At 39.8% G+C, this 72,089-nt stretch overlaps 3 protein-coding genes and 1 non-coding gene across 4 annotated transcripts in view; 2 read left to right on the forward strand and 2 right to left on the reverse strand.

Annotated features, from left to right (window-relative positions):
- The first annotated feature begins 2,568 nt into the window (after window positions 1-2,568).
- On the forward strand, window positions 2,569-4,776 carry LOC140840855 (uncharacterized). Its single transcript, XM_073208017.1, has one exon. The coding sequence runs from the start codon at window positions 2,569-2,571 to the stop codon at window positions 4,774-4,776; it is 2,208 nt and encodes a 735-aa protein (XP_073064118.1).
- Window positions 4,777-4,782: 6 nt separating this feature from the next.
- LOC140840856 (myosin-1-like) lies at window positions 4,783-21,931 on the forward strand (the record flags this gene model as incomplete). The annotated part of the gene is given in 24 exon segments (XM_073208018.1): window positions 4,783-4,824; window positions 5,009-5,110; window positions 5,193-5,336; window positions 5,425-5,575; window positions 5,672-5,699; window positions 7,940-8,037; window positions 8,040-8,104; window positions 8,267-8,377; window positions 8,548-8,632; window positions 8,880-8,983; window positions 9,090-9,228; window positions 9,788-9,906; window positions 9,991-10,145; window positions 10,230-10,317; window positions 12,725-12,802; window positions 13,481-13,546; window positions 13,549-13,641; window positions 14,013-14,219; window positions 18,088-18,293; window positions 18,385-18,520; window positions 19,506-19,635; window positions 19,715-19,861; window positions 20,226-20,293; window positions 21,045-21,931. Coding segments are annotated over 24 exon segments (3,225 nt in total), but the record flags the coding sequence as incomplete, so codon positions are not given.
- Window positions 21,932-32,493: 10,562 nt separating this feature from the next.
- Window positions 32,494-32,599, reverse strand: LOC140842234 (small nucleolar RNA R71). Its single transcript, XR_012120364.1, has one exon. It is a non-coding gene; the product is annotated as a small nucleolar RNA R71 (small nucleolar RNA).
- Window positions 32,600-71,611: 39,012 nt separating this feature from the next.
- The window catches only part of LOC140840857 (uncharacterized), a 3,441-nt gene continuing 2,963 nt past the window's right edge, over window positions 71,612-72,089 (reverse strand). Inside the window, exon 6 of the mRNA XM_073208019.1 lies at window positions 71,612-71,953. Coding sequence (XP_073064120.1) covers window positions 71,612-71,953 — 342 coding nt within the window. The remainder of the gene's footprint in view (window positions 71,954-72,089) is intronic.

Below are 72,089 nucleotides of genomic sequence, written 5' to 3' on the forward strand. Positions count from 1 at the left end.
CCCTTATAGCTAATGCGCCGAGACATTTTATTGATGGTTTACGACCGATCTTGCGCCGTGATATCCGTACAGCTGGTCCTACTACTTATGCAGTTGTTGTGTCTAGACTTTGGTGGCTGAACAGGATTAGAAGAACATCGAGAATGACAGGCAGGGAAAGAGGCCCTTTCAGGCGCTTCAGAGACATTTTCAGCAGCTAGTCGAGAAGCCATTTCAAGGACCTAACAAGAGCAAAGGATAGAAACCACCAAAGAAGGCTACTCAGAAGCCTACTGACTATCCGATGTGCCTAAAGTACAGTCTCAAGCATGAGGGAGAGTGTTTATGGAGCTCTGCAAGTGCTTCAAGTGTGTATTCACTGACCACATGCTTAAGAATTGTCCACAGTGGAAGCAGCCGACTCAGGGCAGAGTCTCTGCAATGCATGCCGAGGAGGCGGACCCAAACACTACATTCTTGACAGGTAATATAATTTATTCAGCACCGTATTATTTATTGGAATTTATTATGCATGATTCAAATTTTTTTTGGTATATTAGTAGGATAAATTTAGAAAATTCCTATGAGAACTTTAGGATAGTGGATTCAGCATGTAAATGAGATTAAGTTTAGTCTTTTTTTAAACTTGTTAAGTTTGAGTGTATGTTAATATTATCTCAAGGAGGATCTTTATAGCGAGAGTATCCACGAATGCTCTATTAAATTCCAGGGCTACCAATTCTTTTATATCGAACGACTTTGTGCAAACTTTTGAATATTCAATAATTATATCATTTTTAATGTAAAAAAATTATTATAAGAAACAACTAAATTAAAAATAACACAAAATATCACATGTAGATATTAACGTGTGCAAAACTTTTAGATTTTGGTTAAGAATGACAATATTTGTGTGACGCCACAAAATTTAAAGGTTAACTTGGACCACATGAAATTATTTGGACGTTAGATATTAATTATTTAATTGACAGTTAAATTAACATTTTATCGATATTTTTGTGTTGACCATGATTTTGAGGGTGGATGGATTTGAGATAGATTTTGGATGAGGATACCTGAGTACAATGTAAGCTTTATGTTATAAACTTTATGATTAAAATTCTTGAGATAAATCGGTCATTTTAATTTTTAATATCTTCGGAGGCAAAGGTTAAATAGCTATAATATAACTTTTAAATTTAAAATGCACCTCTATATTTGGTTACGTTACCTTACGAGACTTTGAACACGGAGCAGTGGCAGAGCCACAGTCGTTGCCACCCGGGCTGGTCCTAATTTTTTTTAAAAAATTTATATGAAATTTTTTGTATAATTTTGGATAAATTTGATATTAGCCAAGGTAGATCAATTTAAAATATTAAAAGATTTTAGAGTTTAAATTTCTAACTCAGGTAGAGTCGTATTCCTAGCTCCGTCACTGACACGGAGGCTATATGGTCGGTGTATAAATATGTATGTACCGAATGTATGTGTATGTATGTAAATTTTATTGTGAATGCATATTGTTCAACTTGAGTGGTAAAGTATTAAGGGGACTGGTGCATGACTTGAGGCTCGTGCGAACGATGGATGCTCGGAAGGGGCGAAGGTGCTGTATGTTGGTTTCACTTATGACAACTTGGGATAATAATATGAAAATAAAATATAAAATTGGACATCGAGATTTACGTAAAAATTCTCTAAAAATTATTAGGATAAAAACTACGGACAAGACGAAAAGAATTCTACTATAATATTTTATGGTGTACAACCACTCACTCTGTTTCCAAAAGGAACAAACACTCTCTTAATACAAGAGAACAAATATCTCGCAAATATTATAAAATTAAACACTCAAATATTATAAGATGAGATAAATAACTTTATGAAGAGATAATATGAAATGAGATGAGAAAACGGGTTTCAAATTATCCAGCTTTTCCCCCAACAACTTCAATAATGATTTCCTCCAACCACTGCATTAAATTTACCGACACTATGTACTATATAAAGTACTGACATGCAAGGAATCTTGAGCATGAGCTGTTGGTGCAAACGGGTGCAGATGATTCCCTTGAGTTAGTATTGACAATGACTAGCATTTGTACTCCATAAAATCAAGCAACCGAGTCCTCAAGATGATGGGTTTAAAATTTTAAAGTTGAGGAGATTCACAACCTTGGTCGAAAACTATATTGGAAAATATACTGAGAATAATTTAAGTAAAACCAAAATTTTGATGTGTGTTGAGCTTCTGAAAAGAGAAAAGGTAAGGTTGCTGGTCGAAAGAATGAAGAAGAAGAAGAAGTTGAATAGTGTTGCTTTAGTTGAGATATTCGTGAAATATTGTAAATCATTTTGTTATCAAATGAAAAGTTTTAAAAGCACAAGAGCATGTGCGTGACCCGAATCCAACCAGTTTGGATCGTATTTGGGTAATGTGTATTCATTCGGGCGGGTATGGGCCCGGATAACGAGTTTAAAAATACCCAATCCATTTAAATTCTTCGCAGGGTCCTTTCATCTCGTCAAATTGGTACTGAAACGTACTACATCTTCGACGCCGCCTTTTTCGCTGCCACCGGAACTATGGACTTCACGACGGAGTGGAAATCCCAGTGGACAGTATCCTCCACCTTCTCACCTCCTTCGTTTCTTTCAGAAAAGAACCCCAACTCTCCCATCGGTCCCCTAATCTTTACCCCAAAGCCTAATTCCCCCACCTCTCAACTCCTTCACTCTCCGTCGCTCGCACCTCGCCTTCCACCACGTTACCCTGACCTCTCACTCGGCAGAGTCCTCCAAAATTGTGATTCTGTTCCATCCACCGCGGCCTCTATTTCCTCTCTTATTGGTCCTCTGCTTCCAGACCACGATTCCCTCTTCCACGGCTTCAATTCCTTACAATTACTCCAAATTCCTTGTAAGAATGCACTGATTGTATTTTTCCCGACGGGAGAGAATTTTGACCGTGTTGGCTTTACCTTATTTCATGTTAAAGATGGGATTCTAAGTGCTGATTCCAAGATGAAGGATTTTTTCCAGTTAGCGAGAGAGGGTTGCGATAATCATATGCGAATTACACGATTGATGGTTAACCCAGTTGATGATGGTGATGATAATGGCGATGGCGATGGCGATGTAAGTAATAACGTAGTTGGGTTTTTAATGGCTTGTACTAATTTTTCTGTTTATTGGTATAAAATTGGAATTAGTACTGTTGGTAAATGTAGTGAGTTTTCTGTTTGCTTGGATTATCTGGGCTATGGCGATGCGAAGATGTTTAAGGGTAATGCAGTGGTGAGTGTCTCTTGGAGTCCGTATTTGAGGGAAGAGTGTTTAGTGTTGTTGGAGAATGGAGATTTATTGTTATTTGATGTTAATTATTTGTGTGGCAAAAGGTCTAAATTAATGCATTTGGTTAGTGCAAAGAAAAGGATTATTTGTAAAAAGATGCATGTCTCCTTGAATAACAAGGTCAAGCTGGAGAAGGCAGAAGATCGCGACGAAGGGCGATGGTTTGCTTGTGAGTTTTGTTGGCATCCTAAGGTATTTATTGTTTCTCATCGCAAAGGGGTGTTCTTGGTTGATTTGAGGTCTGTTCGGGAGTGCAATGTATGTTGTCTACTGAAGATTGAGACGTTAGCGGTGGTGAAGAATGATGGATTTGTAGCACTTTCAAGGGCAGGTTCTGATGGATTTTTCTTTAGTGTAGCTACAAGATGCCTCCTACTTCTTTGTGATGTACGGAAACCACTGGTTCCGGTCTTACGGTGGGCTCATGGTCTTCAGAATCCACGATATATGACTGTCATTAGATTATCAGAGTTGAGGGCTAATGCAGAAAATGATAAGCACAAGTTGGCATCAGAATCGGGTCATTGCATTTTTCTGGGATCATTTTGGGACAATGAGTTTGATACCTTTTGTTACGGTCCTGCTATAAATGGAAAGAAATCTGTTTATTCTGAAGTTACAAAAGTTTGTGACTTGTATAATTCGTGGGGACTCCCTTCCGAGCTTTCATTGTCAGGCCGTGATTGTTATTGTGGTAGTTTCCTTGTGAGAGAGGAGCTCTCCAAATCCTCTCTCCCCATTTGGACTGATTGGAGGCAGAAAAAACTGTCAGTTTTGGGGTTTGGCATTCTAGATGCAAATCTTTTTGCACAGTTGTCCACACCTTATAATTATGGTGGATTTATATTAATCAGGCTAATGTCATCAGGGAAGTTAGAAGCACAACAATTCCATGTTTCATGGGAATCTCACAGATGTTCGGATATGGCTTACAGGAGGATAAATATAGATTTGGAGGACAATCTTTTGTATCTGATGGACGGTTCAGAATATGATGGGGAAAAGAAATTTCACCACCTGAAATTTGAATTTCTAAACGCCTACTTGAAAGATAATCTAGCCCAATACATAGTCAAAAGAAGAGAAAAAAGGGAAGAGAGGAGTGAAACTGACCAAGAAAAGTATAAGGTTGAATCAAACTTTAATTTGGGTCATGAAATATGTGCTACATTGAAAGATTTTGGGCTTCCAAATGTGAGATCTTCTGTGACAGTTTCTGATGTATTGAAAGATATTATTTTTCCACGGTCTTCTGTGACAATAGGACAAGAGCTGTTTGATGTTGGGTGCCCAGTGGTACTGAAGTTTGAAGACCGTGGAATGAACTTCGGGCAGAAGGAGCTGGAGTTGTACCAAAATTTGAAGCAGTGGGACTTAAATTTTCAAAAAAAGTTTAAGCCATATCAGGATTATATTTCCGGGCTCAAAGAACTGAAATAACAATGTAATCATTGGGTTAGTGAGCTGTCCATTGTTGGGTTATCTGAGGTAACGAGATATTATTAATATAAGTTTTCACAATCTTTTCAATTGATTTATGAAGGACTTGTTGGGATAAATTTCTCTATCGTGTTTTAGTTTGAACTTTGAAGTAAACTTGGGAAGTCCTCTTTGATGATAAACCTAGTTATCATTGATCTTATAACCAAGTTATTTAAGTTTGTATATTCAGAAGCTTCGGATGTGGTTTCAACTTCCTGATGGTAGTTGGGAGCTGGGGACAATTATTCAGAACTCTGGAAGTGAGTCATTAATATCATTGCCTCAGGGAAAAGTGAGCGCAACTTATTTTATTTGGATTAACTTTATATCAGTTAAATTTATCCTTCTTTAATTTAACTAGTATTCCTATGTAGGTGTTGAAAGTAAATTTAGAAAATTTGGTACCAGCAAATCCAGATATACTTGATGGTGTAGATGATCTGATGCAGCTAAGTTATTTAAATGAACCATCAGTATTGTACAATCTGGAATATAGATATAACCGGGACACAATTTATGTAAGTGTACACATTCATGTTGAAAATTTATCTTAAGTTTCCCATTTTACTTATTGCCCGATATTTTGTTTATCCCTTTTAATATCAGACCAAAGCTGGTCCAGTTCTTGTTGCTATTAATCCCTTTAAGAAAGTATCATTGTATGGAAACAATTACATTGATGCATATAAGAACAAATCTTTGGAGAGCCCGCATGTGTATGCCATTACTGATACCGCTATGCGGGAAATGATCCGAGGTAATTCTTGTTGTGTGAACTATTATATTACTCTAAATAGCAACTAAAGGTTGGCTGGCAATTTTTTAGCTGAGCAAATTGTTTTTTCTCCTGCAGATGAAGTTAATCAATCTATCATTATAAGGTCAGTTAATCATTAATTGTTTTTCCTGCTTGCCATCTCTACCTTTTTGATTTGCTGAATAAGTTTTTTGTTGTTGTATCATGAGTTTGTAATACTTAAATCCCCGAACTTGGATTATAAGACAGCTACTTATACCGTATTAGACATTTTAAGTACTTCGGGTGATCCAACATTTCATTTTTTTTTACTTTTTTATGAAAAACTTGGTAGCTGGGAGGACTCACGGTGGTTTATGCCTAACTCATGCCGATCTTTAGATTTTATATAACTGTTCTAAAATTTTGTTAAAAATAATTTTGGGAATGGTATGTGATAACTAGATAGAAAAGGAGCCCGACATTATGAAATTAGATACAAAAAGTATCAGCAAGGTTTGAGATGCTTGATCATGGCAGCAGTCATGACTTCATGTACATAGCTAGCATGCATCTCCTTTGGTCATACTTGAGTATCACATTGTAGGACCAGAACGACTACATTTTACTTACAAAATGTTTTCATTTGAGTTTGACCTTTTGATCTTGGCTAAATGTGACAACATTTACAGTATGTTTGGAATGAAAAAAAGGGGGATTTGGATTTGAAAATACCATTTTCAGTGTTTGGGATGATGAGATTTCAAAACGGGACAGATATTTGATGGGATTTGATGGTATTTTGTTTAAGTAACTGAAATCTTTATAAAATTGAAGAGATTTAATGAGATTTAATGGGATTTGAGTCATGGAATAAATACAATTTATTTTAATATTATTTTTTTATATTTACCTCATAAATTTTATATTCGTTTTTTAAACTTAATAAAATATGATATTCCTGAAATCATGATATTAAATTCAATATTTTTTTTTATTATTTTATTAATTTATTTATAATTCATATAAAATAGTTTTATAATTAAAATTTCTACAAGTTATAAAACAAACTTTTAATTTAGTTTTGGTCAAAACTCATGGTGAACTTTTTTTTTTAATTCTTAAAAATTATATAATAACAATATGGTTTTTTTCTTGTTATTTTTAAAAAATAATTTTTACTTCTATATCATGATAAACAATATATGAATATTTACATAATATTGTGAATAAACAAGATATTTTAAAAAATAAGTATATATAATTTTATTAATGTCAAAGGATATTATTTTAACTCTGAAATCCAATTCTTAAATAATTTTTTAAGTTTTCTGTCATACACCAAAATGGAATTCTAAATCTATGGATTAAAATCCCAAATCCAATTCCAAATCCAAATCCAAATCCAAATCCAAATCCAAATCCCAATTTTTTGTTCATCCTAACATACTGTTATGGACATGCACTTGATTCACACCTTTGAATTAACTTGGCCTACTAGACCAAGGTAATGTTGATTTCAACTGAAGAAATGCCAGGTCCTGAAAATGTGCCATCTGTTTTTGTTTTAACTTGGTTGTTTTTATGAAATTATTTTTGACAAACTGCAGATTCAGTGTCAGGTTTATGCTTCCAGAACCAAAACAATCCTTTTTAATTTCTTGTTTTGGCATTTTTTGTTGTCTGATTGGCTAATGCTTAGAACTTAGTAGCGGCAATCACTACTATGGAAATTTTGAGCTATTGCTTTTACTTTATAGTTTTCAGGATGCAACGGTACATTGAGGACTGTAAAATAGGCATTATCTCTTGTGGGTTCATGGTTGTTCTTTTTGATGGTCCTCGTTGAGCATCTATGCAATTCACTGTCTTAGGTGGTGCATAAGCCAGATTTTCTGTGAATTGGCCGCCATTGTATTTTAATAAAATATCTTGATACAACTCCTCTCCTTGATGCACTCATCAAGTAATAAGGCACTGCTGTTATCTACCAAACCTTAACACTTCACTCGTGCTAACACATCTTTAAGTTGCTGTCTAACCGAGGTTGCTTAAGTTAGAATCGAAAATTCTAATTCGAGCAATCCGTGGCCTGAATCTTGCAATGCATGGCTCTCAGCATAAATAGCCATTTGCTGGATATACTTTACCTTTTTCTTTTCAATTCTTCTCACCAAGTCAAATTTTAATTATTTTCATTATGATTCTGTGACTTCTTTGCTTGCATTTGTTATTCTGTTGGGACAGGTGTAGTTAGTTATCTTGGCTATTCTATGATTCTAAACGTTAATCTTTCCTTTTGGGATTTAATTTCTGCTCAACTAATAAATTTATTATTTTGATCCGCACAATAATGTGTGATTCTGGTAATCTCTATTTATCCAGCGGTGAAAGCGGAGCTGGGAAAACTGAGACTGCAAAGATAGCAATGCAGTATTTGGCTACTCTGGGAGGTGGTAGTGGTATTGAGTATGAGATACTGAAGCTAATCCAATTTTGGAGGCCTTTGGTTATGCCAAAACGTTGAGAAATGACAATTCAAGTCGATTTGTGAGTTGCTTGAGTTACATCCTTTTATCTTTGTAGTTGAGACGCATGAAAATCTTTATCCTCATAGTTGACATACATGAAACTTCTGCACTCATTTTGTGGGAGTGACTTCTTAAGTTTTTCTGGTTGTAAACTTGAGTAACTAGTCTTTCCCGTCTTCAGGGAAAGCTGATTGAAATTCACTTTAGTGAAACTGGAAAGATATCGGGTGCCAGGATTCAAACTTGTAAGATCATGTTCAGCACAAGAAACCAAATTACTGTGTACCCTTGTGCCATTACAAATACTGATCTAATTCATTTTATTTTTGTTTCATGGTCTGATGCATTTGTTGTTCCCCATAGTTTTAATGGAGAAGGTAATTTTTCCAATATCCTAGAGGTTTGATTTTAAAAATTGAATTTTTGATACAAAAGACTCAGGCTGGCTGTTTTAATGTCCAGTCCAGAGTTGTTCAATGTTCAGAAGGAGAAAGGTCATATCACATTTTTTATCAGCTTTGTGCTGGGGCTTCACATATCCTGAGAGGTATAGCATAATTTTCAATTCATGTGTTTTTTAATAACGATTAACAGTACTGCAAACTAAGTATTATGAACGAATGGAGTAAGGTTACTTTGATTTGATGTCCTGAATTCTATATGGGGTTAGGCTGGTTGCGCTTTCACGATTGCCAGATTAGATATTGATTCATTTTCTGGTACCCTTTCACATTTCACACCTCTTGAAAAATTATCCATTGAGATTTTCTTTGTTTTAATGTCTTGTCACGCAGAAAAATTAAAATTGAAGAATGCGGACGAGTTCAGTTATTTGAGGCAAAGCGGTTGTTTTACAATTCCTGGCATTGATGATACAGAACAGTTTCAAGTTGTAATGGTACCTATCGTTGTGGACTGAATCTACTCTTTCTCAAGCTGTTACTTTTTCATATCCTCATATCTTACAGTAGCAAACTTATTAATGAATAATATTCCTCGCCCAGGATGCTTTGGATATTGTTCATGTTAAAAAAGAAGACCAAGATAGTGTATTTGCCATGCTATCTGCAGTTCTATGGCTGGGGGAAGTCTCCTTCACAGACATCGATAGCGATCACCATGTTGAACCGGTTGTGGATGAAGGTGATGAATTTTCGGAGTTCACTTTTGAAATGATACTGCTTGAATGCATGGTAAAGTAAATCAAGTTTCATGTGCTTAGTTTGCCAAAACCAATCCTACGTTGTTTTAAGAAAAGAGAGTTACGATTTCACATTTGAATGAGGTGCATCTTACCATAATGATCATGGTGGAATTTCGGTAATCCTCAAGAGTACTTCCGTGGCCCGTATCTAAATTCCCAGTTGTGGGACATTTGCATTTCTAGTATCTCTGATGATTGTACACATGAACTAGGTGGGACACAAAAAAATGTTGTGTTAAATTCGTGATCATCTATTACTTTCTCCTTGAAGAATTGATTTCTTGATTGAATTGATTCTGTTTTCCTGGAATGTTTGTTTGGTTGTCCTTTATCAAAATCTGTTGAGATGTTCTATAAACAGACTTGTCGTTTCATTGTCTCAAGTTTTATTTTTTTCATTTGTGTATCAGTTTTATTAAGAATATGTGATACAAAAGACTGTTTCATAACTCAAGTGAGCTGCATGGATTTTCTCCATGCTGTTTGTGCAACCCTCAGGTCTAATAAATGTTGCAACATTGACTAAATGTGATCTTGAGGAGCTAAAGCTAGCATTGTCAACTCGAAAAATGAGAGTTGGAAACGATACAATTGTTCAAAAACTTACCCTCGCTCAGGTTTGTTACATAAGCGCACCAAAGGCATTGAGGATTTGTTATCATGCACTTACTTACTGCTATGTTGTTAATTGAATCTTTCAGGCAATTGATACAAGAGATGCACTGGCTAAATCAATCTATTCTTGTTTGTTTGACTGGCTGGTTGAACAAATCAATAAATCACTATTAGTAGGTAAAAGACGAACAGGAAGGTCCATCAGTATTCTGGATATTTATGGTTTTGAATCATTTGAGGTGTGTGCCTTTCGTGGTACTTAATTTACTTTTCATGTTATTTGTCTTTTTCTTCTATGACTGTATTTACTATTTTTTCTTTGGAGGAATAGCTTTGAGCAGTTCTGCATTAATTATGCCAACGAAAGGTTACAACAACACTTCAACCGACACCTGTTCAAATTGGAGCAAGAGGTAAATAAATTTTTTTCTTTGAATGTCTTTCCCGGTGCTTGTAAATTATATATTCATTTGTCAGGTTTAATGCTTGTTTTTAAGCTGAGAACTATTGCTTATTTATAGTAGCCCCCCCATTCAATGTCAATCTTCTCTTTTTAATGATATATGCAGGTTATTTTTATTTGTAAAAGATATTGATGGTTCCTCTATTTTAAGTGAATCATTTGCTAAAAAATATCAATCTCTGAACCAAGTAAATATGATTACTATCTTAATACACAAGGAAAACGAAGTTTGAACTAATATTTGTTTCATGTGTTGACAAATTTATTGAAACCTGTTTATGCACATGCTTGAAAAAATGGATCAGTGAAGTATGAGTTGGTACACGGTCATTTCCATGCCAGTCACAAAATCATAAGATGTGCATAATCCTGTCTACTATCCTTTCAAAATGTGTCAATCTTGCTTATGTGAACAGTTAGCAATATATTATTTCGCTTATGTGAACAGTTAGCAATATATTCTTTTGTATACGCTATACTCAATCACTAGAATTTGGCTAAAAACCCTTTCCTTTCCCAGATTATCCAAACCACCTTGGCACTAGTTTCAGCAAGCGTTGCATGACTAATTTTATTGCTTGCTGTTAGAATGGTAGGGAATTTACCACCCACTTTGAGAGACGAGGTTAAACAATGCGAGCCTACTCCCAGCAACTCTAGCATGAGACATCGCTTAGCTTTTCTCTTGCTCCGATGTCCTTGATCAGAAGCAATCTTTACAAATCCCCCATCAGTGACATAATCATGTCGTTTTAAGGGTTTTTGAAGATGTGACTTTTTATAAAGATATATGATTTAGATAGTTGAATTATTAACTTGAAAATGTTCTATTGAATCTTATTTACCTACTACGGTACCAGAGTCAATGTGATCTCCATTTTTCTATGGGTCTTGGAGGGTCTATTATCAAGAGAACTGGTTGTTTTAACACATGTTATTAATCGACACTTTCTCAATATTTTATTGCCACACTCTAATTCAAGCCTGCTAATGGAAGCAGAATCGCACTCAAAGAATCTGAACCACCCTTACAGCAAGAACCAATTCTTGTTTCTTCTTTCTTAGTTGAAGGAGGCAGCCACTTGGTCTAGATGGTTTTCATGTTAATTACTAATTTCTATGAGATCATCAATATATTTTAATCATCAAAGCAATGGAGGCAATGAAAACAATATGATAGATATCATGCTTTAATTATTGTTTTTCAAGACATTTGAAAACCTTACTTGCACTACTTTCAAAGGTCCAGAAATCTTTATCTACCAGAGTATTGTCTTTATTCATCTATGATTGCCTTTTTGTCGAATTTTGACTTTTCAGATAAAAGATCTCCCAAATTAGGTTGAGTAACAATTCCATTGTGTAGCTAATTTCATAGTGCTGGTGTGTGTTCACGTCCCACTAAAACATATGCTTAAGAATGAAAATGTAAAATATTGCAAAATGCTAGTGTAAAATGATTACTATGAGATTGGCCAGGGATCTGGAAGGTAGTCCCATATGATTGAATTAGGTTAATTTAATGTCTTAGGCTTTGCGGTTGTGTTGGCAAATTTTGGTTTTTAACGTTCAAGTTTTCTTTCACCATTTGGAGTTTATGTAATGTCAATCCGTGATCCTCCATTTATGATGAAAAACTTGCAATTGCATACAGATTCCTATTTTAGGTCTTAAAAATTGATCTTTGGTCATGTCCATGAAATTGTTCATCAACTCTTAGTTGCCTTTTGGAAAAGTCCTGATGGTTTCATATTATTAGAGCCAGTTTGCAAAGGAAGAATTATTATTTTGTGTCACTTGATTTATTGGGCATTTTGCTTCAATTAATCAATTTATTGAAAGTAGGCTATTTTGGCTGTTTTCTCACATAAAGGTACAAATTAAAGTGGTTTTAATGGATTAGAAAGTTTCCTTATGAGGTTAAGCCCACTTCTTTTCATGTTTGAAGATGGCCAATATAAGTCCAATTATTCCTGATAAAAAAGATGGCTATGGAGTTAAGTACCATGTATACGCTAGGGTTACTATGTTTTAATAATTGTAATCATTAACTTGTGAATGAATTATATGAATTACATCAATTAGATGGTGTTTTTTTTTTATTTTAAATTTTGTTTCAAAGATAGGAATCACGTCAACCGTACGTTAATAATGGTACTATTCTTATCAATTTTTCTGAATATTTATGATAGGAAGATGATATCAATTTTTATTAAATTATTTTTATACTCGAGCTTTCTTGGACCTAGTTATAATATAGCTAAAGGATAAATTTTAGAAGAAAATTCCAGTGCAATGGATGAAATTGAACGTTTGTCACTTTTTCAATATTTTAAAATCTAAAAATTCTTCTCCAGGAATACATTCAAGACGGCATTGACTGGGAGAAAGTTGATTTTGAAGACAATCAAGATTGTCTTAATCTTTTTGAGAAGGTATGAAAGCCGACTTTCCGAAATTTTAGACTTCTTGTATTTTTTGATGCTTGCTATTTAAACTGCTTAATGTTTTATCTTTAAATCTCTTTTTCATAACATCACTGAGGATAATTGTAATGTGCAAGAGGATTCTCTTTTACATTCATTGTACATGGAAGTATGGTGAATGTTGAAGGCATGTCCGATTGTCCGTCACATGTTCGTTGTTAAATAACTTAAAAATTGGATAGGGGCATATAATGTGCTACCACTCAGAATGGTATGTCCCCTAATTTTAATATTTCATTAAATACATGGTATGTGCAAGATCGTTTTGTCAATGAGACAACGTAGCTCCATGTAACTGTTCTTTAGGAATAGAAACCAATCAATAGAATGCAATGAAATAATGGTAAGCCTGGGACAACAATACATTTGATGTTAAATAAGGAAAAGATATGCTGCGGCCGTCGTAGGTGCTACCCCGCAGAATCTCCATTTGGACAAATATTATGGTGTCTCCCCCCCATTTTAATATTAAATACATGCCATTCACAAGGTCCCAAGTGATCATTCATATTTTTAAATTCTGTAATGTAAGTTGCGGTGAAAAATAAACTGAATACAATTGACTTGGATATTTATGTTTCTTTTATTTTTCTCTCTCATGGACCTATTAACTATTGTCTTGTGCAGAAACCTTTAGGGTTGCAATCATTGCTAGATGAGGAATCTACCTTTCCAAATGGTACAGATCTGACCTTTTCGCCAATAAGCTCAAGCAGCATCTGAATTCTAACCCTTGTTTTAGAGGAGAAAGAAGCAAAGCTTTAACTGGATGTCATTATGCAGGGGAGGTTTTCACCTTTATAACTGATAAAATCTTTACAGATAAATAAATGCTGTTCCATTGCCACCCCCTTTCCCCTTATTAATTCACTCACACAGAAAGGTAAAAGAAGTAAGTACAGAATGAAATTCCAGTGGCTATCTTTGCAAACCTTAGTTGCTGGGGCCAGGCCGGTTCTGATATTTAATTTTTTTGCTATACTTTGACTGCATAAACGGTGACATTGTGCCTATTGGGCTATATTTTTTATTTCTGTTTGTATGTACTACAAACAAGTACTAAAAATGTTTTAACCGACCATAACAATAATTTCTGGAACCTTTACGCTTAATTTTCTCTGGATCTGTGAGAATTTGCTGTCTTCTTTGCTCATCTCAGGTTACTTATGATACGACTGGGTTCCTCGAGAAGAATCGAGATTTACTTCATTTGGATTCGATCCAACTTTTGTCTTCTTGCGCATGCCACCTTCCTCAGGCTTTTGCGTCCAGTATGCTTGCTCAATCTGAGAAGCCTGTTGTTGGTGCATTACATAAATCTGGTGGAGCAGATTCACAAAAACTAAGTGTGATGACGAAGTTCAAGGTAACAATGATGTCTACTTCTTAAAGGATTATGGAGATTAAATTTATGTGCATGTCTGGTGATCATGTTGATTGGGGGTTGGGATTTGCTAAATTGCAAATTAGAGATGCTACTGCTCCATTCAAACAGATTAAACAGGGTGCCTATTATATTTCATGCAGTATTTATTTCTCCTTTTAAAGTGCTGTCAAAATTATGACATCATCGGATAGTATGGAGTGACGCATTCAGGAAGTTAACAAAAAGTAGCAATGATATTATCTTCATTTTGAAGTAGAAGTCTAATTAAACCTTGGCATGTTTTCAGGTTTTTTTTTTTTTGTCTATGCGATGACAAGAATCAATGAAATACCTTTATGTTGTGTCCTAGATCTATACTGGGTCTTATTGATCAAAACTCGTTGTCTTACCCACATGACTTGCCATGATTAATTGGATAACGACACGAGGTAGCTGTTGGTAAGTACCGTATTCTAGTTTAATAGCATCACAATGGTCTAACTAGAACTTACAAGTGTGACAGTGAAACGTCCACTATTTTTTAACTTTAAAATCCTACTAATTTTTTTTTATTTTATAAAAGTCGAAAATTGCTTCCAACATCCAAAATTAATTTAACATTTAAAATCTCAAGTGCATAAAAATCCCTAAATCGTCAATTAACAAAAATCCTACGTCAACCCTCAACATGATCCAAACTAAACTTCAAAATAAAGCCTAAAAATCTCTAAATGAATCATTCTCAAAATATTTATTTCAAAACTGCAATCATCAAGCTAATGCGGAAAATAAAGTCCATTGAGAGTGTACTGCCGGACTCGATCAACTCAAACGTCTGCGCCTCCCTCAATATCATCCTGGTACTCAGCACGTTCTAACCATGAGTAACAAATAATACATATACATGCACATGCATAAAATCATACTTTTATTGAAAATAAGCTTGTAATCATAAATCATTTAATCGTAAAGCTTTCCATCATCATATATCATTTTTGGGTGAAGTTTGATCCTTGAAAGTGACTAGTTGTAATCGTATCATGTGGTCGACTGATCAGTCTTAGATCACCATTGCGCATGGGGACGGGCACTAGGCACTGCTGTAAATGGAAATACGATCGTTGGGCTCTTTCTGGAGCTTTCTCCCGTAAACGGGCTCTTTTTAGGGCCTTCTCTCTCACGATATTCCCAATCATATCATATCATATTTGTCACAGCTAATTCACATCCTTCAAAATATTTTTTTTTTCCTTTTTAATAATAAAATATCACGTTCTTTCCAAATTCGTAAAATAGCATTTTAACAGGAAAAATCGTACAGCTTAAGCATATATCGTAAAATATCATATTTTCATTATAAACATTTTAAGATATCATTTAGCATATATTATGATTCTTCGGGACACTGCCAAACTTTTCGTACTACCAGGGACGTAAAATGACCATTTTGCCATTGGGCTAAAAAATTTCTGATTTTGACGTTTTCTTACTTTTACCGATTCGAGCCTATCCCAAATCATCATATAAGCTTGAAATTGATTGCTAATATTTTTCTTAGACGTAAACCCGAGCCTTTCGATTTATTGGCTTAATTACTAAACCGTGAAGCGTTTTAATCCCAAATAAATTCCAAACCTAATATTTTATTCCCAAATTTTAAACTTAAACTTTTCATATCTAAACTACCCCGTGAGCCACGAACCACACCCCATGAGCCATGGTTCAAGCCACTTTCCTTTCCTAGGCTATGTTCGAATCCTAATCATCCTAGAACCACACGTCTCGCCCAATTCCCGAGCCACCACCGAGCCATCCTGGACCAGACCTAACCCTGACCCTCCTAGACCCTACCTGCACCACCCCTGACCCGCACCGAGCCAGCCGAAGCCGTAAGCCAAGCCGCGCGGTTCCCCTCCTCTTTTATCATGCGCATCCTCGGTCCTTACTCCTAACCAGCCGTGTCCAGGCCTGCACCAGCCCACCGGTCCACCCCATAGGACCACCCTGAACACTTCTGGACCCAGCCTAGCCGCCGAGCCCTCCTCCCGACCAGCCTGCAACCCGTGGGCAACCCTTTAGTTCCTAGGGCGTCGCGGCTGCGCCTACAGCGAGCCAGCCCCCGTCCTAGCCACCCTAACCCCTCCTGTCCGTCTGGTTGCAGCCTGCCCAGGGCCCTGACCAAGCCCTGATCAGCCCCTGGTGCGCTGCTCCTCCTAGCAGTTGCCTTTATCCAAGAGAAACCCTAGAAAACCGTAGGTCTCTTCCTTCCTCAACCAAGCTCAGTTCCAGCCTTTGTGTTGTCCCCTAACGACTCTTTTCCTAGCTCTTTAACATCTTATATTGACAGCATGTCCCTTAGAATTCATAAAGCTCACAAACAAATCGCAAAATCATCAAAACTTTGAAAATAATCGTCAAAACGTTAAGCAATTTGAACTCAAATATTTCTCATGCTAAAATACATAAAACATGCATAATATGATTTGAATGTGCGTAAAAAGAGTTTAGAAGCGTGTATTTGCGTTTAAAACGCTCGAATATACGATCGTTGGCGTGGGTTGCAAAGGGAGACGAACGGGCGACGAACGAACTTGAATTTTTCTCCCCAAAATCTCGAACATTTGAGTGTGTGGTGTGAATTTTCGGCTGAATGGAGTCCAATACCCCTAGGATTCCTTTTTATTATTTTCGAAAATTTCATGTTTAATGGGTTGGGATTTTGGGCTTTTTGTTTAGGAATTATTAGGCCCAACAATCCTAGGTAAATTAGGCCCATTAAGACTTATTTAATTGTAAAATAAAAGTTTACAAAATTTGTTTTCAAAAATAATAATTTTTGGGCCTTTAAAAGTCTTTCGTTTGACCAAAACCGGCTTCCCGGATAAAATCGAGTTCGTCTCGTAAAATAATTTGGGCTCCAACATTTTTAGAAAATTTTAATCATATTATTAAGCCTTAAAAATATTTATTGAAAAATATTTTATGTTGGTCGTCTCCGGTCTCCTTTCCCCAGCCTATTATCGAATATTCAGATTAAATCTTCAGTTTTCATGCAATCGTGCAATTAGACCATCAATCATATAATATGTATCATTTAAGTATTTAAAATAAATTAAATAAAGCAATTTAAATCATTTGCATGCATGCGGTTTACGTGGGTTAACTTTTGGACGTTACAGCTAGGTTCCCGGATTTGATACTGCCAAGGATGATACTCGTGGGGGCGTGATCATCATACATGTTTGGCTACTTATGTTAAGTTTGCATGTTGAGCTTGAAATGTGATTGAGCAAGGATCAATGTTGAAAATTGTGAAAACCTGGTATCAATTTGCTCTTTTGTTTGATTACATTAGAACTTGCTTGCCCTTTGTGCTTTAGTAAGTGTGCACTTGGCAGGTATCCTGTTCTTTTTTGGAGTGTGGGGGGAGGGGCGTCGGATGATAGATCACACCCGAGCCTTGAACAATTTAAAAATTGCAGTGAGTAAAATAGAATCTGGAATTGAAATTATATTGATTGAAGTAACTCAGAAACTAAGTAAAAGCACCCAGAGTATCCCTGTACAAATATACTCTCCACTCTCCAGCTAAGCTAATAACAAAAGCATGAACAAAACAAAATGAATGTTCTCTCTCTCCTTTCTCGCTCTTTTCTACTCCCCCCTCCCAACTTGTAGTTCCTATTTTTTCCTAGAGTATACATATTGGGTCTTGGGCCCCTGTTTATTCAGGCCCATATTCGCTCTACCTGTATCATTGGATGGTAAAGACAGGTTTATGAATAACAGTTATGCTTGAGGCAATGTTTATAATACTATTATTGTTTTTTTGATGGTGGTGATAGTAGTGTTTTCTTTCTATCGTCAGGGACAATCGTTCCAATTAATGCAACGCCTTGAGAGCACTACTCCTCATTTCATACGTTGTATAAAGCCCAACAACTTTCAATCTCCTGGTACTTACAATCAGGGTTTGGTCCTACAACAGCTTCGTTGTTGTGGAGTCCTAGAGGTGGTAAGAATATCAAGATCTGGTTTTCCTACTAGAATGACGCATCAAAAGTTTGCCAGAAGGTAAAGAAAATGAAATTAGCATCATTACTTATTTGGCTTCACACATTCTTTTTTCTATACCATTTATATTCTCGCTTTCCACCTTTGTCAGGTATGGTTTTCTTCTATTAGAACATGTTGCATCACAAGATCCACTTAGCGTTTCTGTAGCAATTCTTCAGCAGTTTAATATTTTACCTGAGATGTATCAAGTTGGCTATACAGAGTTATTTTTCCGGACCGGTCAGGTGAGAACCTCACTCCGTTTATCTATTTATCCTTTGCTCTTGAGTGACTTGCTGTTTGTTTGACGAAACAATATTAGAACATTCTGTTAATTAATGTGGAAATAAGTAGGCCCGGACAGTTTCCTGTGTGTATGCTGGTATGTGATTTTCCTAATAGAGTGCTGGCTTAATTATTTTAATCAACACCCAAAATTTGAAATTCATAGTTGGCAATGTAGAAAGATACTATGGGTCAAGAAATCGACACTTTATGCCAGAAGACTGTGCGCATGGACCTTTTAATTATATTATTTGTCATATCGCTAAGTTTTGGCCGCCAAACTTATAGGTCCTAGTTGCATTCGTGCATTTCTCTCTTGTGCCAAACAAAGGTTTCAAGAAATGTTGAGAAATACTCTGTGCTTAAAAAGGATAAAAATTGTTGTCTGGTGATTAACCCCAATAGTTTCTTCAGAAGCTGCGAGCACCGAGCAATCTTGCAGTCATTATTGCTCTAAAATCGGAAATTACTGTAGTTAAATGAAGATCATCCCTAGCAATGTGGACCAGGTTTTTTTGTCTCCATCTGAAATATGCAGGTGGGAGATTGTTAGGTATTGAACCTTCACCTCTCCCACATTGGAAAGAGGGAATGCCACTTGACCACGAGGTCACCAGCAGTGCTTCTCAGGCCAACACATGTTTCACAGTAGTTTTAAGAATTCTGTTCGTTTATTTATTTATTTTTAAAAATTTTCAATCAGCATATTATTTCATTTTTATAATTAATAAATCAAAATAAAATCAGAACTAATGTTACTTGTAGTAGTCTGATAATCTTTTTTGGAACAGTTTATCAAAGATTATCCGTTTATCTTGTAACACTAGAATAACACATTCAGACAAGATCAGGGAAATACTGAATCCAGATAGTTTGTTTAACTTGCACCATCTTATCATTGTCCTTTATGAACATTATTTTGCCACATAATATGAGTCGTTTCAGATTGGGGTACTTGAGGATACAAGAAATCACACTCTCCATGGTATCTTGCGTGTTCAAAGCTGTTTTAGAGGTCATCAAGCTCGTCATCATTTGAGGGAGCTTAAGAGAGGGATTGCCTCACTTCAATCATGTATGTCTATATGGAGAAGCTGATTATCATAATATTTACCGTTTAATATCTCTATGAACCATGAACCCTTTCGATGCAGTTGTTCGTGGTGAAAAATCTAGAAAAGATTTTGGAGTCTTATTAAACAGACATAGAGCTGCTATATCTATCCAAAAGAGAATAAGAGCAAGGAGTTACAGTAAGAGGTTCAACATTTTGAAGGAGGCGTCCCTTTCAATACAATCAGGTAACCATAATCTGTATTTACTTGGTGACAGATGACTTCACTACCCACCCCACTAAAGTTAAGTGCAATGCTGCATATTTTGGAATCTAAATATCTAGAAACTGCCAGTTAGTCCGTGGGCTGTTAGATTTTTTGCTCAAATTTTAGTTCAATTGGACAAGCTTTCTCCAATATTTCACATGCTGATGGAAAGTCTTCGAATTATGTTTGAAGGCAACATGACTGAATTTTAAAGATAATGACTCCCTGTCTTGTTGAAATCCTAGACACTAGCAGGACACATCCTGATCCTCATGATTCGTTGCTCTAAGAGGCGAGGATTGTACTGATACATTTCTTTTCTCCCCTTAATCCTTCTTTCAAGTAATTCGTGGCTGGCTGGTCAGAAGATGCTCAGGAGATATAGGATTGCTGCAGTTTGGAGGAAGAAAGGTACTCTCGACTCTGTTTTGGTTTTCCTAATGAAATGCCTTACAGTGGTCCCATATGTTTTGTTGGCAGCAACGGAATCACTGGTGATTCAGTTTCTTTCCTGTTATTTATTTATTTTGAAGGAAAATGGGATCCTTAAAAACACACACAGACACACACATCATCGCAAGTACTGAAAATTTCAAGATCCAGTCCAAAACAGTAAAATTTTTTGACTTCGTCCAGTGTTTGTTACTTTGTTCCACTGTGAATGTAATAAAGTCCAATCACTATTTGATTTTGGCCCAAAGAATACCCACTATAATCACGAGGGTGGAGACTTTACCTCAAATGCAACTGTTTCATAACCATTTTTTTTGAACGTATCATAAATCTAAGCTGTTCACTTCTAACTGTATCATTCAATTCCCTCTCTAGAGTTTGTATAATTTATATGCATCATTTACATGTTTGGATAATGATTGAACTCATAACTTTAATAGTCCAGGATTATCTTCATATATGGAGTCTGATATGTTTGTCTTGACGCCTCTTCGCGGTTGTTGCTATTTGAATTCTACAGTGAGATCAGAAATGTTAAGAATATTTTTGGATGGAAGATATGTTATTGAACACAAGATAATTAAGATTGTTCTTGAGCAAATGGGGAAATGTTTTATTTCACATCTATTCATGCCCTCGCATTTTACTCCTTTTTATGAGTTGCGAATTTTGGAGTTCTTTTTCTTCACATTATTATGTTGCAAATCAGGATAATGATCCCGAAGAGGTGCTGGTGAAGTCATCTTTCCTCGCTGAAATGCAGCGTCGTGTTCTTAGGGCTGAAGCTTCTCTCAGAGTTAAAGAAGAGGAGAATGATATCCTTCACCAAAGGCTTCAACAATACGAGAATAGATGGTCTGAATATGAGCTAAAAATGAGATCCATGGAAGAAGTGTGGCAGAAACAGATGAGATCACTGCAGTCTAGCCTTTCAATTGCAAAGAAGAGCCTGGCTTTTGATGATTCCCGCAGAAACTCGGATGCATCAGTGAATGGAAACGATGACAGATAATCTTGCTGGGAGAGTGGTAGCAACTTTAGGAGTCATGATATCAATGGCACAAGATCATCAGGTGCTGGTTTAAGTGTTATCAATCGACTTGCTGAGGAGTTTGAGAAGAGGAGTCGCGTGTTTGGAGATGATTCCAAGTTCTTGGTGGAAGTAAAATCAGGGCAGGTCGAGGCAAGTTTGGATCCAGATCGCGAGCTTCGAAGATTAAAACAGATGTTCGAAGCTTGGAAGAAAGATTATGGAGCCAGACTAAGGGAAAAGAAGGTGGTTCTCCACAAGCTCGGGAACGAGGAAGGGTCATCCGGTGAAAAGGCGAAGAAGAAATGGTGGGGGAGGAGGAACAGCACAAGGATAATTTGAGTTGCATTGCGTTGAAGCTATTATTCTTCTATGCTAGATACTGTATTTTAGATTTAAGCTGACGGCATCTGATGGAATATCATGCATAGCTGATTATATTGGTTTCACTCTTGTGGAAGACCCGTGGACTGGTAGCTTTGAGTATGTGTATGTATGCTTTTTTGGTATTGTAAACCTTTCTCTGAGAAGGCGGCCAGCAATGGGCAACTCATTTAATTATTAGATGGAATTCTCTCGTGCAAAGTACAATTTATGGTATGTTAGCACCTGTTAAACTGATGTAAAACGATTAATAAAGATGAAAATTTTCGGATAACTAAATCGAGTAATAATAGAAATAAGACATCAGTTTGTCTGAATCTTATGATCCTCTCTGCCACTTTCTTCCTGGCGCTCTTTCTCCTTCTTGCACGCACCTATTCTCCGTGAGAACTAATAAGTTATTAATAATCAATGATGAAGACCAGGTTCCTGTTTCTTTCATTCATAGTGAAAATTGTGGAGTGCAATGCATCCGCCTCCCGTCCTTTCTGGTTGCCTGAGGTAATTTTCCCTATTGATTTGGTTTTTTAATTTGGTGAATTTTTTCCTGTTGGCATCTTATATGAATCTGATCGGGCGTGCTAATGGTTGGAAAGAGAGTCAAAGAAGTATTGTATGAACTCATAAACGATCGAGAAGAGTTTGCAAGCAAGATTCCAAGTCTCGATGGAGTCGTGATGCATGAGAGTGAGTTTGGAGGCCATATGAACGTTATTCAAGTGTGCGATGTTGATGGACTAGCGCCGAAGCACTAAGCCGTGGAAGAAGCGCCGCAGCGCTACATATCAGCGTCGCAGCGCCATGATTGCTGAAGCATCTAATGGCGTTTGTTGATTGTTCTTCAATCAAATTTATCAAGGTTTATCAATCAAACTTATCAAGGTTTCACACTTTGCGGCGTTTGTCGATTGTTCTTCATTTGGATTGTTAAAGACGAGTTCTTTGAAGGTTCGTTCGAGATCGATTGTTATCTTCGTGAATATTTGTTGCTAGACTTTTCGTAGCTTAGAGGTGAATATCACAAACCGTTGTTTCAAAAAAAAGCCGTGGAAGAAGCGCCGCAGCGCTACATATCAGCGTCGCAGCGCCATGATTGCCGAAGCATCTAATGGCGTTTGTTGATTGTTCTTCAATCAAATTTATCAAGGTTTATCAATCAAACTTATCAAGGTTTCACACTTTGCGGCGTTTGTCGATTGTTCTTCATTTGGATTGTTAAAGATGAGTTCTTTGAAGGTTCGTTTGAGATCGATTGTTATCTTCGTGAATATTTGTTGCTAGGCTTTTCGTAGCTTAGAGGTGAATATCACAAACCGTTGTTTCAAAAAAATTAGGACAACACAACGTTCTTTGTTTCATCGAAACGAGGGCGTGACTCCGTTTTTCAGTGCGTTTTCTTTTTGTGAATAAAGAATCGCATCAACATCTTTTGGACAAAGTTGCTGTTTGGTTTTTTTAAAGTTTGGATTTTCAAATTTTGCGCTATGCTTGGTTTCGCTCAAATACTTGTTAAATCTACAGAATTAGATTGTTCGCTCGTTCACTTAATGATGTAGTCTAGTGAACGATATAAGATATTCAATTTTGGGCAATGAGGGTGGCAGAGATTGATATACTTATTGGGCTGCATTTTCTTCATATTGCTGCGATTTTATGTTTTAGCAGCTTTCTACTCGAATTTTTCCGCAATCCTTGTTTATGTACATTATTGACCGCAATTAAATGAGGTCCAGAATTCCACGTCCTTGTCTTATAATCTTGGGGAATTTCTGACTCTAAACAATTCACTATTCTTATGACTAGAATATTTTGCTTTTAACAGCCCAACAGGAGATGTTCCAGATACCCCATCTGCAAGATTATGATCACCTGTGGCAAGCTGCGCGCTTCTTTGAATATTGTTGGTTTTTCAGTTTGCAGCAAACAAATAGCCAGAAACAAGATTCTAACTTCACAAGAGTTCAATCAATGGATAGTTAATATTTCCGTATTGTGGCTGCTATGTTTAACTAATTCTTTAAGATTATAATGCCTCTTAATTATAAAGTGCGGTTTGAGTTGTCACTTCGCTTCTAACATTTAAATATTTCAAGGATTTTGTTTTGTCCATTCAAAGAAGCATCGAAGTTAAATTTGGACAGCAATCCACTAATTTTTGCTTTGTGCAAATATATCTTGAACCATTCGTGATATTTAGCCTACCTTCTGTAGTATTATTATAATTACCTTAAAATGTCTGGAGGTTAAATATATATTTTTTATATGGCCAGAATAAGAGTCTTGACATCGTCCATGATATGTGCTGTTTAATTTATATTAAGGAAACTGTCTGATAGTTTCTACTTTTGTTCTAATTAATCTTCTCCTGTAATTATATTAAGGAAACTTTTTGATAGTTTCTACTTTTGTTCTAATTAATCTTATCCTGTAATTTTATGTTGCGCTCTTTTATTTCCTTCTATTTCTCTTGATGTGGTTAAAACACAAATCTTGATCATTCATTTAAAATTTGAAGACTCCGCATTTCATAAATCAAAAATATTCGGCGTTTCACCAATTCTCATTCTATTCTACCTAAATGCTACCAGTTTTCTAGGGCTATACATGACCAAATACAACATGGCAACACTGAAAATATCCCAAACTCCCGAGTCCACCCCTGTGGCAATCGATTTCCAGTCAGTACCCATTAATTGTTATCGATTGAATGACATGAATTATTTGCAGTGGTCACAATCAGTTATGCTATTTATTTGTGGCCCTGGGAAAGATGGCTTCTTGTCCGACAACTCATTTTGTTCTAGCATCTGATGATCCGAAATTTTGTATCTGGAATTCGGAGAATTGCATGGTTATGTCTTGGTTAATAAATTCTATGACAATAGAGATCGGAGAGAATTTCCTCCTCTATCGTAGTGCCAAGGAAATTTGGGAAATTGCCTCATTCATTACTCAACCGATAAACAAAGGTTTGATATTCAAAAATTGCAGCGGAAGAAAAATATTTGTTGCAAAAGTAACAAGTAAAAAAAATTGTCCAACAACTGATAAAAATTGTTTGAGAAATAAAATAGTATTTGCTGAACTGAGGTCCTCGGGTGCCACTACTGCCGACCCAAGCTGGCTCACTGGTCCCCGCCCTCGGCCCTGACCTCATCGGTACCTACAACAATCAAGTCTAGTGAGCCTAAAGACTCTGCATGCATATATCGCAGATAACGAGTAAATACTGAAATTTGCATGGGATAAAATTTCATGTCATGAGGCATACTGAAAATAACTTGTACTGAGCAGTTATAATACGTGCATAACTGAACTGAAAATCATAGTAAAAATGTTTGCTCCTTGGAGCTCTGTACTGAAATAACTGGTAATAATTTTTTTCTGTTGAGATTATGGTTTACGCATGTGGCCTCTGCACTGAACTGAACTGATCGATCACTGGCGACCGGGGTACCAAACTGAACTGATCGGTCACTGGCGACCGTGTAAGATAATACTCCCATGATAGTGAATTGACCACATCAATATCGCATAAATCTAAAAAATAAGCATTTTCTATTTTTTTTATGCACGTAATATAATTTAAATGGCGTAAAGAAAAATCCTGTACTATTTTACCAACTGGATTGGATCGCTCCCAGGCTCGCTGCAACCTAGATATGCCGTGGAAAATATGCAATGGATTTTCTTGGGTAAACTATGCAATTAACTTTGAAAATGCGACAATTACGTCTAACGACTTCGTATTTAATCATGACTCCGAACCAACCCGAACCAACACTGAACCAACGTGACGTCATGATTAAAATACGCTTAAAATTATGAATTTATGCTCCTAAAACGATGAGGGTCGAAATCTAGGTGAATGGAGGCCAAAACATGAAACACTCTTTCGAGAGTCAATTTGGCAAATCGCACCGTAAATTGAGCCTCCGAACCGACACAGCATGTTGCTGTCAAATTCCAGCAGCTGCGCAACCATATGTCTTGTGTTGTTTTCGAGACTATCGGCCATTGGGGGCGTGAACCACCGACCAGACACTCTTACCAACATCCCAAGGAATGATTTGAACCATGGCTAAGGGCCCTAGGCCAGCCACCATTCTAATTATTCCAGCAACAACAGAAACGTTCCACCCGAGAGCACCTTTGCGCGCGTGAGGGGTGTTTTGCTTCGTTCGTTGTCTTGTATCGTTCCAGTGGCCATTTCATTGACCATGGCACGATCTAGACATCCAGTGGTAGGGTATGAACCGTGGCTATGGGCCAGAGGCCAACCAAGATTCACACCACACCACAAAATCGAACACACACACATGCTGTAAAATGAAGGGGCGAAAGGGAGTAGAGGCTGTTCTTGTTGTTTTATGTAAAAACCGATTAGCCATGGACCAAGCCACCAAAAGGGTGACTTAGTCACGTCCTTGACATGCTAGGGAAGTGATCTAACCATGGCTATAGGCCCTTGGGGCAGCCAAGATCAGATCTATTCCCTTAGGACAGCAGCAGCAGATTTTTGAAACACAACTGGACACAAAATGGAGTTGCTGTCATTTTCGAATTTCCAGTAAGCATGGGGGCTGAAATAATGGACTAAAGTGATCCTAATCCATCCTAGAACATGTCTAGATGTTGCCTTGGGAGCCTGGAATCGAGCCATCCACCTGAAACATCACAACAAGCGAAAACCGTGAAGCTGCCAAAGAATTCGAAAAAACTGCATGTGATGTTTTTCTGAAAATGCTGATGTATTTCGGTTTTTACATGAAAGGATGATCATGAAACATAAAAATATGATAGTATGACTTGATTGAAGAGTCAAGGAAGAATATATGCATGCCTGGTTTCGTTTTGAAAGAAAACGAACGAAACGACGACGACGCGGCGCGGGGGAGTGGTGCGATCTAGCTACCTTGCTTGCTACTGAATTTTTCCTCTTGTGTCTAGCTATGAATCCCACGGTTATTCTACTCTGAAAGGGCTCTCAATTTCGTGCAAGGGAGAGGGGGAATGATGGTTAGGAGAGTGAGGGAAGTGGGTGCAAAATAAAGGGAACAACTCAAGACCAAGTCTCCCTCATTTTTGAAATTTGAAATTTTAATTTGTTGCTATCAATTATTTTTGGGGTGATTGTTAGGGTGAGGTGGCCGATTATTTCTTGCTAAACTAGACTAGGAATAGGTTAGGATAATGCTCTAACATTAATTAATTAAGGTGGAACAAAATAATTAAAAAGCTTAACATCTTAAACTAATCAAGAATGGGTCAAAGATGGGTTGGCAAAGGAATTGTTGCATCTCCAAGGGGGTGGCCGAAATTTTAACAATAAATGGAGGAGAATGTTGATTATCTAGTAATTTAATAATCCTTAAAAGCCTCACTAATTCTTTAATTAATTTAGTGAACTAACCCCACAATTAAGGAACTTAATTAAATTTATTTTCTACTCACCTCAAGTAATTTAAATAATTCCTTAAACTTCTTTTTATCTTAAATTAACTTACTTGCTAGCTAAATAAAATCCTGGATATATTTTCTGAAATCTTAAATTTATCTCTAAACTCCAACTCCGGTCCGGCCTCACTGAAATAACTGAAAGAATTAAAAATCAAACTGCTGGCAATAAAATAATTAACTTCAAAGAAAGCATTTAAATAATCATGCAATGAAGTCAATTAAATTTAAAATACTAGAATTATGTATGGCTTATACGTTATCCAAATACGGGTTCTACAACTCTCCCCCTCTTAAAAGAAATTTCGTCCTCGAAATTAGAACTCACTGAACAACTCGGGGTACCGACTCCTCATTTCTGGCTCAGACTCCCATGTAGCTTCCTCTTCTGAATGGTTGAGCCATTTGACTTTGACTCGCTTAACCAACTTGTTTCGAAGCTTCTTCTCCTGTCTGTCTAGGATCTGCACTGGTCTCTCCTCATAAGACAGGTTCGGGGTAAGCTGCAACGGCTCAAAGTTCAGCACATGCGAAGGATTCGCCATGTACTTTCTCAGCATGGAGACGTGAAACATATTGTGTACTCCGGACAGATTCGGCGGAAGAGCAACACGATAAGCTAGCGTCCCAACTCTGTCAAGGATCTCAAACGGTCCAATGAATCTCGGACTGAGCTTCCATTTCTTTCCAAATCGCATAACACCTTTCATAGGTGCAATCTTTACAAAGACATGGTCGCCAACGGCAAACTCTAGGTCTCTCCTTCTCTGATCTGCATAGCTTTTCTGTCGACTCTGAGCAGTCCTCATCCTATCACGGATCTTGACTACTACATCGGCAGCCTGCTGAATAATCTCTGGACCCAATTCTGCTCTATCTCCTATTTCATCCCAATGAACAGGAGATCTACACTTGCGGCCATACAGTGCTTCGTACGGTGCCATACCAATAGATGACTGGAAGCTGTTGTTATAAGTAAACTCCACCAATGGCAACTTCGACTCCCAACTCCCCGAGAAGTCGATCACACAAGCACGGAGGAGATCCTCCAAGATCTGAATAACTCGCTCTGACTGACCATCTGTCTGTGGGTGGAAAGCTGTGCTAAACAGCAACTTCGTACCCATGGTCGAATATAAGCTCTTCCAAAATGAGGAAGTGAATCTAGGATCTCTGTCAGATACGATAGAAACGGGAATACCATGAAGTCGGACTATCTCCCGGATATATAACTCTGCATACTGAACCATGGTGAAAGTCGTCTTAATAGGCAAGAAGTGCGCTGATTTGGTAAGACGATCAACAATCACCCATATGGCATTTGATCCTCTGACTGACTTCGGCAAACCGGTCACAAAATCCATGGTAACATTCTCCCACTTCCACTCGGGAATAGGAAGAGGCTTGAGCAGACCTGCTGGTCTCTGATGCTCTGCCTTCACTAACTGACAAGTCAGGCACTCGGATACAAAACGCCTGATGTCTTTCTTCATCCCTGGCCACCAGTACAATAGCTGCAAATCTCTGTACATCTTCGTACTCCCTGGATGAATAGAGTACGGGGACATGTGGGCCTCCGATAGAATATCTGCTCGGATAGAATCACTGCTAGGAACCCACATCCTGTCTCGGTATCTCACAATACCGTCACTGACTGAATACAAGACGCTGCCCTTGGCTTCATCTCTCTTCTTCCACTGTGCCAATTGCTCATCTGCTGACTGACCGCTGCGAATACGGTCAAGAAGAGAGGACTGAATGGTCAAGGTAGATAGACGGGGAACTCTACCTTGAGGTTATGACTCTAGATCAAACCTCTGCATCTCAAGCTGAAGAGGTTTCTGAATCGTCAAATGAGCCATTACTGCGACTTTTCGGCTCAATGCATCTGCAACTACATTAGCTTTACCCGGGTGGTAGCTAATGTCACAGCCGTAATCCTTCACAAGCTCCAACCAATGCCTCTGACGCATGTTCAGCTCCTTCTGCGTAAAGAAATACTTGAGGCTTTTGTGGTCGGTAAAGATCTGGCACTTCTCTCCATACAGATAATGCCTCCAAATCTTCAAGGCAAAAACTACTGCTGCCAACTCTAGATCATGGGTAGGGTAATTCTTCTCGTGGATTTTCAACTGTCGAGAAGCATAAGCTATCACCTTTCCATGCTGCATCAATACTGCGCCAAGACCGAGCTTCGAAGCATCGGTATATAGAACAAACTCACCGGGCCCTGACGGCATGGCCAAAACTGGTGCTGAAATAAGAGCTTGCTTCAAAGTATCGAAGCTCTTTTGACACTCATCGCTCCACACATACTTAGTATTCTTCTTGGTCAATGAAGTGAGTGGAACGGCAATGGAGGAGAATCCCTGAATGAATTTCCTGTAATATCCTGCTAGCCCAAGAAAACTGCGGATTTAAGATGCATTCTGTGGCACAACCCAATCTCTGACTGCTGCAACTTTCGCTGGGTCTACCTCAATACCGCTGCTAGAAACGATGTGGCCTAAGAACGCCACCTTCTCTAACCAGAATTCTCATTTACTGAATTTTGCGAATAACTTGTGCTTCTGCAAGGTCTGCAACACTGTAGTCAGATGTCTGCTGTGATCCTCCTGATTCTTGGAGTAGACGAGAATGTCGTCTATGAACACTATCACAAACTGGTCAAGATAAGGCTGAAATACGCGATTCATGAGATCCATGAAGATCGCTGGCGCATTCGTCAGACCGAACGGCATCACAAGGAACTCGTAGTGACCATAACGAGTCCTGAAATCTGTCTTGGAAACATCAGCATCTCTCACCCTCAACTGGTGATAACCGGAACGCAGATCAATCTTGGAGAAAATCGAAGCTCCATGCAATTGGTCAAACAGATCCTCAATCCTCGGAAGTGGGTACTTGTTCTTCACTGTAACCCTGTTCAACTCCCGGTAATCAATGCAAAGCCTCATAGAGCCATCCTTCTTCTTAACAAACAATACTGGCGCGCCCCATGGTGAAAAGCTCGAGCGAATGAACTCCTTGTCCAGAAGTTCTTGAATCTGCTTCTTAAGCTCTGCCATCTCTGTCGGTGCTAGTATGTACGGCGCTTTGGATATCGGAGTCGTACCTAGCATAAGCTCAATGGAAAAATCCACCTCTCTCTCTCGGGTGGTGATAGGTGGTGTTTTTACGTGTTTATTGCATTAGTTTTAGTTGTGTTTGCATTGTGCATGCATGCATTTCATCTACATTTTGTTCATTTTAGAGTAATCATTGGCATTTTATCATGTCTCACTCGTGTGTGGTGAATCTGCAGGAAAAATGGTCGGAAAGCGGAGAAAAATATGGAATCCAAGAAGTTGGACAGAATACTTGGCGCCCGAGCGGTAGACATTTACCGCCCGGGCGCCACAGAAGACCAGCCGAGGAAACAAGACAGAACGTTGGCGCTTGGGCGGTGATTTTCTACCGCCCGAGCGCGAGAAGGTGTCTTCGGAAGCCATCGTTACAGAAAGTTGGCGCCCGAGCGGTACTTTTATACCGCCCGGGCGCGAGAAGACAAAGGGCCAAGACAGAGAGTGTGGCGCTCGAGCGGTACTTTTCTACCGCCCGAGCGCCGCCTATTTTTGGAAAATTTTGGACGCGATTTCTTACCTTATTTTGGATGGGGGTTGCTATGGAAAGGGATGGGTCGACTTTTGAAGATTATTCAGAGAGATTTGGAGAGCAAAAAAGGATTTTTGGGGAGAGCTTTTGCACTTGGATTGAAGATTCGACGGTTTCCGGGCATCGTTCTTCGCAGATTTCGTCACGCCTAGTATTTCTAGTTTATTTTTCTTTGTTTAAACATTGTTTTGCTTATTTTAATTATGAATTCTAGTAGCTAACTTTCATATTTGTTGGGATTGAAGGGGATCCTACCCCAAACTTTTAGTTGATTAATTTATATTTTGAGTTGTGCGTTGCTCTTGATTGTATTACGATTTTTATTGTGTCGTTTGAGCGTAGCTAACTCTTACGACAATTTTATATCACGAGTGAGTTCGAGAGAATAACTAGTGATAGGATCGAGTAGTATAATCTGCGGATCTACAATTTGCATAGACATATGAAATTGGATACGTGCCGATAGTCATAGTCCTTAGGGTCGAAAACTAGGGGATTTCATCAATCGAAATGCGGTTCATTATTGATAAATGATTAAAGACATTTAATTACTTCATTGAGTGAATTAGTTTGGCATAGCTCGAGAGAGTGTGTTCAATTGAATAGGAGATCCTGTCGGAAGCGTAGAACACAATCGAACGAATTAATTAATTAATAAGGGGTAGGTGAACCAGAAGTCCCAACAAATTCTTTTATCATTTGAAATTTAATCCATTGGTTTAGCATTCATATTTTATCATTTAATCGCTGAACTTGTTTATTTAATTTTCTTGCATTTTAGTAGTTATAAACAAACAATCAAATTTCGTCGCTAAAGTTTTAATAACTAAAATAATAATTGTTAAATACAGTCTCCAGTGGAACGATACTCGTATTCATATACACTATACTATTACTTGACATCGTGCACTTGCGATTTATTTTGAGCATACAAAATCATATTTTCATTGGGGATTTTACTGTGCAAGTTTTGCTCGATCAAGTTTTTGGCGCCGTTGCCGGGGACTGTTAATCTACAATTATATTTTTAGTTATTTTCTTTAGTGTATTTTATTTTTACCGAACTAACACTCCATATTTTAATTCAGATATCTCTTCCGGTGCATGCCAAAGTCACTTGACTTGGAGCCTGAGTGTGACCCTGAAATTGAAAGGACTTTCCGCAGGCGAAGACAACAGCAAAGACTTAAGGAACTGATGGAGAGGCACGAGCCAGAGCAGGAGGCGGAGCGCCAAAACGAGAGACGAATTGAGATGCCACGCCGCATACCCATGTTAGAGTATGCCCAGCCTTCTTTGGATGGTGCACGCCCCAGCATTGTGAGGCCGATTGTGCGGGCAAACCAATTCGAAATAAAACCAGCCATTATCCAGATGATTCAGAACACCGTCCAATTTGGAGGAACTGCTGTGGACGATCCAAACACACACATCGCGGATTTTCTTGAGATTTGCGATACTTTTAAATTTAATGGAGTTTCTGATGATGCTGTTAGACTGCGTTTATTTCCTTTCTCTTTGCGTGATAAAGCTAAAGCTTGGTTGAATTGTTTACCTGTAGGTTCGATAGCTACATGGGAGGACATGGCGAAGGCGTTTCTCATCAAATACTTTCCTCCATCGAAGACCATGAAGCTGCGGGCAGACATCACAACATTTGCTCAGTTCGATCAAGAGTCACTATATGAGGCATGGGAGCGTTTCAAAGACCTATTACGAAGATGCCCACATCACGAGTTGCCACTTGGGTTAGTCGTTCAAACCTTCTATTATGGCTTGCTTACTCCTAATCGTACTATGATAGATGCTGCTGCTTGTGGAAATCTATTGAGAAAAACTGCTGAGGAAGGGTATGAGCTACTGGAGGAGATGTCTGCTAGCAGTTATCACCCTCAATCTGACAGGAACAATCAGCGGAGAAGTGCAGGGATTCACCAGGTAACTGATTTATCTGCTATTACTGCACAACTTGATGTGTTAAACAGGAAATTGGATGGCTTGAACATGGGTGGCACGGCTATGCGTTTGCAAGAGGTATTCTGTGAGAAATGTGGGGGTGAGCACTATGTGAAAGACTGTCAAGATGACAATCCATTCTATGTGCCCGAAGGAGCACCGGTACATCAAGTGGGAGTCCAAAACCGCCCAAGGCATGACCCTTATTCGAACACATACAATCCTGGGTGGAGGCAACATCCTAACTTCTCATGGGGCGGTCAAAACAGTCAAACTAGACCGCAAGGAGGACAACAATATGGCAAACAACCAATGTACAGATCCGATCCTCCTAGAGAAGAAAAGTCCAACTTGGAGCAAATGATGTCTAAGTTTATTTCATCCACTGAAACTAGACTTCAAAATCAAGATGCGTCGATTAAGGGGCTCGAAACTTAGATTGGGCAATTGGCCAAGATGATAGCAAATCGAGAGCCGGGCACCTTGCCAAGCAACACCGAAACTAATCCAAAAGAGCAAGTGAAGGCCATTGAGTTGAAGAGTGGAAAGATTTTGGAGCCTAGAGAGAAAGAGAAAAGCCAAGTATCGGATGAGCATGCTGAGGCGTCAAAAGGTAAGTCATCTAACTCTACACCAGCACCCACGGCACATCCTAAGATTGTTATCCCCCCGCCTTTCCCCGCAGCATTGAAAAAGGCAAAACTAGATGCACAATTCGGTAAATTTCTTGAGGTGTTTAAAAAATTGCATATCAATATTCCCTTTGCCGATGCTTTAATGCAAATGCCTAGTTATGCCAAATTCCTAAAGGACATCTTAGCTAACAAGCGAAAATTGGAGGATCACATGACAGTGAACTTGACTGAGAGTTGCTCTGCTTTGGTGCAAAACAAAATCCCACCGAAACTAAAAGACCCAGGGAGTTTTTCTATCCCTTGCATGATTGGTGATGTTGTTTTTCGTAAAGCGTTGTGTGATCTTGGTGCAAGTATTAATCTGATGCCCTTATCTGTTTTCAGGAAACTCGGATTAGGAGAGCCTAAGCCGACGAGGATGTCTTTACAACTGGCTGACAGGTCTGTCAAGTACCCCCGCAGAGTGATTGAGGATGTGCTAGTGAAAGTGGACAAATTCATTTTCCCTGCGGACTTCGTGGTGCTTGATATGGAGGAGGATGCGGAGATGCCTCTGATTTTGGGTAGACCGTTCCTTGCAACTGGCAAGGCACTGATTGATGTGCAAGATGGGAAGTTGAAACTGAGAGTGGGCGAGGATGAGATTACTTTCGATGTTTTTCATGCACTTAAGCACACACTGCATTCTGATAGTTGTTTTAGAATTGATGCTTTGGACTCTCTTGTGTCTCATTATGTGCAGGATACTTTTAGGGACCCGGTGGAGGCCACTATCACCACTGAAATGGGAAAAGAGGAATTGGATGAAGAGAAAGCTGAAATCGTGGCACACTTGAATGCCAACCATCCATGGAGAAAGCCGATGAGGATGCGACTGGAGGATCTAGGAGAACGAAGAGATTTGACCCCTCAAAGGTCAAGCATCGAGGAGCCACCCACACTTGAGCTAAAGCCGTTGCCTCCACACCTCAAGTACGTTTACTTAGGTGAGAATACCACATTACCTGTCATTATTTCTGCCGCTTTGACAGATGTGATGGAAGCCAAACTAGTGGAGGTTCTAAAAGCGCACAAGGGCGCATTTGCATGGAAGGTGGCGGATATCAAAGGGATCAATCCCTCAGTCTGCATGCACAAGATATTGATGGAAGACAAGTACTCACCTCTTGTGCAACCTCAGCGAAGATTGAATCCTAAGATGCAAGAGGTAGTGAAAGCTGAGACGATTAAGCTTCTCGATGCAGGTATTATCTATCCTATATCTGATAGTGCATGGGTAAGTCCTGTTCAATGTGTGCCAAAGAAGAGTGGTATTACTGTGATTACAAATGATAAGAATGAACTAATACCCACCAGGACTGTCACGGGATGGCGTGTATGCATTGACTATAGGAAATTGAATGATGCCACCCGAAAAGACCACTTTCCCCTCCCTTTTATTGATCAAATGCTTGAGAGGTTAGCGGGTCATGAGTTTTATTGTTTTCTAGATGGGTATTCTGGGTATAACCAAATCATGATTGCGCCCGAGGACCAAGAGAAAACCACTTTCACTTGTCCTTATGGCACTTTTGCTTTTAGAAGAATGCCCTTTGGTTTGTGTAATGCACCCGCCACCTTTCAACGTTGCATGACCGCTATATTCCATGATATGATAGAAACTTTTCTTGAAATATTTATGGATGACTTCTCTATTTTCGGACCGTCTTTTGATGACTGTTTGCAGAACTTGCAGGTGGTGTTGATGAGATGCGAGGAAACCAACTTGGTGCTCAATTGGGAAAAGTGCCATTTCATGGTACAAGAGGGCATTGTCCTAGGGCACAAGATTTCGGAGCACGGGATAGAGGTGGACAAGGCGAAAGTGGAAGTCATCAAGAAGTTACCACCTCCGGCGTCCATAAAGGGAGTTAGAAGTTTTCTAGGCCACGCCGGTTTTTATCGGCGTTTCATAAAAGATTTTTCAAAAATTGCAAAACCTCTCTCTTCTTTACTTATGAAAGATGTGCCATTTGATTTCACTTCTGACTGTTTACACGCATATGAGAATCTGAAGGAGCGCTTGGTGACGGCTCCTGTCTTGGTGGCACCGGATTGGGATCTACCTTTTGAGATAATGTACGACGCCAGCGACACTGCAGTGGGGGCCGTGCTTGGCCAGCGACAAAACAAGGTATTTCATACAATCTACTATGCAAGTAAGACCTTAGATGAGGCTCAATTAAATTACGCAACAACTGAGAAGGAATTACTAGCCGTAGTGTTTGCACTTGACAAATTTCATTCATACCTTGTTTTGTCCAAAATAATTGTTTTCACTGATCATTCGGCCCTCAAATATTTACTTGCTAAAAAAGATGCAAAGCCACGCTTACTTCGGTGGATATTATTGTTGCAAGAGTTTGATTTAGAGATCAAGGACAAGAAGGGTGTTGAGAATGTGGTAGCAGATCATTTGTCTAGATTAGAATGTATTTGTAATGATTCTGTTGAGCATGCTATCAATGATTGGTTCCCGGATGAGCAACTATTTGAGGTGAGAAATTGTCCATGGTATGCAAATTTCGCTAACTATCTTGTCACAGGCACACCTCCACCAAACCTATCTTTTCACCAACGAAAGAAATTCTTTTCTGACGTGAAATACTATTTTTGGGAGGAACCGTTCTTGTTTAAAATTTGTGCAGATTCCATGATAAGACGGTGTGTTGCGGAGGAAGAGTTTTATAAGATTCTCAACCATTGCCATGATCGTGAGGTAGGTGGTCACTTTGGACCAACAAGGACGGCGTCTAAGGTACTCGAATGTGGCTTTTATTGGCCAACCCTCTTTAAAGATGCTCGTTCTTATGTGCTACATTGTGATAAATGCCAACGGTCAGGTAACATCTCTAACCGTCACGAAATGCCTTTAAATAATATCATTGAGTGTGAGGTTTTTGATGTATGGGGGATAGATTTCATGGGACCGTTTCCCAGTTCTTTCACGAAAAAATACATTTTGGTGGCGGTGGATTATGTGTCTAAGTGGGTAGAGGCGGAAGCATACGCCACTAATGATGCTCAAGTGGTTCTAAAATTTTTGAAGAAAAACATTTTTAACCGCTTTGGAACACCACGAGCAATCATTAGTGATGGTGGCACTCATTTTTGCAACAAACTCTTTGAAAAACTTTTGAGCAAATATGGTGTCACACATAAAATCTCTACCCCTTATCACCCACAGACGAGTGGTCAAGTGGAAGTGTCGAATCGTGAGATTAAGCGAATTTTGGAGAAAGTAGTAGGTGTCAGTAGGAAAGATAGGTCGGTGAGGTTAGATGATGCTCTTTGGGCGTATAGGACTGCTTTCAAAACACCTATAGGCACTACACCGTATAGGCTTTTGTTTGGTAAAGCATGTCATCTACCTGTTGAGTTAGAGCATCGAGCATACTGGGCCACAAAAGCGCTAAACTTTAATTTTACTGATGCAGGTGAACAGCGTTTGCTTCAGTTGGACCAATTGGAGGAGTTCCGGAATTTGGCTTACGATCTTGCACTGTCTTACGAGGAAAAAACCAAAAAGGCGCATGACAAGAGAATCATCGAGAGAGAGTTTAAGGAGGGTGAAAGTGTTCTGCTCTACAACTCCCGGTTGCGCTTGTTTCCCGGTAAATTGAAGTCGCGATGGTCCGGTCCATTCGTGATCTCGAAAGTTCATCCATCGGGAGCTGTTGAATTGAAAGATGGGAAGGACGGGACATTCACGGTCAATGCCCAGCGCCTCAAGCACTACATGGGTGGCACAGTTGAGCCACAACTTGGAATCACACGGTTCCGAGATCATCCGAACTGAGACGGACCGACAGTCAAGCTCTCGACTATAAATTGAGAACTATTTTTTCTTTCCCTTCATCTTGTATTCAATTTGATTTTAGTGTTATTTCATGTTTTTATTCAAAAAAAAAAAAAAAAAAATTTGTGTGATTCGGGACAGAAAGTTGGCGCTCGGGCGGTATTTTTGTACCGCTCGAGCGCGCAACTCACTTTGGATTCCAGACGGTTGGCGCTCGAGCGGTAACTTTTTACCGCTCGAGCGCGACCGCTTTAATAAGCGCGAATTCCCCTTTCCCCTTCCCATTCTGCACGAAATTTCCCAAATTACTCCTCTCAATCCCTAACCCCCTCTCACTCTCCTCTCATCTTCTTGCAGGCAATCTCTCCTACCATCAAGACTCAAGCATCGTGGGCAAGCTCATCCTTCGGAATTCAAGCGTCATCTTCTCCGATTTCCCCAAAATCTCTCTCATCCACTACTATGGCTCCAAAGAAGAAACAAAGAGGTACTTCCGCTTCTTCCTCTTCTTCGACTTTTGATAGGCATCGCTTTGTTAGTGAAGAAGCTCGGGCCAGGTATGAGCATGCCAAGATGAATAGAAATCCGATAGTAGAGAGGGGATTTAGAAAAGAAACTGCCGATAGGCACCTAGGACCTCGGATAGAATTGGAACGGCGCGGATGGGAAACTTATTCCAATCATCCTAAGGCGGCGGTAGTTTCGGTGGTGCGTGAATTTTACGCGAATGCTGTGGAGGGGAGAAATGGGACGGTGTTTGTTCGAGGTGTACACGTCCCGTGTGACTCGGCAACTATCAATGCACTGTTGGAAACGGCGGAGGTCGACAACTTTCGTTTTGAGGCTTTAGCTGCTGACCCGAACTATGACTTGATTATCACCGCACCATGCCATCCGGGTGCGGGTGCGATGTGGAAACCAGTGGGCGGACCGCCGAGCTGTTTCGACGAGAAATTCTTGACCGTTGACGCTGCCATGTGGTACTTATTTGTAGCCCGACGGATGATGCCGGTCTCGCATAAGAGCGAGGTCCAAAAGGAACGAGCGGTTCTCCTTTTTGCGTTAACTCACGGCTACGACGTGAATGTGGGCACACTTATCTACTCTCAAATCATGTTGTGTGCTCGCAACAGTCACGTCGGTCTATTCTTCCCGACAATTATCTCCGAGTTGTGTGCCCGGGCGGGAGTTCTATTCCGGGACGACGAGGAGTGGATTCAACCCATGAAGCCGATTACCATCGAAGACGATAAGCGAAAGTATGCGAAGCGACAGATTGACTTCCCCACTGAGGAGGAAAATTTAGGTGGCTCTAGCGCCGCCGCTCCACGCCATCGTCCACCACCACCCCGCCGGCGAACTCACACCGATATGATGGCCGAGAATCTCGCCTTCCAAACGCATCAAGGGCAGTTCAACTCGTATGTCACCGACCATCTGTCTCACATTGACTCCATGATGCGATCGCTGCTTGTGCAAGGGGGCGTTGACCCATCGACCGTGCCGCCGTCTCCGCTACCTCCTCCCCCATTCCAGTTCCAGTATGATTATTACCAGCACGGGGGTGCCGCCGGAGTGCAACCGCCGGAACATGACGAGGATGAGCCTTGATCAGGGGAGTTTACTGTTTCCCCTACTTCGCAATTTTTTCCCTTTACCGCTTTTCTGTTTTTCTTTCTTATCATTGTTTCCGTCTTGCATGTTTATTACCTTTCATGTTTATTTAGTCTGCATTTGGGTTTGCATATTTGTGTTTGCATGTCTATGTTTGCATTTCCATTCATGAGTTGTTTTATTTTTAATGTCTGTTTCGTTTTGTGCAATGAGGGCATTGCACAACTCTAGTATGAGGGGGGGTAGATTGTTATGGTTGCTTAGTTATTCGTTGCATTTATGTTGTCTAGTGTCGTTTATGGTGAGAAGACATAATTTATGCGCCAATGATGATGTTGAACTGATAATATACAAAAATATTGCGTGGGTCACTTCATGAATGATACTCTTGATTGTTGAAACATGAATTTTGGTACAAATTTTGAACTTTTTGAGCACATATGTGTGGGGACTAAATTTTGTAGGAAGAATGGTGACATTTGATGGTCTTGTGTGTTAACTTGAAAGACATCATTTATGAGTTGATTTGGCATGTAAACCCGTGGAAATAAGTCACTGATTGAGACCTTGAATAGAGAATTTGATTTGCCTTGAACTTTACATATACCTCCTTTTCAATGCACTAAATTCAAATATCTTACTCCTAACCAGCTATAATCCAAAGTCATATATTCTTAGCCTAGGGAGTACATGTGTGAAAATTGTGCATCAACATGTTGAAATAACAAAGTTTCTTGCAAAAAGAACTTTGAGCGAAAAAGAAAAAGGAGATGTAAGGTGAGGGGGGAGCCGAAATAAAAGGAATGAAAATCTATTCCTAGGCTAAAAGTTGGAGATGTAAGGAGACGAGGAAAGTCAGACGAAAAGTCTTGACAAGTGCACAATGAAAATGATCGGTGTACTCCCAACTTTTAGCCACTTGAGCTTACTTTCCTTCTTTTCGACACCCTTGTCTGCACGTAAGAATTTAATAAAGTTCAAATGATGGTTAGTGATGAATGGACACGGGGGTGCATGCTAGTGAGACTTGTATTGAAGTGTTAATTGAGTGATTCGCATGATTTGATGATTGATCTATTTGAAGTACGAATGACTAGACCCATCATGACACACACACGCGTTCAAATTAGTGTCAAGATTTATGTGTAGATGAGAATGAGTATTCGTTTGTGATTTGACTTGATTATGATGTGTATGTGGAAATTTCACTGAGGCATGAGCATAAAAGTTGTTAACTCACCATTAACATTGACTTATGTTGGTTAGTTCTTGTTTGAGTCTTTTATTTTTGTTGTGTTTGTTTAGGGTCTCGTGCTTTAACCTGTTTTGCTTGAGGGCAAGCAAAAGGTTAGTATGAGGGGGTTGATAGGTGGTGTTTTTACGTGTTTATTGCATTAGTTTTAGTTGTGTTTGCATTGTGCATGCATGCATTTCATCTACATTTTGTTCATTTTAGAGTAATCATTGGCATTTTATCATGTCTCACTCGTGTGTGGTGAATCTGCAGGAAAAATGGTCGGAAAGCGGAGAAAAATGTGGAATCCAAGAAGTTGGACAGAATACTTGGCGCCCGAGCGGTAGACATTTACCGCCCGGGCGCCACAGAAGACCAGCCGAGGAAACAAGACAGAACGTTGGCGCTTGGGCGGTGATTTTCTACCGCCCGAGCGCGAGAAGGTGTCTTCGGAAGCCATCGTTACAGAAAGTTGGCGCCCGAGCGGTACTTTTATACCGCCCGGGCGCGAGAAGACAAAGGGCCAAGACAGAGAGTGTGGCGCTCGAGCGGTACTTTTCTACCGCCCGAGCGCCGCCTATTTTTGGAAAATTTTGGACGCGATTTCTTACCTTATTTTGGATGGGGGTTGCTATGGAAAGGGATGGGTCGACTTTTGAAGATTATTCAGAGAGATTTGGAGAGCAAAAAAGGATTTTTGGGGAGAGCTTTTGCACTTGGATTGAAGATTCGACGGTTTCCGGGCATCGTTCTTCGCAGATTTCGTCACGCCTAGTAGTTCTAGTTTATTTTTCTTTGTTTAAACATTGTTTTGCTTATTTTAATTATGAATTCTAGTAGCTAACTTTCATATTTGTTGGGATTGAAGGGGATCCTACCCCAAACTTTTAGTTGATTAATTTATATTTTGAGTTGTGCGTTGCTCTTGATTGTATTACGATTTTTATTGTGTCGTTTGAGCGTAGCTAACTCTTACGACAATTTTATATCACGATTGAGTTCGAGAGAATAACTAGTGATAGGATCGAGTAGTATAATCTGCGGATCTACAATTTTCATAGACATATGAAATTGGATACGTGCCGATAGTCATAGTCCTTAGGGTCGAAAACTAGGGGATTTCATCAATCGAAATGCGGTTCATTCTTGATAAATGATTAAAGACATTTAATTACTTCATTGAGTGAATTAGTTTGGCATAGCTCGAGAGAGTGTGTTCAATTGAATAGGAGATCCTGTCGGAAGCGTAGAACACAATCGAACGAATTAATTAATTAATAAGGGGTAGGTGAACCAGAAGTCCCAACAAATTCTTTTATCATTTGAAATTTAATCCATTGGTTTAGCATTCATATTTTATCATTTAATCGCTGAACTTGTTTATTTAATTTTCTTGCATTTTAGTAGTTATAAACAAACAATCAAATTTCGTCGCTAAAGTTTTAATAACTAAAATAATAATTGTTAAATACAGTCTCCAGTGGAACGATACTCGTATTCATATACACTATACTATTACTTGAAATCGTGCACTTGCGATTTATTTTGAGCATACAAAATCATATTTTCATTGGGGATTTTACTGTGCAAGTTTTGCTCGATCAGGTGGCATACCAGAGACGTCTTCGGGAAAAACGTCTAAGAAATCTCTGACAATCGGAACATCTGAGGCTGACTGGCTGGGTTCCTCGGGGACAGATAAAAAGGTTGCTAGAAATGCCCGACACCGTTTATGCATGAGCTTCCTAGCCTGAACATATGGAATAATGCGCAGTAGAGGAAAGTACCTGTCTGGCTCAAGTAAGAACTGCTCCATTCCTGGCGGTCGGACAAGAACAGATCTCCGCTGGAAGTCAATCAAAACTCTGTTCCGCAATAGCCAGTCCATCCCTAGGATGATGTCAAACTCTGGCATCGATAGCACGATCAGATCCGCATAAACAAGATTACCGTGCAGCTCAAGGTCTATATCTCTGATAAAATTGGTAGCTGCCATCTCCTCGCCTGACGGCAACACTACTGAAAAGGGCGTGTCTAGCCCAATGGTCTTGAATTTGAGGAAATTAGCAAAGACCTCCGAAATAAAAGAATGAGTGGCCCCTGAATCTATCAAGGCCTTGGTAGCGGAACCAGATATAAAAATTCTCCCTGAAAGATCGGAACTCTAAGTTGAACCCAATAGCTATAAGAATTAAACTTATAGATATGCAAAGGCCAGAGTTCTTCTGACTTAAATCCCCAAAATACTACTGAGTAGAGCATGAAATCCTATCGCAGTTCTAAGTTCAAATCTTAATCCCGATTCCCAAAACGCGGAAATTCAAATAATAACTTAAAGCTTAAAGGTACCTGTCAACAATATAGTCTCCGGGTTTGTTTCCGCGGCATGGAGAGCAAAGACTCTGCCTTGAGTAGGCAGATTCCTCTGAGGGCACTGCAGCAACACGTGGTCTGGACTGCCACACTTGAAACACTTTCCTGAGCCATACATACATGCTCCAGGGTGGCGGCGTGAGCACCTGGGACAGAGTGGGTGCTCAAAATTCCTCGGGGCTGGGCGCCCCCGCTGCTGCTGCTGCTGGTGACCTCTGTTTCTAGGCGGCCCGTGAAAAGGCCTCTTACTCTGCTGCTGATGCTGATGAGGAGGAGGGCGGTGTGGTACTTGGGCTGGGCGCTTGCCCTGTCGGTCTCTCTCAATATCCCGCTGATCCTGCTCTGCGGCTAAAGCTTTGGAGACCGCAATCTCATAAGTAGTAGGGTCAGACACCCTAACATCACGGCGCAAGATCGGCCGTAGACCCACCAGAAAATGCATCATCTTGGCTCTGGCGTCATTCGCTATCAGGGGCACAAAGTGACAGCCCCTCTCAAACCTACGGATGAACTCCGTAATAGATAGATCCCCCTGCCTCAGGCTCATGAACTCAGTAGTCAACCTGGTGCGCACTTCCTCAGCAAAATACTTGGAGTGGAAAACCTCCGTGAAGCGGATCCATGACAATGTAGCCAAGTTCAAGGCTACTGAATCTCCTTCCCACCATAAGCGGGCATCACCACTGAACAGATAGGTGGCGCATCGGACTCTGTCAGCATCTCCAAGCTCCATGAACTCGAAGATAACCTCGAGGGATTTGATCCATCCCTCGGCAATCATGGGGTCAGACGTCCCGAAAAACTCCTTCGGACGCATCTTCATAAACCTCTCATATACAGCCTCGGGCCCTGTTGGCTTGGCTGCGGCTGCGGCTGCGGCATTGTTCCCCGCAAAATGTGCGAAGAACTGCGTCATCCCAGCTAGCATCTGGGCATTCATATCCGGCGGAGGCGGAGGAGGAGGAGGAGGAGGAGGAGGAGGTGCCTGCCTCTCCTGTCTCTGATCAAACTCGTCCTCATGACGGTACACACGGCCCCCTCTCGGGCGTCCTACCTGACGTCTAGGAGGCATACTGTTCCAAACATAACCCATACGTAACTAACATGCATAATTCCATAATTTATTTTAAATGAAAACTGAAATACTGAAAATCTGATCATAAACTATTTCATGGAAGCATGCTGTCAAAATAATTCATGCTTTAATGAAAAATGCTGAAATGTAAAACTTACAGACCGAAGGCGTGACATCGTGAGCTTCTCGTGGTCAGTAGTAGTGTAACCCTTTACAAGAACATGGGCTCTGATACCAACTGTGAACGCCTAGAAATCCTTGCCTGAAAATTTGCGGAAAATTAAAAAATTTATCTTTTAAATAATAAAATGCCTCATTCATTACTCAACCGATAAACAAAGGTTTGATATTCAAAAATTGCAGCGGAGGAAAAATATTTGTTGCAAAAGTAACAAGTAAAAAAATTGTCCAACAACTGATAAAAATTGTTTGAGAAATAAAATAGTATTTGCTGAACTGAGGTCCTCGGGTGCCACTACTGCCAACCCAAGCTGGCTCACTGGTCCCCGCCCTCAGCCCTGACCTCATCGGTACCTACAACAATCAAGTCTAGTGAGCCTAAAGACTCAGCATGCATATATCGCAGATAACGAGTAAATACTGAAATTTGCATGGGATAAAATTTCATGTCATGAGGCATACTGAAAATAACTTGTACTGAGCAATTATAATACGTACATAACTGAACTGAAAATCATAGTAAAAATGTTTGCTCCTTGGAGCCCTGTATTAAAATAACTGGTAATAATTTTTTTCTGTTGAGATTATGGTCTATGCATGTGGCCTCTGCACTGAACTGAACTGATCGATCACTGGCGACCGGGGTACCAAACTGAACTGATCGGTCACTGGCGACCGTGTAAGATAATACTCCCATGATAGTGAATTGACCACATCAATATCGCATAAATCTCAAAAATAAGAATTTTCTATTTTTTTTATGCACGTAATATAATTTAAATGGCGTAAAGAAAAATCCTGTAATATTTTACCAACTGGATTGGATCGCTCCCAGGCTCGCTGCAACCTAGATATGCCGTGGAAAATATGCAATGGATTTTCTTGGGTAAACTATGCAATTAACTTTGAAAATGCGACAATTACGTCTAACGACTTCGTATTTAATCATGACTCCGAACCAACCCGAACCAACACTGAACCAACATGAAGTCATGATTAAAATACGCTTAAAATTATGAATTTATGCTCCTAAAACGATGAGGGTCGAAATCTAGGTGAATGGAGGCCAAAACATGAAACACTCTTTCGAGAGTCAATTTGGCAAATCGCACCGTAAATTATCGTACGACTTCAAAAATGATCCGAATCACTAACGGCAAAAAACCTGGCCTTCCTAACTCGGTGAGGCACTGTCCAGTCCAAGACCATAGGCTAAAAGCCAACCATGAACTCAAACGAGCCTCCGAACCGACACAGCATGTTGCTGTCAAATTCCAGCAGCTGCGCAACCATATGTCTTGTGTTGTTTTCGAGACTATCGGCCATTGGGGGCGTGAACCACCGACCAGACACTCTTACCATCATCCCAAGGAATGATTTGAACCATGGCTAAGGGCCCTAGGCTAGCCACCATTCTAATTATTCCAGCAACAACAGAAACGTTCCACCCGAGAGCACCTTTGCGCGCGTGAGGGGTGTTTTGCTTCGTTCGTTGTCTTGTATCGTTCCAGTGGCCATTTCATTGACCATGGCACGATCTAGACATCCAGTGGTAGGGTATGAACCGTGGCTATGGGCCAGAGGCCAACCAAGATTCACACCACACCACAAAATCGAACACACACACATGCTGTAAAATGAAGGGGCGAAAGGGAGTAGAGGCTGCTCTTGTTGTTTTATGTAAAAACCGATTAGCCATGGACCAAGCCACCAAAAGGGTGACTTAGTCACGTCCTTGACATGCTAGGGAAGTGATCTAACCATGGCTATAGGCCCTTGGGGCAGCCAAGATCAGATCTATTCCCTTAGGACAGCAGCAGCAGATTTTTGAAACACAACTGGACACAAAATGGAGTTGCTGTCATTTTCGAATTTCCAGTAAGCATGGGGGCTGAAATAATGGACTAAAGTGATCCTAATCCATCCTAGAACATGTCTAGATGTTGCCTTGGGAGCCTGGAATCGAGCCATCCACCTGAAACATCACAACAAGCGAAAACCGTGAAGCTGCCAAAGAATTCGAAAAAACTGCATGTGATGTTTTTCTGAAAATGCTGATGTATTTCGGTTTTTACATGAAAGGATGATCATGAAACATAAAAATATGATAGTATGACTTGATTGAAGAGTCAAGGAAGAATATATGCATGCCTGGTTTCGTTTTGAAAGAAAACGAACGAAACGACGACGACGCGGCGCGGGGGAGTGGTGCGATCTAGCTACCTTGCTTGCTACTGAATTTTTCCTCTTGTGTCTAGCTATGAATCCCACGGTTATTCTACTCTGAAAGGGCTCTCAATTTCGTGCAAGGGAGAGGGGGAATGATGGTTAGGAGAGTGAGGGAAGTGGATGCAAAATAAAGGGAACAACTCAAGACCAAGTCTCCCTCGTTTTTGAAATTTGAAATTTTGTTGCTATCAATTATTTTTGGGGTGATTGTTAGGGTGAGGTGGCCGATTATTTCTTGCTAAACTAGACTAGGAATAGGTTAGGATAATGCTCTAACATTAATTAATTAAGGTGGAACAAAATAATTAAAAAGCTTAACATCTTAAAATAATCAAGAATGGGTCAAAGATGAGTTGGCAAAGGAATTGTTGCATCTCCAAGGGGGTGGCCGAAATTTTAACAATAAATGGAGGAGAATGTTGATTATCTAGTAATTTAATAATCCTTAAAAGCCTCACTAATCCTTTAATTAATTTAGTGAACTAACCCCATAATTAAGGAACTTAATTAAATTTATTTTCTACTCACGTCAAGTAATTTAAATAATTCCTTAAACTTCTTTTTATCTTAAATTAACTTACTTGCTAGCTAAATAAAATCCTGGATATATTTTCTGAAATCTTAAATTTATCTCTAAACTCCAACTCCGGTCCGACCTCACTGAAATAACTGAAGGAATTAAAAATCAAACTGCTGGCAATAAAATAATTAACTTCAAAGAAAGCATTTAAATAATCATGCAATGAAGTCAATTAAATTTAAAATACTAGAATTATGCATGGCTTATACGTTGTCCAAATACGGGTTCTACATGCATGGTTATGTCTTTGTTAATAAATTCTATGACAATAGAGATTGGAGAGAATTTCCTCCTCTATCGCAGTGCCAAGGAAATTTGGGAAACTGCACGAGATACATATTCCTCCTAAGACAACACCTCCGAATTGTTTGCAATCGAATGTCGTCTACAAGATCTGAGTCAAGGGAAGTCCTCGGTCACCGATTTCTTTAATTCCCTTACCCGTCTGTGGAAACAATTAGATCTCTTCGAAGTGTATGAGTGGGGGTGTCCAGCAGATGGTGATCGGTTTCGTGGAATTACCAGATATTCAAATTTTTGTCGGACCTCAAATCATCACTCGATGATGTTCGGGGAAGAATTCTAGGTTCTAATCCTTTATAGAGCCTTCGTGTTGTTTTTTCTGTTGTATGTCTTGAAGAGAGCCGTCAGAAGATTATGTTGACACAGTCCGATCATCCTTCCTCTGTTGACACATTTGCCTTGGCTGCCCAACATCGCTTCCCTTCTCCAAGCGATGACTCTGGTGGTGGTATGCGTACTGTCTCTAACTCACATAGTACTGGCCAATTCAAGCAAGGCCGCCCATGATAACCCAAATGTTGCAAACATACACATACGCTGAAAACGTGAAATTAATGGGAAACCTGCTGATTGGAAGCCAGCGCGCGAGAGACATTCAAATGCAGTTGTTGTTGATCTTTCACCTTCAGAGCAACAACCATTCATGAAGGATCAACTTGATGCTCGTTAAAAGTTGTTTGGACAAACTCTTGTCACACCCACTCCATCTCTCAGTGGCACTGGTAATGTGGTCTATTTAGGTATTGCCTCTTTTACATCTTCACAGTATGTTTTGTCATCTTTTTGGATAATTGATTCAGACACATCCGACCACATGACCGGTTGCCTCAGCCACTTTCATAACTTTCAGCAGTGCCACGCCCCTAATACAGTATGAATAGCTCATGTGTGGACACACCACGACAAAAAAGGGGTCTCTGAGTGGAAAAATTGCCATCTACTTGAGGTTGCTCGTGCATTACTCTTTACATCAAATGTTCCTCGATATCATTGGGGTTATGTCATACTAACTGCCACTTACCTGATAAATAAAATGCTCTCAAGGATGGCATTCTGATAAAATAATTCATGCTTTAAATAAAATGCGTAAATGTAAAACTTACAGACCAAAGACGTGACTTCCTGAGCTTCTCGTGGTCAGTAGTAGTACAACCCTTTACAAGAACATAGGCTCTGATACCAACTGTAAAGGCCCGAAAATTCTTACTTGAAAATTTGCGGAAAAATTAAAATTTTCTTTTAATCTGAATAAAATATCTCATTCATGAAATAAATTGATAAATAAAGTTTAATATTCAAAATAGCAGCGGAAGAATTTAATGTTTGCAAAGTATCAATTTAAAATAATTCATCAGCAGATAAAAACTGAGTTCGAAAAATCATAAATGCTAAAAATTGAGGTCCTCGGGTTCCACTACTGCCGACCCAAGCTAGCTCACTGGTCTCCGCCCTCGGCCCCGACATCATCAGTACCTACAACAATCAAGTCTAGTGAGTCTAAAGACTCAGAATGCATATATCGTAAATAACAAGCAAATACATAATAAAATCGCATGCATGTGAAAATATCAGGTCATGAGGTGTAACGTAAAATATCATTTCATGAGTAATTATAATGCGTGCTTAACTGAACTGAAAATATCATAAGTGAAAATGTTTGCTCCTTGGAGCCCTGTAATGAAATAGCATGTAATAATTTTCAGGTGAGATTATGGTCTACGCAAGTGGCCCCTGAACTGAACTGAACTGACTGGTAACTGGCGAGCGGGTGGTACAAAATTGAACTGACCGGTAACTGGCAACCGGGTGAAGTAATAATCCCATGATAGTAAAGTGACCACAAGCAATATCGCATAAATCTCAAAATGAATATTTTGCACGTAATATAATTAAATAACATCATTAAATGTCCTGTAATAATTTTACTAATTGGGTTGGATCGCTCACAGGCTCGCTGCGACTTAAATTTAACATGAAAAAAGTATGCAAATGATTTAACTTGACCAAACTTTGTAATTGAATCCAAAAACTGAGACAATTGCTCCTAACAACTTTGTAATTAATCGTGACTCCGTACCAACCCGAACCAACACCGAACTGTCATATGGTCACGATTAAAATACGCCTAAAATGATGAAATAATGCTCTTAAATTTACAGTACTCGAAATTTAGTGAATGGAGTCCAAAAACATGTAACGCTCTTTCGAGAGTCATTTTGGCACCTTGCACCGTAAAATCTCGTACGACCTCTAAACTTAACCGAATCACAAACGGCCAAAAACATGGCCTTCCCAACTCATTGAGTTACTGTCCAGTCCAAGGCCATAGGCTAAAAGCCAAGCAAGAACCCGGAATTCACCTCTGAACCGCAGCATGCTTGCTGTCAAAAATTACAGTAGCCGTGCCTTCGATTTCTTGTGTCGTTTTCGAGACTACCGGCCATTGGGGCTTGAACCACCGACCAAAGGCTTTTACCAACACCCTAAGGAATGATTTGAACCATGGCTAAGGGCCCTAGGCCAGCCACAATTCGAACCACCCCATGAAACTATCGAGAAGTCCCACCCGAGAGCAATTCTGTGCGCGTGGGGGTATTGCTATTGTTTTGCTGTCATGGATCGTCCCAGTGGCCATTTGATTGACCATGCCACGATCTAGACTTCATGGGTCATGGTGTGAACCATGGCTAATGGTTAAAGAGCCAACCAAGATCCATACTAACAACACACAACTCAACTACACTTGCTGGAAAATAGAAGGGCCGAGAAGGGTGGGCTGTTCATGTTCTTTTTATTTGAAACCAATTGGGACGTGAACCAAGCCATGAAAGGGCATCTTGGTCACGTCCTAGACATGCTAGGGAAGGGTTCAAACTAGGGTTACAGGCCCAAGAGCCAACCAAGGTTCGAACCATCCATAGACAAGCAAAACAGAATTTTCGAAACCCAATTCTGCAATATGGGGAGGTTGCTGTCATTTCGGTTTCCAGCTAGAATGGGGGACGAACTAATGGGCCAACATGGTCCTAATACATCCTAGTACATGCCTAGGAGCCGCCTTGGGAGCTTGGACACGAGCCAACACCTGAAACAAACAACACAAGTCCAGCCGTGAGGTAGCAAGGGAATTGAACAAAAATCTGCATATTCATTTTCTGAAAAATGGTTGATGTATTTCGGTTTTGCTTAAATAAAATCATGAGTATGTTGTTTCAAAATACTAATATGGCTTGATTGAAGAGAAAATAAAAATATATACATGCCTGGTTATTTTTGTTTTGAAGAAAAAAAAGGAACGCAACGACGCGACGCGGAGGAGATGGAGCGCTTTTCTTCCTTGCTTGCTAAACGATTTTTCTCTCTTAATTTCTTACTGCTCTCACACAATTTTTTTACTCTTAATTCTCTCTGAATTTCGGTGCAAAGGGAGGGGGGAAATGGCTAGAAGAAAGATGGGAATTTGCAAGATAAAAAGGAAGGATAAATCTTGCTATCTATGAGTTTGTTAAATGATTGATATCAAAAGATTTTAGGGGGTGGATGAGGGTGCATTTGGTCGATTTTATGGCCTAGGTGCAAAGGAAAAAATGGTTTAATTAATGATTTGATAGAGATTTAAAAGTTGGGGAGATTATTTACCTAGAAAAGGTTAAGAGAGAATAATTAAAGAATGAGTTGTAAATCACAATTAAATCTTTTAAAAATGGGGAATGGCCGATTTATCTAGCTAAGTGGGGTGGGAATTTGCTTAATTATTAATTAAATGTGGATTAAAAATGGTGAGGAATTCATCTCCCAAAAAAATGGATAGGAAAAACTATTAATTAAATGGGTTGCCAACAAATTTTAAATTAAATTGAAGGGGGCCGAAAATTGCACCTAACATGGACGGAAAATATTTCCTTAAAAATTGTATTTTAAATCTTTAGTGTTTTATCTACTCATTAGATATTTTAGAGAATTAAGGAATTAATTATTGAACTCTATTTACCACTTATCTCAACTTATTTAAATAATTCCATAAACCTTCTTTTTCAATAAATTAACTTATTATTTATCTTAAATAAATTTTGGGAATGTTTTCTTAATATTAAATTTTTATCTCTTTACTCCAACTCCGGTCCGGCCTCACTTAATTAACTGAAAAGCTAACAATTAAACTACTTAATAAAATAAATAAATTTAGAGAAAAGAATTTAAATACTCATGCAATAAAATCATTTTAATTCAAATACTAGGAATTATGCATGGCTTGAATACGTAGCCTAATTTACGGGTTCTACAACTCTCCCCCCCTTAAAATAAATTTCGTTCTCGAAATTAGAACTCACCGAATAACTCCAGATACCGACTCCTCATCTCTGGCTCAGACTCCCACCTAGCTTCCTCCTCTGAATGGTTGAGCAATTTGACTTTGACTCGCTTTACCAGCTTGTTCCGAAGCTTCTTCTCCTGTATGTCTAAGATCTGCACTGGTCTCTCCTCATAAGACAGGTCCGGAATGAGCTGTAATGGTTCAAAATTCAGAGCATGCGAAGGATTCGCCATGTACTTCCTCAGCATAGAGACGTGGAACACATTGTGTACTCCGACCAGATTCGGCGGAAGAGCAACACGATAAGCTAGCGTCCCAACTCTGTCGAGGATCTCAAACGCTCCAATAAATCTCGGACTGAGCTTTCCTTTCTTCCCGAACCGCATAACACCTTTCATAGGTGCTATCTTCACAAAGACATGGTCGCCGACTGCGAACTCTAGGTCTCTCCTCCGCTGATCTACATAACTCTTCTGCCTACTCTGAGCAGTCCTCATCCTATTACGGATCTTGACTACTACATCGGCAGTCTGCTGAATAATCTCCGGACCCAACTCTGCTCGCTCTCCCACTTCATCCCAGTGAATAGGAGATCTACACTTACGGCCATACAGTGCTTCATACGGTGCCATACCTATAGAAGACTGGAAACTGTTGTTATAGGTGAACTCTACCAACGGCAAGTTCGACTCCCAACTCCCGGAGAAATCGATGACACAAGCACGAAGAAGATCCTCCAAAATCTGTATAACTCGCTCTGACTGACCATCTGTCTGAGGGTGAAAAGTTGTGCTAAACAACAACTTCGTACCCAAGGTCGAATGCAAACTCTTCCAGAATGAGGAAGTGAATCGGGGATCTCTGTCAGATACGATAGAAACTGGAATACCATGAAGTCGGACTATCTCCCAGATATACAACTCTGCATACTGAAGCATGGTGAAAGTCGTCTTAATAGGCAAGAAGTGTGCTGATTTGGTAAGACGGTCGACAATCACCCATATAGCATTTGATCCTCTGACTGACTTCGGCAATCCGGTCACGAAATCCATGGTAACATTCTCTCACTTCCACTCAGGAATAGGAAGGGGCTTGAGCATACCTGCTGGTCTCTGATGTTCCGCCTTCACAAGCTGGCAAGTCAGACACTCGGATACAAAACGTCTGATATCCTTCTTCATTCCCGGCCACCAATACAATAACTGCAGATCTTTGTACATCTTCGTACTCCCAGGGTGAATAGAGTACGGCGACATATGGGCCTCTGATAAGATATCTGCTCTAATTGAATCGCTGCTAGGAACCCATATTCTGTCTCGGTACCTCACAATACCGTCACTGACTGTATACAAGACACTGCCCTTGGCCTCATCTCTCTGCTTCCACTTTGCCAATTGCTCATCTGCTGACTGCTCACTGCGAATACGGTCTAGAAGAGAAGACTGAATCGTCAAGGTAGATAGACGGGGAACTCTACCTCGAGGATAGGTCTCTAGATCAAACCTCTGCATCTCAGACTGAAGAGGTCTCGAAACTGCTAAATGAGCCATCACTGCGACTTTCCTGCTCAATGCATCAATAACTACATTAGCTTTACCCGGATGGTAGCTAATGTCACAGTCATAATCCTTAACAAGCTCCAACCAACGCCTCTGACGCATGTTCAGTTCTTTCTGCGTAAAGAAGTACTTCAGGCTCTTATGGTCGGTAAAGATCTGGCACTTCTCTCCATACAAATAATGCCTCCAAATCTTCAAGGCAAAAACTACGGTGGCCAACTCTAGATCATGGGTAGGGTAGTTTTTCTCGTGGATTTTAACTGTCGAGAAGCATATGCTATCACCTTCCCATGCTGCATCAATACTGGGCCAAGACCGAGCTTCGAAGCATCGGTATACAAGACAAAATCTCCCGGCCCTGATGGCATGGCCAACACTGGTGCTGAAATAAGAGCTTGCTTCAAAGTATCGAAGCTCTTCTGACACTCATCGCTCCACACAAATTTCACATTTTTCTTGGTCAATGATGTGAGTGGGACTGCGATAGAGGAGAATCCGTGGATGAACTTCCTGTAATATCCTGCTAGCCCAAGAAAACTGCGGATCTCAGATGCATTCTGCGGCACAACTCAATCTCTGACTGCTGCAACTTTTGCTGGGTCTACCTCAATACCGCTGCTAGAAACAATGTGGCCTAAGAACGCCACCTTCTCTAACCAGAATTCGCACTTACTGAACTTGGCGAATAACTTGTCCTTCTACAAGGTCTGCAACACTGCGGTTAGATGTCTGCTGTGATCCTCTTGACTCTTGGAGTAGACGAGAATGTCGTCTATGAACACTATTGTCACGCCCGAGACGGGGTTGATCGACACCGGTGTTGCTCTCAAATTTACATTCGAAAACAACAAGCCTCAGAAGTACAAAATTCAGAAACCAGTCTTTTATTCATAATACAGAATAATTCGTCGTCTGATACAAACTTAAATACTGATGTTTTACAGCGGAAATGTAAAACCAGAAATACAATGTATCTGAACAAATGCAGCGGAATACATAAACTAAAACTGATAGATAACATTCTTCTTCACCAACCCCAGAACTGAATCTGCTCTTCTTCTTCTAGCATTTCTTCCGGGTTCTTATCTGAGATGGATTTGGTGGGTTAGTGATATGGTTGCCACTCAGTAAGCAGGGGTGGGAATAATCTCCCGGTTTTCGAAACCATTTTAACAGAAACAGTAATAATATACAGAAAACTCTTACTTTCAGAACGGAAATCAGAATTCAGAAATCACAGATTACAGAACAGAAATCAGAATTAGTAAGCACTGAGCACGTTAGTGAATTTCATGGCTAAACTGATATCAGTCCCCTATATGTTCTCTCCTCTAAGGGGTGAGGCCAGAAACAGAATTTAGAATTCAGAAATGTTCAGAATATATATTCCTACCATTAGTTCACTAGGGAGTTTCAGTGCTTCAAAATCAGATATCAGAAATCATACATACAGAAACTGTGTTTTAAAACAGAATCATCAAAACTGATTTCAACATATTTATACATAAGCCCACTTACTGTAATTTGCTAAAAAGTTTCGGTTGAAGTCTGCTGGAATCTGGTTGCTCTCGCTACTGGATTTTTCAGCTCCGGAAATGCACTCTCTTAGCTCTAATTTTCAAGTGTTAACTCAAGATTTTGTGTAACCCAATTCAGAGATCTGAGGGTGCTATTTATAGGCAATTTCTGACTGTTAGACTCCCTATTAATGGTCATAATCTGCCATTTAACAGCCTTGATTCCATGTTAAAGGCTTCAGTTACAAGTCTGTTCTGAATCAGTAACGGTCTGCTGGAAATCTCGCTGCTGAATTTCTTCTGCTGCTGGATTCTGTCTGCTGGAAAATGCATGTCTGCTGGAAAATGTCAGCTTCTGAAATTTGAGCTGCTGCTGGAATTTTGCTAGCTGCTGAAAAATACTAACTTCTGCTGGAAATTCAGAATCTCACATCCCTCCCTCCTTATGAGAAGTTTCGTCCTCGAAACTTGACTATACATGTTCATCAAAGAGATAAGGGTATTGATCTAGCATCTTTTCTTCCAATTCCCAAGTGGCTTCTCTTTCGGTGTGATTGGACCATTGTACTTTGAAATATGGAATAGTTCGTCGTCTCAGTACTTGGTCTTTGTTATCTACAATTCGAATTGGAATTTCTTCATACTTCAATTCTTCATTCAAATTACCCTCAATCAGAATTGGTCCGGCTTCAAGAATATGACTTGGATTGGAGATATATCTTCTCAGCTGCGAAACGTGGAAAACGTTGTGGATCCTTGACATATCGGGTTGAAGTGCTAATCTGTAAGCAAGTGTTCCCACTTTCTCAAGAATCTCAAACGGTCCGACGTATCTGGGATTCAGTTTCCCAGCCTTATTGAATCGGATCACACCTTTCATGGGTGACACTTTAACATAAGCCTTTTCTCCAACTTCAAATTCCACAGGTCTTCTTTTCAGGTCAGCCCAACTCTTCTGTCTATCTTGTGCAGCTTTTAATCTCTCTCTGATCAAAGTGACTTTATCCACTGTTTCTTGGATTAGTTCGGGTCCAACGATAGCTTTTTCCCCTACTTCATCCCAATATAGTGGGGATCGACACTTTCGCCCATACAAAGCTTCGTATGGCGCCATTACAATGCTGTTGTGGTAACTATTATTGTACGCGAACTCGATTAAAGGCAGATGTTTGCTCCAATTACCACTGAAGTCTAGAGCACAAGCTCTCAGCATATCTTCAAGAGTCTGAATTGTTCTTTCTGTTTGACCATCGATCTGAGGATGATAGGCTGTACTAAGAGTACCTTAGTCCCCATAGCTTGTTGAAAGCTCTTCCAAAATCGAGATGTAAATCGAGGATCTCTGTCTGATAGAATGCTAGCTGGGACTCCATGTAATCGCACGATATTATCCATATACAAGGTGGCTAGCTTGTCTAAATTATAGTTCATGCGGACAGGTAAAAATTGCATAGATTTTGTGAGTCTATCCACGATTACCCATATTCCATCATGACTTTGTCTCGACTTGGGTAAACCAACTACAAAATCCATGGAAATATGCTCCCATTTCCATTCCGGGATTTCTAATGGTTGAAGAAGTCCACCAGGTCTCTGATGTTCTGCTTTGACTTGTTGGCACACGTGACACTTGGAAACAAAAGTTGCCACGTCATTCTTCATTCCACTCCACCAAAAATTCTTCTTCATATCTCTATACATCTTGGTACTGCCAGGATGTATTGAAAATTTTGACTTATGTGGTTCAGACATTACATCTTGTCTAAGGTCATCGATGTCTGGTACACACAATCGTCCTTTCATCCACAAGATTCCTTTGTTATCCTTCTCGAAATCTGGTGATTTTCCTTCTTTGGCTTGCTCTTTCAAAGCTAATTCGAGGTCATGCGTTGGGTAATTCTGTTCATACAGCTTCAACTGTCTTGACGAGTATGCAATCACCCTTCCTTCTTGCATGAGTACACATCCTAAACCTCTTTTGGATGCATCACTGTAGATGGTGAAATCTTTGTCTTCCATTGGTAATACCAACACTGGCGTAGAGATAAGCTTCTTCTTCAAAGTCTCGAAGCTTCGCTCACATTCTTCACTCCATTGAAACTTGGAGTTCTTTTGTGTGAGTTTGGTGAGGGGTATGGCTATTGAAGAAAATCCTTCAACAAATTTTCGGTAATAGCCCGCTAATCCCAAGAAACTTCGAATCTCTGTCACCGTCTTTGGTCTAGGCCAATCTGAGATTGCTTCTACCTTCTTAGGGTCCAGAGATACTCCTTCTGCTGATATTACGTGGCCCAAAAATGTGACGCTTTTTAACCAGAACTCCCATTTCTTGAACTTTGAGTACAATTATTTTTCTCTAAGCGTCTGGAGTGTGAGACGAAGATGTTCCTCGTGATCCTTCTTACTTTGCGAGTACACAAGGATGTCGTCTATGAAAACAACCACGAACCTATCGAGGTATGGTTTGAAGACTCTATTCATGAGGTCCATGAATGCTGCTGGAGCAATGGTTAGTCCAAACGGCATCACCGTAAACTCGTAGTGGCCGTATCTCGTCCTGAATGCTGTTTTAGGAATATCGTCTGTTTTGACCTTCAGTTGATGATAGCCTGACCTTAAATCGAGCTTGGAAAATACCGTAGCTCCTTTGAGTTGGTCAAACAAATCATCTATCCTTGGAAGCGGGTACTTATTCTTGATTGTGATCTTGTTTAGTTCTCTGTAATCGATACACAATCTCATGGTTCTGTCCTTCTTCTTTACAAATAGGACAGGAGCTCCCCACGGAGATGCACTGGGTCTAATCTGCTTCTTATCCAACAACTCTTGGAGTTGGTCCTTGAGTTTTTTTAATTCTGCTGGGGCCATTCTGTATGGTGCTTTTGAGATCGGTGCTGCCCCCGGAATCAAGTTGATCTCAAACTCCACTTCGCGGTCCGGAATCATGCCAGGTAAATCTTCAGGAAAGACATCCGGAAATTCTTGCACTACCGGAATCTCTTCCAGTGCAAGTGCGGTTTCTTGTTTTACCTCGCTTAACATAGCAAGATAAACTTCTTCTCCACTTTTCATGGCTTTCCAAGTTTGAGAAGCAGAAAGAAGAGTCTTTCGCTCCTTTGTCTTACCATGAAACAAAAGTTTATCTTGGTGCGGAACTTGGATGGTTACCGTCTTTTTATGACAGTCTACTAAAGCATGATTCTTAGCTAACCAATCCATTCCAAGAATTACATCGAATTCACCATGTTTATCTGGATTAAGTTCGCCTTGAAATTCTGATTGTCTATGAGAATAACAATATCCCGATATAGAGTGTGAGTTTCTAAAATTCGATTTGCAGGAGTTGCTACTCTATATGGTTCTTCTAAGTTATCATGCTCAGTTCCTAACTTCTTGGCAAATCTCTAAGACATGAATGAATGCGTAGCACCACAATCAAATAATACATAAGCTGGTATATTATTGATTAGAATGGTACCTGCTACAACATCATTTGAGTTGTCCGCCTCTTCTTGAGTTAGAGCATACACTCTAGCATTTGGCTTGTTCTCCTTCGGCTTACTTGGAGTTGTTCCTCCTGCTGGACCATTCCTTGGATCTGGCAAAGGAAATTGAGCAATGCGGTGGTCCATCTTTCCACAACGGAAACAAGCTCCAGAATTCCTACGACATTCACCGGTATGAGTGGCTCCGCATTTTTGGCACTTGACTTCCTCTTTGCTTGATTGAGAAGAATTGGTTCCTCTGACTGGAGTACTGGGGAATTGATTGCTTGGATACCGAGGCCTCTTGAATTGTTGGTCCGGTTGGTACTGGCTTGACTGAGGACGTTTGAGTTTGTTCTCACCTTCACGCCTCTTAATATCATTCTCGGCCCTGATGGCGGCTCCCATCAATTCATCAAAACTATTGGGCTCAATAACAGCAAAGGCAGATTGAATGCGGCTGTTCAATCCCTTCTTGAAGCGATGTATCTTCAAGGCTTCGTCTCCCATGATGGTTGGAGAGTAAGTTCCCAATGAATGGAACTTGGATGAATACTCCACCACTGTCATGTTTGGTTCTTGAACCAAGCTTTCAAACTCAGACAGCTTCTGTACTCGAACTGCTGTCGGGAAGTACTGCCTCAGAAATGCCTCTCGGAACCTTTGCCAAGTAATAGGTCCCGTTCCTAACATAGCTGGCGAGACTTCTTCCCACAATTGGGTTGCTTTATCCACAAGAAAAGGTGTAATTACATCTACCCGGATCTCTTGTGGAACTTCAAGTAGTCTGAGATGGTTCTCCACCTCCTTCATCCAATTATGTCCGACTTCAGGATCGGAGCTTCCATCGAAATTTGGAACTCTTGCTCTTCAGAGAGACTCAAAATGATGCTTAGTCCCATTCTGAGCTGGAGGTGGTGGTGGTGGCTGATTAGCATTCGGGTTGACTAACCCTTGTAGCGTGGTCGCCACAATCGTGGCTATAGCCATCAAGTCCACCTGACTGAGGCCAACTGCTGGTGGTGGTTGTTGCTGTTGTTGTGCATCCTCATTATTGCGGTTGTTGTTGCGGTTTCCATAACGATGATTGCGATTGTTTCTCAAAGGTCTTCCTTCCATTTCCTACAGATATGAAAGTTCTAAGGTTGATGGCAGAATATGGACTCAAGAAAAGAAACAAAATGATTGAGTAATTTCCCAAGAATTAATATGAAACCAATTGATAGAAATAAATTTTATTAATTTCCCACAAAGTGCAATTACAATTGAAATTCGAAAATGAAAACAGAATGCAAATGGAACAAGTGTTATTACAAAGAACTACTACTGGTGTGCTAATCAATCACTTCTCCCAAATCTAAATCCATAGGATCTTCTTCTTCTTCTTCTTCTTCTTCTTCTTCTTCGAGATCCTCTTCAGGTTCCTCTTGGTTGGCTATTACTGCTTGTAGATGTTCAATATGACCATGCAGAACTGCATTCTGGTCGCTAAGAACTTCAACAGTGTCTTGCAACTCTTGAACCTGAACTTGAGTCTGTTCAATATACTGGTTACGCTGGTGCATGATTTGGTGATTTTGATCCTTGAGCACTTGGATCTTCTCGACCAAGTCATCACGTAGCTCGATCAATTCTGCCATAGTCTCTTGAGAGGTTTCGAACTCTACTTGAGTCTTCCTATTTCTCTCTTCTGCTTCATGCAGATAGTGAGCATAACGTTCAACATCATTTCTTAAGGATTCTGTTCTACGCTGTAACTCATCCTTGTCCAGCTCTAAGCAATAGTTATGCCACTTGAGCTTCTCTATTTTCTTCTCTAATCCCTTAACGTAGCTATTCTGGTCAGTCATATCCTACATCCAAAACATGAGGATAAAGGTTCAGAATGATTTCAAGAATACAAGTCGAAGTATAGACAAATACTGGAATGAACAAAATCAGTATAGCCTGTAACATATTAGTAGCAGAAAATAGCTCAAAAATTTTCGAACTTAGAATCATGTGAAAATTTTACTAAAAATCCTTCACATCAAGAACATGAAGGGTACCAAATTTGGTGAAAAAATACTAAGCCATTTAGAAATGAAAATTCTTCAAAGTTTCAAATTTTTTGAAAATTTCACGGAAATGAGGATATCACTATCTAAACGAAGGATTTTGGGGTTCGTCAGCGGTGCTAGAACAAAAGTTGGTTCTAGGTTAGGTTCTCCTCGTGCAGAGCTTTCCAACGGTATCTTTTAATAGTAAAAATTCCTCCTAGATCAAAAGTTATGGCCGTTTGAAGTTTGCGCGAAAAACACCTCAACTTCCATGCCATTTGCAAGGTCTACTGCATGCGCCTGCTGGAATACACTATCTACTGCAACTTTTGATGCTACTGCAGTCAAGTTTGCTGCTTTCCAGCACTGTTAGAACCAATCTGCTGCATTCCAGGTCTACTGACCAGTCTTCTGCATTCAGACCTACTGGTTCTGCTTTCAGGCTACTGGTTCTGGTTTTTCGATCTACTGGTCTACTGGTTTCAGGTATGCTGGTTTTCATCTACTGAAATTTTTTTTTTCTACTGTTTTCGGATTCAGACTTACTGCTGAAATATTCAGTAGTCTATTACATTCTAATTTGTTTCCTTTACTGATTTTTCCTAACTGTACGTAGTTAGTCTAACATTTCAGTAGTCTATTATAGTAGTTATTTTCAGAACTTATCAGAAGTCTATCAGAAATTATTATTTCTAGTTCCTCCTCCCCAGATTATGAAACCTGGTTCTGCTCTGATACCACTTCAATGTCACGCCCCGAGACGGGGTTGATCAACACCGGCGTTGCTCTCAAATTTACATTCGAAAACAACAAGCCCCAGAAGTACAAAATTTAGAAACCAGTCTTTTATTCATAATACAGAATAATTCATCGTCTGATACAAACTTAAATACTGATGTTTTACAGCGGCAATGTAAAACCAGAAATACAATATATCTGAACAAATGCAGCGGAATACATAAACTAAAACTGATAGATAACATTATTCTTCACCAACCCCAGAACTGAATCTGCTCTTCTTCTTCTAGCATTTCTTCCGGGTTCTTATCTGAGATGGATTTGGTGGGTGAATGATATGGTTGTCACTCAGTAAGCAGGGGTGGGAATAATCTCCCGGTTTTCGAAACCATTTTAACAGAAACAGTAATAATATACAGAAAACTCTTACTTTCAGAACATAAACAAGAATTCAGAAATCACAGATGACAGAACAGAAATAAGAATTAGTAAGCACTGAGCACGTTAGTGAATTTCATGGCTAAACTGATATCAGTCCCCTATATTTTCTCTCCTCTAAGGGGTGAGGCCAGAAACAGAATTTAGAATTCAGAAATGTTCAGAATATATATTCCTACCATTAGTTCACTAGGGAGTTTCAGTGCTTCAAAATCAGATATCAGAAATCATACATACAGAAACTGTGTTTTAAAACAGAATCATCAAAACTGATTTCAACATATTTATACATAAGCCCACTTACCGTAATTTGCTAAAAAGTTTCGGTTGAAGTCTGCTGGAATCTGGTTGCTCTCGCTACTGGATTTTTCAGCTCCGAAAATTGCACTCTCTTAGCTCTAATTTTCAAGTGTTAACTCAAGATTTTGTGTAACCCAATTCAGAGATCTGAGGGTGCTATTTATAGGCAATTTCTGACTGTTAGACTCCCTATTAATGGTCATAATCTGCCATTTAACAGCCTTGATTCCATGTTAAAGGCTTCAGTTACAAGTCTGTTCTGAATCAGTAATGGTCTGCTGGAAATCTCGCTGCTGAATTTCTTCTGCTGCTGGATTCTGTCTGCTGGAAAATGCATGTCTGCTGGAAAATGTCAGCTTCTGAAATTTGAGCTGCTGCTGGAATTTTGCTAGCTGCTGAAAAATACTAACTTCTGCTGGAAATTCAGACTCTCACAACTATCACAAACTAGCCAAGATACGACTGAAATACTCGATTCATGAGATCCATGAAGATCGCTGGCGCATTTGTCAGACCGAACGGCATCACAAGGAACTCATAGTGTCCATAATGAGTCCGGAAAGCAGTCTTGGAAACATCAGCATCCTTCACCCTCAACTGGTGATAACCGGAACGCAGGTCAATCTTGGAGAATACCAAAGCTCCTTGCAACTGATCAAATAAATCCTCAATCCGCGGGAGTGGGTATTTGTTTTTCACTGTAACCCTGTTCAATTCCCGGTAGTCAATGCATTGCCTCATGGACCCATCCTTCTTCTTCACAAACAACACTGGCGCGCCCCATGGTGAAAAACTCGGGCGAATGAACTCTTTGTCTAGAAGCTCCTGAATCTGCTTCTTCAGTTCTGCCATCTCTTTCGGCGCTAGTCGGTACGGCGCTTTTGAGATCGGAGTCGTACCTGACATAAGCTCAATAGAAAACTCCACCTCTCTCTCGGGTGGCATACCAGAGACGTCCTCAGGAAAAACGTCTAGAAAATCTCTGACAATAGGGACATCTGCGGCTGACTGACTGGGTGCCTCGGGGACAGATATAAAGGTTGCTAAAAATGCCTGACACCCTCTATGCATGAGCTTCCTAGCCTGGACATAAGGAATAATGCGCGGTAAAGGAAAGTACCTGTCCGGCTCAAATAAGAATTGCTCCATTCCTGGCGGTCGGACAAGAACAGATCTCCGCTGGAAGTCAATCAAAACTCGGTTCCTCAGTAGCCAGTCCATCCCCAGAATGATGTCAAACTCTGGCATCGGCAACACTATAAGATCCGCATAAACAAGATTTCCATGCATCTCAAGATCTATGTCTCGGATCACATTCGTACCCGTCATCTCCTCTCCAGAGGGTAATACCACTGAAAACGCTGTATCAAGTCCGATGGTCTTGAGTTTGAGGAAATTCGCAAAGACCTCTGAGATGAACGAATGCGTAGCCCCTGAATCTATCAGGGCCTTCGTAGAGGAACGAGCTATAAAAATTCTCTCTGAAAGGTTGGAACATCATGCTAACCCAATAGTTACAATGACTACTTATAGACATGCGAAGGTCAAAGTTCTTCTAGCCTAGTTTCCCCAAAACAATACTGAGTAGAGCATGCAATCCTAACGCAATTCTAAGTTCAACCCATAACCCAAATTCTCAAAGTGATAATGATTAGGACATGCAATCTTAATATAATTTCTAGGTTCCAAATCTCAATTCAAAATACTAAATCCAAATGAAAACTTAAAGCTGTAAGGTACCTGTCAAAAGCATGGTCTCCGGGTTCGTCTCCGCTGCATGGGGAGCAAACACCCTGCCTAGGGTAGGCAGGTTCCTCTGAGGGCATTGTGTCAGCACGTGGTCTGGGCTACCACACTTGTAACACTTCTCTGAGCCATACATACATACTCCAGCATGGCGGCAAGAGCACTTGGGACAGACTGGGTGCTCAAAGGTCTTAGGGACTGCACGTCCCCGCTGCTGCTGCTGGCCTCTGTTCCCGGGTGGGCCGTGGAAAGGCCTCTTATTCTGCTGCTGCTGCTGAGGAGGAGGAGGGCGGTGCGGTGCCTGGAATGGTCGCTTCCCTTGCCGGTCTCTCTCAATGTCAAGCTGATCCTGCTCTGCAGCTAGAGCTCTGGAGATAGAAACATCATAAGTAGTAGGGCCACCAACACTAACATCTCGCCGTAAGATCGATCGCAGGCCATTCAGAAAATGCCTCAGCTTAGCACCCGCATCATTCGCAATCAGGGGCACAAAATGGCAACCCCTCTCAAACTTACGGATGTACTCCGTAATAGTCAGATCTCCCTGCTTCAGGGTCATGAACTCCATGGTCAACCTGGTACGCACCTCGTCAGTGAAATATTTGGAGTAAAATACCTCCGTGAAGCGCGTCCAGCTGAGGGTAGCCAAGTTCAAGGCTACTGATGCTCCTTCCCACCATAAGCGGGCATCTCCTCCGAATAAATATGTCGCACAATGAACTCAGTCTGCATCTCCCAGCTCCATAAAATCAAAAATAACCTCGAGGGACTTGATCCAGCCCTCGGCAATCATGGGGTCCGTCGTCCCTGAAAACTCCTTAGGACGCATCTTCATTAATCTCTCGTAGGTAGCCTCGGGCCCGGTCGGCCTGGCTGCTACAGCGGCATCGTTCCTCGCAAACTGTGCGAAGAACCTATTCATCCCAGCTAGCATCTGGACATTCATATCAGGTGGAGGGGGTGGAGGTCCCTGCCTCTCTTGCCTCTGATCCTCGCCGTCCTCATGATGGTGCTCACCACCACCTCTCGGGCGTCCAACCTGGCGTCTAGGAGGCATACTGTTCCATACATAACCCATACGTAACTAACATGCATAATTCCAACATGCATAATTCCAAAATTTATTTTTAATTTAAATGAACATTGCATAATAAAATTCTGAACGTAAAATATTTCATGAAGGCATGATGATAAAATAATTCATGCTTTAAATAAAATGCGTAAATGTAAAACTTACAGACCGAAGACGTGACTTCGTGAGCTTCTCGTGGTCAGTAGTAGTACAACCCTTTACAAGAACATAGGCTCTGATACCAACTGTAAAGGCCCGAAAATTCTTACTTGAAAATTTGCGGAAAAATTAAAATTTTCTTTTAATCTGAATAAAATATCTCATTAATGAAATAAATTGATAAATAAAGTTTAATATTCAAAATAGCAGCGGAATAATTTAATGTTTGCAAAGTATCAATTTAAAATAATTCATCAGCAGATAAAAACTGAGTTCGAAAAATCAAAAATGCTAAAAATTGAGGTCCTCGGGTTCCACTACTGCCGACCCAAGCTAGCTCACTGGTCTCCGCCCTCGGCCCCGACATCATCAGTACCTACAACAATCAAGTCTAGTGAGTCTAAAGACTCAGCATGCATATATCGTAAATAACAAGCAAATACATAATAAAATCGCATGCATGTGAAAATATCAGGTCATGAGGTGTAACGTAAAATATCATTTCATGAGTAATTATAATACGTGCATAACTGAACTGAAAATATCATAAGTGAAAATGTTTGCTCCTTGGAGCCCTGTAATGAAATAGCATGTAATAATTTTCTGGTGAGATTATGGTCTACGCAAGTGGCCCCTGAACTGAACTGAACGGTAACTGGCGAGCGGGTGGTACAAAACTGAACTGACCGGTAACTGGCAACCGGGTGAAGTAATAATCTCATGATAGTAAAGTGACCACAAGCAATATCGCATAAATATCAAAATGAATATTTTGCACGTAATATAATTAAATAACATCATTAAATGTCCTGTAATAATTTTACTAATTGGGTTGGATCGCTCCCAGGCTCGTTGCGACTTAAATCTAACATGAAAAAAATATGCAAATGATTTAACTTGACCAAACTTTGTAATTGAATCCAAAAACTGAGACAATTGCTCCTAACAACTTCGTAATTAATCGTGACTCCGTACCAACCTGAACCAACACCGAACCGTCATATGGTCACGATTAAAATACGCCTAAAATGATGAAATAATGCTCCTAAATTTACAGTACTCAAAATTTAGTGAATGGGGGCCAAAAAATGAAACGCTCTTTCGAGAGTCATTTTGGCACCTTGCACCGTAAAATCTCGTACGACCTCTAAACTTAACCGAATCACAAACGGCCAAAAACATGGCCTTCCCAACTCATTGAGGTACTGTCCAGTCCAAGGACATAGACTAAAAGCCAACCAAGAACCCGGAATTCACCTCTGAACCGCAGCATGCTTGCTGTCAAAAATTACAGCAGCTGTGCCTTCGATTTCTTGTGTCGTTTTCGAGACTACCGGCAATTGGGGGTTGAACCACCAACCAGAGGCTCTTACCAACACCCTAAGGAATGATTTGAACCATGGCTAAGGGCCTTAGGCCAGCCAAAATTCGAACCACTCCATGAAACTATCGAGAAGTCCCACCCGAGAGCAATTCTATGCGCGTGGGGGTATTGCTATTGTTTTGCTATCATGGATCATCCCAGTGGCCATTTTATTGACCATGCCACGATCTAGACTTCATGGGGCATGGTGTGAACCATGGCTAATGGCTAAAGAGCCAACCAAGATCCATACTAACACCACACAACTCAACTACACTTGCTCGATAATAGAAGGGCCGAGAAGGGGGGGGGGGGGGGGGGCTTTTCATGTTCTTTTTATTTGAAACCAATTGGGACGTGAACCAAGCCATGAAAGGGCATCTTGGTCACGTCCTAGACATGCTAGATAAGGGTTCAAACCAGGTTTACAGGCCCAAGAGCCAACCAAGGTTCGAACCATCCATAGACAAGCAAAACAGAATTTTCGAAACCCAATTCTGCACTATGGGGAGGTTGCTGTCATTTCGGTTTCCAGCAAGCATGGGGGCCGAACTAATGGGCCAACATGGTCCTAATACATCCTAGTACATGCCTAGGAGCCGTCTTGGGAGTCTGGACACGAGCCAACACCTGAAACAAACAACACAAGTCCAGCCGTGCGGTAGCAAGGGAATTGAACAAAAATCTGCATATTCATTTTCTGAAAAATGGTTGATGTATTTCGGTTTTGCTTAAATAAAATCATGAGTATGTTGTTTCAAAATACTAATATGGCTTGATTGAAGAGCAAATAAAAATATATACATGCCTGGTTATTTTTTTTTTTGAAGAAAACAAAGGAACGCAACGACGCGACGCGGAGGAGGCGGAGCGCTTTTCTTCCTTGCTTGCTAAACGATTTTTCTCTCTTAATTTCTTACTGCTCTCACACGATTTTTTTACTCTTAATTCTCTCTGAATTTCGGTGTAAGGGGAGGGGGGGAAATGGCTAGAAGAAAGATGGGAATTTGCAAGATAAAAAGGAAGGATAAATCTTGCTATCTATGAGTTTGTTAAATGATTGATATCAAAAGATTTTAGGGGGTGGATGAGGGTGCATTTGGTCGATTTTATGGCCTAGGTGCAAGGGAAAAATGGTTTAATTAATGATTTGATAGAGATTTAAAAGTTGGGGAGATTATTTACCTAGAAAAGGTTAAGGGAGGATAATTAAAGAATGAGTTGTAAATAAAAATTTAAACCTTTTAAAAATGGGGAATGGCCGATTTATCTAGCTAAGTGGGGTGGGAATTTGCTTAATTATTAATTAAATATGGATTAAAAATGGTGAGGAATTCATCACCCAAAAAAATGGATAGGGAAAACTATTAATTAAATGGGTTGCCAACAAATTTTAAATTAAATTGAAGGGGGCCGAAAATTGCACCTAACATGGAGGGAAAATATTTCCTTAAAAATTGTATTTTAAATATTTAGTGTTTTATCTACTCATTAGATATTTTTGAGAATTAAGGAATTAATTATTGAACTCTATTTACCACTTATCTCAACTTATTTAAATAATTCCCTAAACCTTCTTTTTCAATAAATTAACTTATTATTTATCTTAAATAAATTTTGAGATTGTTTTCTTAATATTAAATTTTTATCTCTTTACTCCAACTCCGGTCCGGCCTCACTTAATTAACTGAAAAGCTAACAATTAAACTACTGAATAAAATAAATAAATTTAGAGAAAACAATTTAAATACTCATGCAATAAAATCATTTTAATTCAAATACTAGGAATTATGCATGGCTTGAATACGTAGCCTAATTTACGGGTTCTACATACTACATCTCTATGGATGTTACCTTATTTGAATCTCAACCATTCTACCCGAGCTCCTCAATTCAGGGAGAGTCAGCCACCAATGAACCGAGCAGTTGGGAATCCACAATACCATCCATCTCTTATATAGAGCCTCCTACATCTAATACTACGCCACTACATCCACCTCATGTTCCTAGGAAGCTCAACCTCAATGAGCCAATTCATACTTATTCTCGAAGAAACCATCATCATCAAGAGACTATACAAGTGCCTGCTCAAATTCAGACTGCTAAAAAATCTCCCCAATAAAAAATTTGTGTACAAACTCACAAGAATTAATCATTACTGATACTCATGTGATTAACAACAGTGATCTTGTTGATAGCCTTGATGAAATACCTGTTGCGCTATGGAAATGAATTCGATCATGCACATAGCACTCTATAGGTAACTTTGACTCATTTGAGCGTTTTTCACCTATGTATTGTGCCTTTCTTTCCAATTTAGATTAGGTCCGAATTCCCCCCACCGCAGATGATGCCTTAAGTGATCCAAATTGGAAAGTTGTTGTCCTTGATGAAATAAAGGCATTGGAAAAGAACAATATATGGAACGTCATTGATCTTCCATCAGGGAATAAACCGGTTGGGTGCAAATGGATCTTCACAGTCAAACATAAATCTGATGCGAGTGTAGAACAACTAAAAGCAAGAATTGTAGCCAAGGGATACACTCAGTCATATGGCATTGACTACGAAGAAACCTTTTCTCTTTTTGCTCGTCTAAACACTGTTCGAGTTATCCTATCAATTGCTGTTAACTCAGCCTGGCCACTGTCAAGAATGCATTTCTTAACGGTGATCTCGAGGAAGAAGTCTATATGAAAATCTCACCAGGCTTTGAATCTCAGCTGACAGTAAACAAGGTGTGCAGATTGCGAAAGTCCTTTTATCGGCTTAAACAATCTCCTAGAGCTTGGTTTTATCGGTTCATGAATGCGTTGAAGAAAATTGGCTACAATCATTGTCAGACCGACCACACCTTATTTTTGAAACACTCTGGGGAAGGTAAAAGTGTAATTCTTATTGTTTATGTGGATGACGTTGTACTAACAGGGAATCATGAAGAAGAAATAGATCATGTGAAACTCTTCCTTAATAGAAAATTTTAGATGAAAGACCTCAGGCACCTAGAATAATTTCTGGGAATGGAAGTAGCAAGATCCTCCAGTGATATATCTATTTATCAACGTAAATATGTTACTGACCTTCTGAAATAAACATGAATGTTAGGGTGTAAACCTGTAGACATTCAAATGGATCCGAACATCAAAATTGGTGGAAAAGGTGATTGTCCCTTAGTTGACAAGGGAAGATATTAAAGACTAGTGGGAAAACTAATATATCTGACACATACAGGACCGTATATTGGATTTGTGGTAAGTGTTATCTGGCAATTCATGAAAAACCAGACCGAGGAACATATGGATGCTGCATATCGTGTGTTGATGTATCTCAAAGGGTGTCCGGTTAAATACTTCTTTTCAAGAAAACTACATATCGAAGAATTAAGGTCTACAATGATGCTGATTGGACTGGATCCCTTACAGATAGACGTCCCACATTAGGGTATTGCACATTTGTATAGGGAAACCTAGTGATATGGCGAAGTAAGAAGCAATATTTAGTTGCTCACAACAGTGCGGAAGCTGAATTTCGAGCATTGGCCCACAAAATGTGTGAGGGGTTGTGGCTCAGAAGACTGCTAACCAAATTAAAATTGGAAGAAATCCTCTAACTGAATTTTTGTGTGATAATCAAGTAGCTATCAGCATATCAAAGAATCCAGTACACCATGATCGGACGAAACATGTTGTGGTAAACTATTACTTCATTAGTGAGAAGACTGAGGATGTGATTATCACTATCACCTACATTCCTATTCAACTACAAGCTAGTGGCAGACATACTGACAAAGGCTCTGTTTCATCTAAAATTTTATGAATTGTGTTCTGAGCTGGGAATGATCAATCTATACGACCCAGCTTGAGGAGGAGTGTTGCAAACCTGATCTTATCTTATTTATGTAGTTGGATATGAACTTATCTATTGGTTTATCTATCTCTTTTTTTGTATTTTTGTATTTTAAATTTGTAGGATTAAGGTATGTTTTCTCCTTAGTTGTGATGCAAACATGGTTGATCAAGCACCAAAGAAAGCATGGGATTCGTTGGAGTTGCCCGAAGGACCTATAACGAGGGGACGTAGCAAGAAGTTTAAAGAAGCACTTCAAGGACTCATGATGAACTAACAAGGAGGATATACAAATTGGGTGACTAAATTAGAGGAGGTTGGGAATCATGGAAATAATATTTGAGGTTCTTGGAATGTTATCCAAGTGATATTGCCGAAGGTTCAGTGCACCCGCGCTCCAACAGACACCGCACCCGCGGTCCATCATAATAGAATTTAAGAAAATTGGCCGAAGTCACACCGCACCCGCGGTGCAATCAGGACCGCACCCGCGGTCTTCCATCCGAAGCGGCACCGCACCCGCGGTCTGATTTGTAGAGCACCCGCGCTCCCTTCCGTGTCAAATTTGCCATCTCCTTTTGTTAAGCTTTTTCACACTACTTTCTTGTTATTTTATTGTATTTATATACATTGTATCAATGATGAACGAGATTATTGAAGATATATCATAATTCTTGAGAATTCTCTCAAATTTACAAGGCAAAAGCTTTGTGTTCAAAATCAAAATCAAACTTATCAAAGATTGCATCTTTGTGGCGTTTGCCGATTGTTCTTCGTGCGGATTGTCAAAATAAATTATTTGAAGGTCCGTATGAAATTCGATTGTTATTATCGTTGATATTTGTTGCTAAGTTTAATTGCTTAGACGTGAATATCACAAATCATTACTTGTTTCAAAGATCGAGACAATATAATCGTTCCTTGTTCGAGTATTGAATTGAGGGTGCTATTTTGTTAATCGTGCTTGCTTTCATTCGTACGAGGTTTCGTATCAAGTTGTTTATTTAATCCTTATAGAATCAGCATTTCATTATACGAAAATATATGGAGTTTTACCAATTCTCATTCTCTTCTAACTACAGCTTGCATGAAAGAACGAATTGTTTTGTCAATTTCAGATTAATGCCTAAAGAAATGTCTTTTGTGATTAAGTAAGATTAAGCCCTCATAACAACCCACACTTTAAAGTACTGGTCAACAATATTAAAGATTAAGCCCTAATAACAATCCATACTTCAAAGTACGGATCAACAATATTACTACTGTTAGGATTCATATTCTAAAATTTGATCTTTTATAGCCACATACATTGAGCAATTTGTTTGATATACGTACTTGCATGAAGGTTGTAAGTTGTTGTCCAATATCTTTTAATCTAAATCTCATACAGACCTATGAATCTCGGTGCTAATTTATCCTTCTTTCCAAACCTAATTGTACCACGAAAAGGAGATATTTTCAGAAAAACTCTGTCACCTTTCTCAAAAATCAACGGTCGTCTCCTGATGTTTGCATACTTAGCCTACCTATCCTGAGCAGCTCGCATACGACTCTGAATCAATTTCACCTTCTCTGTCATATCTCTTATCATATCAGGTCCTATAATTGGTGCTTCAGATAAATCGTCCCAATACAGAGGAGATCGACACTTCCTGCCATATAGTGCTTCAAATGGTGACATTCCAATGCTTACTTCATAACTGTTGTTATAAGAAAACTCTACAAGTGGTAATGAATCCTGCCAACCAATACCAAAATCCATAACTACAGCTCTCAACATATCCTCTAATGTCTGAATAGTACGTTCTGACTGTCCGTCTGTCTGAGGATGATATGTTGTACTCAAGTGCAAACGAGTACCAAGGCCTCTTGTAAACTCTGCCAAAAATGAGAAGAAAATCTGGGATCACGATCTGATACAATGGACTTAGGCACACCATGCAATCTCAAAACTTCTCTGATGTACAATCTAGCCATCTCATCATGCCTATATGTCATCTGATAAGGAATAAAACATGAAGACTTGCTTAATCTGTCAAGGATAACCCAAATTGTATCGCAACCCCCCGACGACCTCGGCAATTTCATGACAAAGTCCATGGTGATATGGTCCCACTTCCATTCTGGAACCTTAAGGATGTGCAAAAGACCTCCTGGTCACTTCCTTTTTGCTTTTACTTGTTGACAATTCAAACAACGAGATACAAATTCTGCTATGTCAGATTTCATTCTTTTCCACCAAAATTGTTTCTTCAAGTCATTGTACATCTTTTTACTTCCAGGGTGTACACTGAACTTACTGCAATGAGCATCACACAAAATTTGTATCCTCAACTCTGAAATATCAGGAACTACAATACGATCATTCACAAACAAAATACCCTCATTATTGACCTGAAATTCTGATCGATGTCCTGATCTGACGAGTTCAACTGATTTCTGAATGCTTTGATCTAACCTTTGAGCCTCTATAATTTTGACAAACAACTCTGGTTCTGCCTGAATCATAAATACTTGTACAGATTTATCTTCTACCACAAAATCCAAACCAGAAAGGCAACAGTCTTCTACTAGATCAGATACACTGCTAGTGATCAAGGACATATTGCATACTTTTCTGCTCAAAGCATCAGCT

The sequence above is a fragment of the Primulina eburnea genome, chromosome 9, assembly GCF_022965805.1.
Source record: "Primulina eburnea isolate SZY01 chromosome 9, ASM2296580v1, whole genome shotgun sequence".
Taxonomy (NCBI): Eukaryota; Viridiplantae; Streptophyta; class Magnoliopsida; order Lamiales; family Gesneriaceae; genus Primulina; species Primulina eburnea.

Coding starts and splice junctions, on each gene's coding strand:
- LOC140840855 (XM_073208017.1), top strand. CDS start 2,569: ATGGACTTCACGACGGAGTGGAAATCCCAGTGGACAGTATCCTCCACC.